Source organism: Gymnodraco acuticeps, unplaced genomic scaffold (assembly GCF_902827175.1).
Source record: "Gymnodraco acuticeps unplaced genomic scaffold, fGymAcu1.1, whole genome shotgun sequence".
NCBI classification, from domain to species: Eukaryota; Metazoa; Chordata; class Actinopteri; order Perciformes; family Bathydraconidae; genus Gymnodraco; species Gymnodraco acuticeps.
The window spans coordinates 38,824-110,912 of NW_022991812.1; the positions used below are offsets into that span (position 1 = coordinate 38,824).

General features: G+C 41.2%; 1 protein-coding gene and 2 long non-coding RNA genes across 5 annotated transcripts in view; 1 reads left to right on the forward strand and 2 right to left on the reverse strand.

Annotated features, from left to right (window-relative positions):
• Positions 1-19,552: 19,552 nt before the first annotated feature.
• On the reverse strand, positions 19,553-48,644 carry LOC117535262 (phosphatidylinositol transfer protein alpha isoform-like). 3 transcript variants are annotated; one of them, XR_004567387.1, is made up of 14 exons: positions 48,373-48,644; positions 44,077-44,107; positions 33,835-33,980; positions 30,990-31,087; positions 30,795-30,802; positions 29,101-29,175; positions 27,227-27,310; positions 27,011-27,088; positions 25,436-25,546; positions 24,582-24,704; positions 24,363-24,415; positions 23,061-23,084; positions 20,989-21,054; positions 19,553-20,289 (listed from the first exon to the last, which is right to left on the reverse strand). XR_004567387.1 is itself a non-coding variant. In XM_034199662.1 (12 exons), the coding sequence occupies exons 1-11, from the start codon at positions 48,636-48,638 to the stop codon at positions 24,368-24,370; spliced, it is 1,068 nt and encodes a 355-aa protein (XP_034055553.1). In that variant the 5' UTR covers positions 48,639-48,644; the 3' UTR covers positions 22,283-23,084; positions 24,363-24,367. The 3 variants fall into 3 exon arrangements, 1 of the variants encoding a protein (XP_034055553.1); XR_004567388.1 differs by lacking the exon at positions 29,101-29,175; XM_034199662.1 differs by lacking the exons at positions 19,553-20,289; positions 20,989-21,054 and having other exon boundaries at positions 22,283-23,084.
• LOC117535263 lies at positions 45,995-48,381 on the forward strand. Its single transcript, XR_004567389.1, has 3 exons — positions 45,995-46,456; positions 46,915-48,028; positions 48,152-48,381. It is a non-coding gene; the product is annotated as an uncharacterized LOC117535263 (long non-coding RNA).
• Positions 48,645-71,851: 23,207 nt separating the features above from the next.
• The window catches only part of LOC117535261, a 16,086-nt gene continuing 15,848 nt past the window's right edge, over positions 71,852-72,089 (reverse strand). The window contains exon 5 of the long non-coding RNA XR_004567386.1: positions 71,852-72,068. This is a non-coding gene — a long non-coding RNA (uncharacterized LOC117535261). The remainder of the gene's footprint in view (positions 72,069-72,089) is intronic.

Sequence of the window (72,089 nt, forward strand, 5' to 3'; positions counted from 1 at the left end):
GGGTAAACTGTCTTTGCATTGTAATTACTATTTCTGTTATCACTATCACCACTTTTCCCCACGTTTCAAACACTTATTCCTGGGTAGAAAATCCATGTGCTGCATGGTGCTCTCTGGGTCTCTGTGAGTCTCACACCCTGCTTGTCTCTGGGTCCTCTCTCCCTCTATTCACATCACTTTTCCCCACCTTTCAAACACTTATTCCTTGGTAGAAAAGCCATGGTTCTCTCTGGGTAATGTACCCATGATTCAAGCTGCTTTCCTGGGTTTTAAAGTGCTGTGAATCAGCCGGTTCTCTGTGTACATTCTGGGTGGAAGACCCATCTGCTGCATGGAACTCTCTGGGTCTCTGTGAGTCTCACACCTTGCTTGTCTCTGGGTCATCTCTCCCTCTATTCACATCACTTTTCCCCACGTTTGAAACACTTATTCCTGTGTAGAAAAGCCATGTGCTGCATGGAGCTTTCTGGGTCTCTGTGAGTCTCACACCCTGCTTGTCTCTGGGTCCTCTCTCCCTCTATTCACACCACTTTTCCCCACGTTTGAAACACTTATTCCTGGGTAGAAAAGCCATGTGCTGCATGGAGCTCTCTGGGTCTCTGTGAGTCTCACATCCTGCTTGTCTCTGGGTCCTCTCTCCCTCTTTTCACACCACTTTTCTCCACGTTTGAAACACTTATTCCTGGGTAGAAAAGCCATGTGCTGCATGGTGCTCTCTGGGTCTCTGTGAGTCTCAGACCCTGCTAACAGCAGTGACCCTGCTGCCAGTATTATGAACAGATTGATCAGTTTCTAACAATACTTTAGCCCACATCAGAGCCCTTTTCCCTGGGTAATAGAGGGGGGGGGGGGGGGGGGGGGGGGGGGGTGATGTGCGCTGGGTCTATGGGTGTCTGTGTGTGTGGGTCTCTGGGTCTCTATGGGTCTCTGTGGGTCTCTATGGGTCTCTGTGAGTCTCAGAACCTGCTAACAGCAGTGACCCTGCTGCCAGTATTATGAACATATTGATCCGTTTCTAAGAATACTTTAGCCCACATCAGAGCCCTGTTCCCTGGGTAATAGAGGGGGGGTGATGTGCCCTGGGTCTATGGGTCTCTGTGGGTCTCTGTGAGTCTCAGACCCTGCTTCTTCGGGGTGCTGGAGAGTCATTTTCAGGCTCCTCTCCACAGTTGTCCCCCTAAAAATAAATTATAATCATTATGTTTGCATTTAAATGATTTATTTTATCATTAAAATGGTTCCCTAATACAATGCATATAGTCTGGAGCTCACTGGGGTGCTGCATATGCATTAATCAGGCGTTTTAACACTTTTTTCCCCATGAAAATGATTTTTAATCACTATCATGGGGCTATATAAATCAAATTCCGGGTAATTCGGAGCACAATTGTACCTTTTACTATTTAAATGTATATGTATTATATATTTTTGGGCTATAAAAGTGACATTTATGGGTGATTCTGTCAGTTTATGGAGCTTTGTTCACAAATCCTGGAGGTTCCAGGCCGAATTTGGGTACTCATAGGCGGCCTGCCATACGCACCCACCCGTGGAAAGAAGAAAACAGTTAAGAAAACGGTCAATTATATCTTAAAATAATCAAAAATGTGCCAACGTAGAAGGAAGGGGCTCGAAAAAGCTCAACCTGTTGGCGCTTCGATCCGAAGCCCCGGACACTTTTCTACTTCTCCGTCGCATCTTACAACGGAGAGGGGAAAATCAGGTTCCCCTACTCCGTTGAAAAAGTTAATTCATCCATTTCAGACTACTGTCTGCACGAAATCGGAAACCCGTTTTTTGAGAGGACTCAGAACAAAAACGGCTGTCTGATGTCCTGGAGGAATTGATCCGCTACATGTGCTGTTTGGCTCGGATAGATTTGTTGACTGGAGACCCCCCTGCCTGGTTCTTACCAAACTTTACGTTTTTGAACTGGTCTCTGGAGAAATGTAAGGGGAGTTTGAGGGGACTCTACCCGCATTATGAGGCACTATTTTCGGATACATTTTCTCAGTTTCACCCAATTTCTGTGGTTCTCCAAAAAGATAACTCAGACTTTTTTCTGACTGGAGGAATGTAAGGGGAGTTGACAGGGCACTCTACCCGCCTTATGAGGCACTATTTTCGGATACTTTTTTTTCATTTTCACCAGTTTTCCCAGGTTCTCCAAAAACTTTAATCTGACTATTTCGCCTCTGGAGGAATGACATGGGAGTTGACAGGGGACTCTACCCGGGTTATGAGGCACTATTTTTGGATACTTTTTTACATTTTCACCCCTTTTTATGGTTCTCCAAAAAAGTTAATTCAGACTTTTTTCTGACTCTGGAGAAATGTAAGGGGAGTTGACAGGGGACACTACCCGGGTTATGAGGCACTATTTTCGGATACATTTGCTCAGTTTCACCCAATTTCTGTGGTTCTCCAAAAAGTTAACTCAGACTTTTTTCTGACTGGAGGAATGTAAGGGGAGTTGACAGGGCACTCTACCCGCCTTATGAGGCACTATTTTCGGATACTTTTTTTTCATTTTCACCAGTTTTCCCAGGTTCTCCAAAAACTTTAATCTGACTATTTCGCCTCTGGAGGAATGACATGGGAGTTGACAGGGGACTCTACCCGGGTTATGAGGCACTATTTTTGGATACTTTTTTACATGTTCACCCCTTTTTATGGTTCTCCAAAAAAGTTAATTCAGACTTTTTTCTGACTCTGGAGAAATGTAAGGGGAGTTGACAGGGGACACTACCCGGGTTATGAGGCACTATTTTCGGATACATTTGCTCAGTTTCACCCAATTTCTGTGGTTCTCCAAAAAGATAACTCAGACTTTTTTCTGACTGGAGGAATGTAAGGGGAGTTGACAGGGCACTCTACCCGCCTTATGAGGCACTATTTTCGGATACTTTTTTTTCATTTTCACCAGTTTTCCCAGGTTCTCCAAAAACTTTAATCTGACTATTTCGCCTCTGGAGGAATGACATGGGAGTTGACACGGGACTCTACCCGGGTTATGAGGCACTATTTTTGGATACTTTTTTACATTTTCACCCCTTTTTTATGGTTCTCCAAAAAAGTTAATTCAGACTTTTTTCTGACTCTGGAGAAATGTAAGGGGAGTTGACAGGGGACACTACCCGGGTTATGAGGCACTATTTTCGGATACTTTTTTACATTTTCATCCCTTTTTTATGGTTCTCCAAAAAGTTAATTCAGACTTTTTTCTGACTCTGGAGGAATGTAAGGGGAGTTGACAGGGGACTCTACCCGCCTTATGAGGCACTATTTTCGGATACTTTAAAGGGCCCTCCATGCAAGTGCCTTCCTCACCTTAAGATCACCTTGATTACTCTCGACTAACGCCCGGATGAGCTGGTCTTGTTGACCCAGAAGGGAACCCTGACTAGACAGAGCATGATGGACTGTGGCGGGATCCGACACAGTGCCTGCAGGGTTCTTCTTGGCCAGTTCTTCTGTTAGGCTTCACGTGGAATGACTGGAGATGAGAACCCGCATGCAAGCACTAATGGCGCGTTTCCACTGCAGGCCTCGCTCGGTTTGGTTAGGCGTTATTAGGCCCGGCTCACTTTAATGCTGCGCTTCCATTACAGTTTAGGAACTGGGGTAGTTACTATAGTAACGCAGTGTAGGCGGAGCCGTGACGTCATCTTCAATGAGAGCCCCAAAAAACAACACAGCCGTTAGCTCTTAGCACTCACAGCTCACAGCTCTTCATATATGTTCAGAAACTAGACAAAAGTGAAACAAGTACAAACCACAGACTGTCTGTGTCATGGCGAATACAGTCGCTGGTTTATTTATGTCTGTATAGGCCGTTGTTGTGAGTGTGGACGGTCGGAGCATATATAACGTTAGCTTAGCCAAGCTCCATTTAGAAAACACGCATTTTAAAAGGGTTTTTTGCCTGCCGTCTGTCTGCAGACTTGTCAAAGCATTAATTCATGGTTTTTACTAACCGGTATCAGTATGTTGTTACTTCGGCATCATTTTGAAACGTGTATTACAATTAAATCACAGTCAAATATGTTCATCTTGTTGTAGTTGTAGCCCCCTTGCCAGCCATTCTCTATCTCTAGTTTAGCATACTCAGCCCGACTCAGCCTGGGTTGTTCCTGGCCCTAGAACCACGATATAGTTGGGCCAGAAAAAAGGTGAAAAAGTAGCCCCGGGCCAAAACTAGGCCAAGTGGAAACGCAACCAAAAACGGGCCCCGCACGGTTCGGCACGCTTAAAGCGAGCTACCCGCTGCAGTGGAAACGCGCCATAAGACTGAAACAGTGGTGAAGTGTCAAAAAATGGGCCTGGACGTTAGTTTACCACTGAAGAATAAACAAAGACTTGGCAAAGACTGAGGATGAGAACCAGGGTTTTAAGCAGGTGCAGGTGAGTAGTGGCAATCAGTGATATGATCAACAGCTGGAGCGGTGTGGAGACGGAAATCCAAATGTAGGTCAGCCACGCCCAGCCAGGAAGACAACAACAGAGGAAAAAGAGGAAGGCTGCACTGTGGATCCTCACAAAGATGAATCCACGAGGATGTCAACAATCCTGTGGGAGCCATCAGGGAAGTAGTATGATGAGAGTCCAACACACTCTCACTCCCTAAGCGTCCAGGAGCGATGTTTGGTCAGTGTCCGTGGCGTCCAGTTGTGACGCTCCTAGGCTCCTTCAGCGTCATAAAGGGACGCAAATAGCTTTCAACTGATTGCAATGTATTCCCATCTGCAGCGGGATTTGACGCTCATGGAAGCACGGCATTCGTTTGTGTCGGCTGCCCTTAACCTGTTAAACCCCGAGCCTGTTTTTCAGGTTTCAGGCTCGAAAATGACATTCCCAGAACAAATGACCATATCTTCCCTTCTAAAAGGGTTAAATTAATAATCTTTTTTCTCAAAGTAATGATAAACCTGTGAGTTGGATGTAGAAAAGTCAGATTCAATATAGATGTTTTTTATTTTAAAGAAAATTCAGATTGAACATGGTAAAAAACTGTAAATTATAGTGTCCGTCCAAAAAATATGTTGTACTTATAGTGAAAACTAACCTTGGATGATGGGTTAGTAGACTAAAAGCTTTAGGAATCCAAAGTACAACATGTAATAAGTACCCTGTATCAAGATTGATGCAAAACAAGTGATATTTGACCTTTTTAGACAGATTTAGCAAAAAAAAACCTCTTCTGGGGCCATTTGGGTGGATTTTCCATATGTCTGGCCCCCCTTGCTCGATTTTAACATGTGACATCTCTTTCTGACAGTCAGAGCCAATGGAATCGAGGGGAATTCCCACATAGTCCTTATTTGGTCATGTGTATGTGTGAGACTGCTGCATCGCCGAGACCGGAAGCAGCAGCTAGCTGTGGTGGCTACCATTAGCAGCTAGCATTTACTCTCCGATTTTACATTAAAATGGAATTATGGATTATAAATTCAATCAGTTTTTTATACATGGACGTTAAGAACCTATGGATTAACAGATTCAGCCGCGTTTTTTCTCATTTTAATGCCATTGAACACGTACTTTGATCAGATTGACAGCTACTTGTGAGACGATCTCCCTAGAAGCTTCGTAAAGGTACGTGTTGTGATGACTGTATTTGCTTCCCCTGTCGCGAGTCCGGATCACTCAGTGATGATACTATATACCTACATAATCTATGGAGTCTCAGCTTTAATCGGATATATTGTATGTGCAGCTATGATAAGTAATAAGGGTACTTTATCTTGAGTTCTGTGCCAATGTCCGTTAGCATTTTTCGCTCAGGGGTAATTTAGATGCTTCTTGTGAGACTTGTGTTTTGTTTTGGTAAACATGGTTTGTATCGGCAGTTAGCTGAGATTATTTCCGTGCAATGCTTTTGTATTTTTCCCCATCGATTCGGAGAAACAAATATTTTTTCTGAGTAAAGGATGGCAGAAGACACTACACTACCCAGAATCCCCAGCTATCGTTTGGACTACACCATGTGCTCTGTTTGACAAACCCCGTGATAGTCCTCAAGCTCTGTGATTGGAGAGTGTGCTCCGAGCGTTACGCCGATTCTCGAACAGCTCTTGAAATGGGATGGAATTCGGCAGACTGTCCAAAACTGGATTTGAACGGGTCCACCGCGTCCCCCCCTCCCCCCCTCCCCGTCCCCAGAACTACACATGCTGGCTATTCTGTTTCGCAACATGTTCTCTATCTATGGCACGTCTCTACTGGGAGTTGTAGTTTTAAAAGACGTTTTCGTATTTCCCATAATAAGAAGTTGCCAGTATTAAACTGTGTACATCCCTGGAGGTTTAGGGGATAGGAAACACTCACATTTAAAACATATAATTAATAAATGGGTGAAAATGGCTTGTGCCCATAATGGGCAGCATTAATATATATACACACATGCCAGCTAAGGTCAGAAGAGCTTTATTTAACAGCTGGTCTTATGTTTGTGACCCCTGTTGTTAATTGATAACATTAGATCACATGAATTGATAAGCCTGAAACATGCACTTGTCAAGGTTCAGAGGCAAATTTTGCAAATATGGCAGTAGCCATCGATCAGCTTAAAATAAGATATACTTTATTGATCCCAAGTTGGAACATTTGCGTTACATCAGCATGTGTAACAGTTGTAAATATGCAGTTGTGTTTATTTGTAAATCATTTAGTATAATCACACAAATTCTGTGTTTTATATTTAACAATTCTGTGTTCTTTATTTATTGATTGTTCAATACCTGACAAGGCCGGAGATGAAATATCTACATACATCTTATAAGAGTATAATACATTATGTATAATATCAGTTAAAATAAGTGCTTCAACATAGTTAACATTGCTGGAGGTATGCACAAATATTGATAGATGTCTTGTAATGCACTATTGAGGAACCTGCGACCCAAGTTTTTCATTCAATGCAGAACTAACCGTACACCCCAGCGCGTGCACTACGCTCTGCATCAGCCAAACGACTCGTTGCGCCCTCGCTGCGAGGGGGACCCAAGTTCCCATCGGCGAAAACACGTGGGTTTGCTATCCTGGCTCCAAGATGGTGGAATGAGCTCCCCATTGACATCAGGACGGCAGATAGCTTGCACATCTTCCGGCGCAAACTGAAAACTTATCTCTTTCGACTCCACTTCGAGCGTTAGAACGATTAACGAAGCACTTTTATACCAATAAAGGACTGGATTACCTAAAGCCAGTTGAGTAGCACTTGAAATGTTTGGCTCTATGAAACCTGATATACTTATATGATTCTGTTTTCTTCAAGGTTGTGTCTTCCTGGTCGAATGTACTTATTGTAAGTCGCTTTGGACAAAAGCGTCAGCTAAATGCAATGTAATGTAATGTAATGTAACTACACCATAGTTGTGTAGGCCTATATGATATGTCAATACACCTTAGAAAATCTTGAAATCTTGAAAGGGATGTGCAAAATAGTCATTATATACAGTCTTTAATTAACTATTAGTAGAGAATAACGAGTAATGAATATACTTTATAGGGATCCTATTAATATCTAATAATAAAAATAATGAAATTCAATAACATGCTTTAACCACTAGGTGTCCCTTTATATCAGGTGTGCACCTTTATGGTGTAAATACAGCCTATCTACCAATTGGATCAAATATAAAAGTCAGCCGAATTAGTGTTGATACTGCAAGGAGACGTATTGTGTGAAAAGAAATGTAAGATGTTGTTTAATGGCTGATATATTTATGATCCACGTCACGTTTTCAGTTCCTCATGTTTGTCTATAAGTCTTCTCATCAGGGCTCTATAAATACAGAACTACGGCAGATATGTAATATTTAATGCAGCCGAACCGTGTATTACAATGCCGTTATGTGATGACTTCCAAAGAGAAAAGCAAGCACACTCGGAATAAAGTATTATTTAAAAAAAAAATGTTTTCGGTCTGTTTCCGGTATTTGTTAATGACGATGTGCTGTGAGATGTGAGACTGAAATTGCACAGGGGAAAATAACGTAGGCTATCTTTAGATGCAGATTTTGTTAAACTAATATGTTTGCGCTGTGGACCAACACTATACATTGACGGGGAAGGGGGTAGCAATAAAGATAACACCATTAAACAGTTACACAACATAACAGAAATAATATCGATAGCAGCGTCCCTAGCAACCACCTTGGTAACAATGAAAACGTCGCGATTTCCTGAAGTAATCTTCGTAATAACTAGCAAACTAAAGATCATGGACATCCACTGCACACATAATCTGAAATAACAACTCATATTTCTCGCATCAAATGACATCGAAACGCATTTGAATGGCCAAACTAACTTTAAAATTGGCATTTTACACCGAGAATAAAACGAAGTTCGGCCATGTTTTCTTTTTCTGCAGGGAGAAATTTGAAGATCACGTGACATAGACGCAGGCCATTGGAATGAATAGTGAAAAAAACGGGGTTTGTCGAACAGAGCACATGGTGTAGTCCAAACGATAGCTGGGGATTCTGGGTAGTGTAGTGTCTAGTTCTGCCATCCTTTACTCCGAAAAAATATTTGTTTCTCCGAATCGAAGGGGAAAAATACAAAAGCATTGCACACAATTTAAACCAATCAATGTTGTGTAATTATCAAGGATAATCTGGTGTTTTTTAGTCGATGAGTAGTGCAGATATCACTGTAAAATCAATCGACAGTAAGAGGAATACTTACTTCCGGGTGTACAATTCTCCGTTATCCAATGGGAATGGACGCTCACATTGCCTTTAAGGGCAGCCGACACAAACGAATGCCGTGCTTCCATGAGCGTCAAATCCCGCCACAGATGGGAATACATTGCAATCAGTTGAAAGCTATTTGCGTCCCTTTATGACGCTGAAGGAGCCTAGGAGCGTCACAACTGGACGCCACGGACACTGACCAAACATCGCTCCTGGACGCTTAGGGAGTGAGAGTGTGTTGGAGCAGCAGCCTCTGCAGCAGCTTTCACCTTACGCTCGCTGATGTAAACCGCAATGTGGCTGGGCACATAATTTTTAAATTGCTCCAACACCATCAACTCACATAATGCGACATACCTATCCACTTTCAAAGAGTTACACCACCTACCAAAAGAGGTAACCAGATCCCTGGCAAACTCCACATGTGTCTGCGTGCTAGACATCTCCCAGGACCGAAACCTCTGTCGATAAGCCTCAGGGACCAACTCGTATGCCTTCAACACAGCAGTTTTAACCATCAGATACACTTTGCTGTCCACCACCGTTAAAGCAGAATAAGCTTCCTGGGCCCTACCTGTTAGCACACACTGCAGCAATAAGGTGCTATTAGCATCTGACCACTCTCTGCTCTCAGCCACACGCTCAAACAAGGAGAAAAATATCTGGATCTCGTTCATTAAACTGAGGCACAACCCGCAGATTACCGGCAACGTCAAATGGAGTAGCTCTACCAGGGAAACTAGAGGCCTGACTTGCACCACCAGCAGGAAAACCCAACCTCCGCTCCTCTAACTCAAGCCTTTTCATTTCTACCTGCAACATTAACAGTCTCTCTCTTTGTTCAAAAGTCAGGTCTGTATCACGGCAGCCAGACACGTTGACACTGTCTCTGCCAGAAACTACAGTAATTTTTCCCCCTTTGAAAACACCTAACTCGAACAGATTTGCTCTAACAATCCCTCTTATGTTTTCCTTCATCCTCTTATCCCCAACATCCAAGCGGAAATGTTCAGCAACACCGATCAGCTGCTCACGTGAGAAGCCCTCCAGTAGCTCCTCTGTAGGCGCTCTCACAAACTCCTCCACACTCTCCATCATACAACACTGAGTGCACGCTCACGCTACTACACAGCCTACACGCTACCGTGGCCCCTTTTTTCTAGTTCTTCCAAAAGTTAACTTAGACTTCTTCTGACTCTGGAGGAATGTAACGGGAGTTGTCAGGGGACTCTACCCGCCTTAAGAGACACTATTTTCGGATACATTTTTATCCATTTTCACCCTTTTATATGGTTCTCCCAAAAGTTAACTTAGACTTTTTCTGACCCATGTACATCACCCTGGATCTCTGCCTGTGTGCCTGTGGGACCAGTGACTCTGTAAGCAGCAGCCTGTGGGACCAGTGACTCTGTAAGCAGCAGCCTGTCCTCTGGGTGGGATTGAGCGAGGTGCTGGTCGGAGCTCTCTGGGTCACAGCCTGCTGCTGCTGCTGCTGCTGCTGCTGCTGCTGCTCTCTCTCCCCTATATTCACATAACTTTTACCCAGCTCTCACACACTCATTCCTGGGTAAGAAAGCCATGTGCATCACCCTGGATCTCTGCCTGTGTGCCTGTGGGACCCTGCTTACAGCAGTGACTCTGCTGCCGTACATTTCATGAGTCAAATGTGGATGAAATGGACAGATTGCTCTCTCTCTCCCCCTGTATTCACATAACTTTTACCCAGCTTTCACACACTCATTCCTGGGTAGGAAAGCCATGTGCATCACCCTGGATCTCTGCCTGTGGGCCTGTGGGACCCTGCTTACAGCAGTGACTCTGCTGTCGTACATTTCATGAGTCAAATGTGGATGAAATGGACAGATTGCTCTCTCTCTCCCCCTGTATTCACATCACTTTTACCCAGCTTTCACACACTCATTCCTGGGTAAGAAAGCCATGTGCATCACCCTGGATCTCTGCCTGTGCCTGTGGGACCCTGCTTACAGCAGTGACTCTGCTGCCGTACATTTCATGAGTCAAATGTGGATTCAATGGACAGATTCCTGTACATTTCATGTACATTTCATGAGTCAAATGTGGATGAAATGGAAATGGAAAATATGAGAGCCCACTTCAGGGCTCCCACATATCAATATGGAAGCCCACTTGTAGATCCCACATCTCAATATGGAAGCCCACTTGCAGATATACCTATGGGGATTGGGGTGCTGTCCCACATCTCAATATGGAAGCTCACTTGTAGATCCCACATCTCAGGGGAGGCGCTCTCCGTGGTGCTGAACCGGCGATGTCCCACATCTCAATATGGAAGCCCACTTGTAGATCCCACATCTCAATATGGAAGCCCACTTGCAGACATACTGTCCCATAAGTCAATATGAGAGCCCACTTCAGGGCTCCCATATCTCAATATGGAAGCCCACTTCTCAATATAATAATAATTCCAAAATAATAATAATAGTTTTTATAACTATTAAATAAGCACCCATATTGACTTGGGTCACATATAAAAATGAATTCAAGGAACTCAAGATTTCGTGCCAAGGGCGGGAGTCGAACAAGGAGACAGAGCGCGAAAAGCACCTCTTTGGGGCCGCTCCAAGACCCCCAAAACACGGACGCAGCAGCCCCAGCATCTCTCCCTGCCATGAGCAAACAGGCTATTTCACACTGCAAGGAGACAGAGCATGAAAAGCACCTCTCTGTGGCCGCTCCCAGACCCCCAAAACACGGACGCAGCAGCCCCAGCATCTCTCCCTGTCATGAGCAAACAGGCTATTTCACACTGCAAGGAGACAGTGCATGAAAAGCACCTCTCTGTGGCCGCTCCAAGACCCCCAAAACACGGACTAAGCAGCTCCAGCATCTCACCCTGACATGTCATATTGACAGTCAATATGAGAGCCCACTTCAGGGCCAAGGGCGGGAGTCGAACCCCGCTCAAGCTTATTGAACAAAAGTATAATATATAGACTCCACTATAAAGTAAAAAGACATTTCTCTATCGTTTTGGCGATCAAAATTGACAAAAAAACACATCAAATCACATCTACAAATCAATACGAAGCTAATGAAACCACTTTCAGACTCCTAGCGTGTTTACAAGTTTGAAAACGTAGCAATGGCTTTTCACATCACACCATTGTGTGATATATGATTAATATGATGAAATTAATGTGTATAATGTACTTAAATGTTCCCAATGATTATTCTTATAATGTTTCTTAAATGTTTTTGTATAAATGTATTTGTTCTGCTATATAATATGGAGAGTCTGACAGGAGTTTCGAACCCGGGTCTCCCGTAGCGAGGGGCGACACCCGGTCGCCTCAAGCTTATAGCTGTATATTCGGGACATCTTCCTGTCTTTTCCGCCATCAAAATGTACAAACGACATTTTTGAAAATGGACATGTTCTGTGTTTTTATATGTGTATTTGACTGTTTTTTATATTGTGAAATGTTCCAAATGTTATATTGTGAAATGTTCCAAATGTCTTTAGTAAAAAAAAGTTTTAAATGATTCAAAGAAGTTTTCTGGTCATTTCTTTAGAGTTCTGCTAAGTCCTGGAGACTTCATTTACACACTACAAAGCTTAATAATAATAATAATACATTTCATTTATATAGCGCTTTTCACAACTCAAAGACGCTTAGACTGATACCACGCATATAATAAATATTAATGTACAATTTTTGAATTAAGAGACTAGGTTTTTTCTTTTTATTTAGTCAAATCTAAATGTTGGATTTTAAGTATGATAACTCAATGACTGTCCACCGTGACAATACTTACTCTGTATATCATATTATGAATTCACACTGCCGAGGCTGGTCTCGAACCCCGACCTCGCGCATAAAGGAGCGAATCTTATCACACTGTGACACCCTGTCGCTTATAGCTCATAGAGGATAAGTCTTCTATATAGTAGAGTAACCAAACGTTTCCTACTCTTTTTCACCATCAAAATGAACAAACTACACATCAAATCACATCTACAGATGAAGACGAAGCCAATGGACCTACTCCGAGACTCCTAGCATGTGAACATCGAGACGAGAGATCTCTCTCCCTCCGTTTCTCAACAGTGACATCACTTTCAGCTTCACTTTAACAACGTGGTAAAAGTAACAATTTCAATGAGCAAAATAAATAAATAATTTCATTATTATAATAGAATACACTACAGATCCATCCTCCATCTCTTAATTCAACATAATTCATTCACACTGCCGAGGCTAGTTTCGAACACGAGTCGCTTGATAGGATCAAAAAGCTTGATAGCTGTATAGTCTTTTATAAACATTCCGAACGGCACATTTCCCTGCGTTTTCCACCATCAAAATGGACAAACGATGCCTCAAATTACATCTACAGATCAAGACGAATCGAATGGACCTACTCCCGAACTCCTAGTGTGTGTAAATCGAGACGTGAGATCTCTCTCCCCCGCCTGCTTGCGAGGGCGAGGGGCAGTTTACACACACACAGCTGCTACATGCAGCAACACACACACACAGGGAGGAGATGGCAGAGATAACGCGCTCCGAGGTGTGGTTAAACTTCTCGGTGTGACGGGCGGTAACACGAGCAATTTATCGAGACATAAGTCATATATAACAAAATAATTTAATAAAGTCTGAGTTAACTTTTTTTGAGATCCATAGAAAAGGGGTGAAAATGGAAAAAAAGTATCCGAAAATAGTGTCCCATAAGGCGGGTAGAGTCCCTGACAACTCCCCTTACATTCCTCCAGAGTCAGAAAAAGTCTAAGTTAACTTTTGGGAGAACCATAGAAAAGGGTGAAAATGGATCAATTGTACCCGAAAATAGTGTCCCATAAGGCGGGTAGAGTCCCTGACAACTCCCCTTACATTCCTCCAGAGTCAGAAAAAGTCTAAGTTAACTTTTGGGAGAACCATAGAAAAGGGTGAAAATGGATCAATTGTACCCGAAAATAGTGTCCCATAAGGCGGGTAGAGTCCCTGACAACTCCCCTTACATTCCTCCAGACTCAGAAAAAGTATGTTAACTTTTGGAAGAACCAGAGGAAGGGGTGAAAATGGATAAAATGTATCCGAAAATAGTGCCTCATAATGCGGGTACCCTGACAACTCCACTTACATTCCTCCAGAGACCAGTTAAAGTACTTTGAAAAGGGCTAAAGAGATAATTTGTTCACAGGGAGCCTCTAAATAGGGCCCAGATCAGGAATCTGAAATATGGGAACCCTAACCCACCCAGAACTTTTTTTTTCAATAAAATGTCAAACTTTCTCACATAATGCTGCCTGGAGCTAAGAATCTGACACCCTTGTGGTGAGGGAAGAGGAGGAAATTGAAAAAAATTGAAAAAATGTGGTTGACGCTCCGAAACATTGAGAGTGTGTTGCTTAACGTCTGTGGAACCCGCTTGCAAAATGTGGGGACCCTGCGACCTTCGACAAGGTCAAAACTGAGGTCAGAGGTCACATTCGCAATGCCGACAGTACCCTCGACGGGACAAAGGAAGGTCCGACCGCTTTGAGCTTGCTCTCATTAGAACCGGCTCGAAAAGTATATGCAGATTGATGCCTCTGCTGCTCCTAATGTCAAAGGTTACGGCTTGAAATGTAACAAAGCTCCAAAGGTCAAAGGTCACGCTTCCATGCCGTACGGTGCCCTTTACAGCACAAAGGAAGGTCTGACCGCTTTGAGCTTGATGTCATTTTAACCGTCTCGGAGAGCAGATGCAAATGGATGCCTCTGGTGCAACAAAATGTCAAAGGTTACGGCTTAAAATGTAACAAAACCTTCCGTTAAGGCCTTTTGAGAAGCTGCAGTGCTGCATGAGTGTTTAAAGTACTTTGAAAAGGGCTAAAGAGATATTTTTTTCACAGGGGGCCTCTAAATAGGGCCCAGATCAGGAATCTGAAATATGGGAACCCTAACCCACCCAGAACTTTTTTTTCAATAAAATGTCAAACTTTCTCACATAATGCTGTCTGGAGCTAAGAATCTGACACCCTTGTGGTGAGGGAAGAGGAGGAAATTGAAACAAATTGAAAAAATGTGCTTGGTGCTCCGAGCCTTTGAGAGTGTGTTGTTGCACTTGAGTGGAACCCGCTTGCAAAATGTGGGGACCCTGCGACCGTGTACAGTACTAAGAGCCATTTCATTTTATTCCCATCCCCCACCACGAGCCTGTCAGATTCTAAGCAGTGCAGTTGCAGTCATATAAGGGTTGCTCATTGATGCGGATGGTCACGAGTTCGAATCCATGCTATGGCATGCATGCAACATTTTTTATATTTAGTCAAGAGAGAATTATATGTGGAAAGTTGTCTTCTCAGACTCTCCATATTTGAAGTTGATTATTGTATAGTTAGTGTTATAGTATTTTAGGGTAGTTAGTATAATATGTTTATTCATTTTGTAACTATTAAATGTAAAACACACGTTTTTCACACGCTGGGAGTACTTCCATTCGCTTCGTCTTGGTGTGATGTGATTTGATGTGTCGTTTGTACATTTTGATGGCGGAAAATATAGGAAAATGTCCCATTGATATACATACTGAGAAATATATCTATATATAATTTACTTTTTTCTCAGCAATTTTTAAGCGGCCCTGTGTCGCACTGAGATAAGCGTTGGTCTTTGCTGTGGGAGACCCGGGTACGATACCCGCCTAAGCTGTTTTAATGAAAATGCGAAAATTATTTAAAATGAGTTGAATTGAGAGAGGGAGAAAGGATCTTTACTTTTAGGTTAATTATTATAGGTTTATTTATTATGGAATTATTAAATATAAAACAATTGTGTTGAATTAAGAGAGGGATAATGGGTTACATTATAATTTATGTCAGGGTGAACAGTGAATGTGTGAAATACTAATATTATGCTAACCGCTAATTGCTAAGCTAACGGGAGCTATTTCAATGTATATTTCCATTGAAAATGCTAACCGCTAGCAGCAAAGCTAGCATCACAGCCACTGCTCCGTTTGCGGATACTTTGCACACGTTTTTCACACGCTAGAAGTCTGAGAGTACTTCCGTTCGCTTCGTCTTGATCTTTAGATGTCTATCGATGCATCGTTTGTCCATTTTGATGGTGTAAAGGACTACTGTCTGCACGAAATCGGAAATCGGTTTTTGAAAGGACTCACTGGCTGCCTCACTTCATGGAGGAATGTCTCCCCGCTCCATGTGCACTCTGGCCCCGGTACATGTGTTGCCTGGAGACCCCCAGTATGGTTCTTAAAAAACTTTAAGTTTTTTAAACACTCATGCAGCACTGCAGCTTCTCAAAAGGCCTTAACGGAAGGTTTTGTTACATTTTAAGCCGTAACCTTTGACATTTAGATGCACCAGAGGCATCCATTTGCATCTGCTCTCCGAGACGGTTAAAATGACATCAAGCTCAAAGCGGTCGGACCTTCCTTTGTGCTGTAAAGGGCACCGTACGACATGGAAACGTGACCTTTGACCTTTGGAGCTTTGTTACATTTCAAGCCGTAACCTTTGACATTAGGAGCAGCAGAGGCATCAATCTGCATGCACTTTTCGAGCCGGTTCTAATGAGAGCAAGCTCAAAGCGGTCGGACCTTCCTTTGTGCCGTAAAGGGCACAGTATGGCATGAAAACGTGACCTCTGACTTCGGTTTTGACCTTGTCGAAGGTCCCCAAATTTTGCAAGCGGGTTCCACACACGTTAACCAACACACTCTCAAGGTTTCGGAGCGCCAACCACATTCTTTTCATTTTCTGCCCCTCCCCACCACAAGCCTGTCAGACACTTAGCTTATGAGAGGATTTTGTGAGAAAGTTTGACATTTAATTGAATAAACATTTCTGGGTGGGTAAGGGTTCCCATATTTCAGATTCCTGATCTGGGCCCTATTTAGAAGACCCTGAATAAAAGGACCCCATATTAGGTTGACGGACACCCCCCCCCCCCCCCATAAGTATAAGTACACAGCAAGTGACTACTTGTGTTACTGTGTAATATGTGGAAAGTGGGACCCCATATTGGGTTTACGGACACACCCCCTAAGTATAAGTACACAGCAAGTGAATACATGTGTTACTGTGTAATATTTGGTAAGTGGGACCCCATATTGGGTTGATGGACACCACCCCCCCCATAAGTACGAGTACACATTAAGTGAATACTCATGTTACTGTGTAATATGTGGAAAGTGAGACCCCATATTGGGTTGATGGACACCCCCCCCATAAGTACAAGTACACATTAAGTGAATACTCATGTTACTGTGTAATATGTGGAAAGTGGACCCTCATATTGCCTTTGGGCCACCCCCATGCAGTATAAGTACACACTGGTGAAAAGAGCGCCACCTATTGTCCAATGCATGCATACACACTCAGATGCTGTTTGAGTACTCATTTAGACTGGCAAGCGACGGTAAAAAGTCGAGTCGGTCCCTCCTCCTAGATATAATGCCAACGAGTGTGTTATCCCAATGGGAAGAATGTCCATGCCGGCAATTAGCGACTTACCACGTGAATCCTACGCACGGCGTTATAAATGAGGCCCCTGGTTGTGACATCACCCATTGTCGGATAGACGTGTGTTCATTTATCTCTCAGGACGTCCAGTAGTTTATCTCTGAATTTTGACAATTTGATAATAAAATAATACAATTCAATAACGTGCTTTAACCACCAGGTGTCCCTTTCTATCAGCTGTGTACCGTTATGGTGTAAATACAGCCTATCTACCAAAAGGATCAAATATAAAAGTCAGCCGAATTAGTGTTGATACTGCAAGGAGACGTATTTTGTGAAAAGAAATGTAAGATGCTGTTTAATTGCTTATATATTTATGATCCACGTCACGTTTTCATTTTTTGGCGGCAGTTCTCTGCAGGGCTCTATAAATAGAGAACTACGGCAGATATGTAATATTTAATGCAGCCGAACCGTGTATTACAATGCCGTTATGAGAAAAGCAAGCACACTCGGAATAAAGTATTATTGTATTTTTAAAAAACGTTTTCAGATTTCACATCACATAAACACCTAATCCCAGCATGCATTGCGGCTAACCATCCAATCATCGAGCTGAGGATCTTGCCTACGTCTGTTTCCGGTTTCGTTTATCACCGATGTATTTTGTTATACTCACATTCCTTCACATTTACATTTTAATTTGCATTAAAGTATTTCGTGAGGCCTTCTAACATGTTTTTAAATATAACTACGGTTGTAGTTGAATAGTTTGTAAATTAACATGAACCGAAGCTGTTGCCTGGCAACTCAATCGCACAACGTCACGTCCGTTAATTCCACATCCACACGCACGGATTAACATCGATGTAATACATTAATGTACCCTTTGTTTCTGCTCAAAGAGGTGTCGACCAGCTGGGGCAACAAGAAAATCGGCGTAATCGAGTGTGGCTATTAAAAAATAAATCATTACGTCGGGGTAGCATTTGCTTGGTATTTCCGGTTATTTCTGTTTAACAATACCGTGTAGCTGTCACGTTTGAAGGGACGAAATCGTGACATCTTCACGTCTCCCAGCATGGTAAATCGTCACATGTTCACGTTTTGCCGTGATATCGGGTCGCTCATGTGCTTCTTGGCCGTCGGCTGAAGTCTTTGCGGTGTGTTCGGTGCGACTTTTTGGCCAAGACGCAGGAGACGTGAGGCGACACAACAGTCGTGTTCCGTCGGGACTTGTTCTTTGGTTTCAGCTTGGTGTGTCAGGGCCTTTAGCTTGACCCTGGATTCAGAGAGACAGGAGGTGGACAGGAGTGGAGGAGGGTTGGGTCGAATCACTTGAAATGACAGGGGGAGAGCAGATTTTAAAGGTTTAGCGGAGCGCTATGATAGGCTTATGAGAATAGAGCAAAGTGATTGGTTAAGCTGGGGAGTGACGCCCCGATCACTTATTGCGAGGAGAGAGAGTAGTAACATGGACAGTCAATGAGTAAAGACGGTCTTCCTGGTTGAACTTGCGCTGAGCTTCATTAGTTAGAGCTGGTTTTAGATTATTCCCCATGTTTGTCCTCCTGAGTCCTACATTTAATTGTGTTGTTTGTTCTGTCTTTTTGTTCTATTTTTATCTGTTTTATTTGTATTTCGCATTCTTTCATGTTGTTATACATTATTTCATACTGTCATCTATGTTTATTATTCTGTAAAGCCACATGTTTTGTGATATTGGGCTATATAAATAAACTTTGATTTGATCTAATAATTCCCAAAGTAAGTTCTGATAAAGTTTATTTTTGGATTCAAGATTAAACTTGTGTTGTCGTTTCTTCAGATTCAATCAATAAAAAATGTATTGAATTTATTTATTCTTTTTATTTTGTAAAATAGTAAAACATGTTTGAATGATCGCGGATACAAGCGGCCGAGATGGGTTTTCTCCGCAGGGTGGCTGGCGTCTCCCTTAGAGATAAGGTGAGAAGTTCGGTCATCCGGGAGGGACTCGGAGTTGAGCCGCTTCTCCTTTTTGTCGGGCACCTAGGGAGGTGTTACAGGCATGTCCAGCTGGGAGGAGACCGAGGGGTAGACCTAGGACCAGGTGGAGGGATTATATCTCTTCGCTGGCCTGGGAGCGCCTTGGGACACCCCAGTCAGAGCTGGTTGATGAGGGGAAAGGAACGTTTGGGGCTCTCTGCTGGAACTGCTACCCCCGAGACCCGACCATGGATAAGCGGGAGAAGATGGATGGATGTTTGAATATAGCAGGAAGAATGACACAAGTGATTAAATGGATAACATGTCATGTAAATACCTGCAATTTCTGGTCTGTAGTGAAAAGTAAAACAATAGGATGCAATGTTTGCTCTTTCCAGCAGAAGTAAGATGTGCAAAAATACAAAAATCAAGGCACAAATACATTGTCTTTAATAAACTACACAATCATATAACTCAAGTCATACAAATCCAAGTTATTTCATTCGACACAGGACAAGACGTACAGAGGTCAAACTCTCAAACTGTCCATCTTCTTAGTTTAGAGATTAATTGTTTTGCACTTTATCACAAACACTCACAAAGTCAACCCAAAACCGTAGTTACAGAACAGTAGCTGGTGTTTTTGTAAAGAGTTAAACCGGAAGAGGATAACCAGACTACTGTGAAAGTATATGTAATGTTTCTTTTCAAAGTAAACACGTCATATGCATGAGTTTCTACATAAATCATGAGCTTTATTCATATTGCAATGCCTCCATCCACCATGTAATAATGAATCAAATGAACATTTCAGATTGTCCTGAAAAATGCATTATTTGAGTGAATTATTTCAGAAACAATATCCTAGTAACTGGAGCTTTTGCAGGAGATTTAAGAATAAATAAAAATAAATCACTGAGAAATTATGCATAAAAAAAATTCAAGAAAAACCCAAAAGAACAGCAATTAAAAAAAAGAAAGATAACAGCAATCAGACGAGAGACATCCCACACCTTTCTTAATATGTTAAAATAGATAAATGGGCGTAAACAAGAACGTTTCATCCTCAGAAATAATCCCGTAACACGTAAAACACTCCCTTAAAAACGCTGCTGTACTCAAATATATTCGATAAATACACACAACTGCTGCTGCTCCATAATAGGCGCATTCACACCGCAGTACTTTTCCCACAAAGGTTTATGTGAACTTAGTTCATGTGAACTCTCTAGTTCTCATGAACTAAGTACAGATCGCGTTCACACTGGAAAAAGTCCCTGGGGGTAGATTAGGCAAATGAAGCCGCTGATGTCACTTGTTCTTCTTCTGCTTTGGGTTTACTGGCAGGCCGCAAACCACTTCACGGCGTATACTGCCGCCCAAAGTCCCCGGCCGGAAGTCCCCGGAGTTGGGGACTGGCTTCAGTAGAAGCTGCTGGGACTCCCAGCAGCTTCTACTGAAGCCTTCCGAGTAAATCGCCAGAACGCCGACACCTCCTCATCTCCCATGTTTTATTTTGTGTTGCCATAAGTTAGTCTCTCTGCGTTTCTGCGCTGGGCTAATGCTAATGCTAATAATGCTAATGCGAGGATAATAAAATGGAGGCTTCACAAAACTTTTTGGGAGTTTTACGGGGCGTGGTTTGCAATCCGCCCAGCCAATCAGAAATATAGCTCTTTTCTCACAAGAGACCCGCACAAAAGTCCCTGCTCTCTAGCAGGGACTTTCGTGGGGGTAAAAAGGTTCACATGAACTAATTTTAGTACCGGCTCTTTTTGGTGTGAACGCGATAAAAGAGTTCTCATGAACTAAGTTCACATGAACCTTTGTGGGAAAAGTACCGCAGTGTGAATGCGCCTAATATAAGCTCTTATTAAGAGCAGGTTTTATTAGTTTGGAGGTGTTCTTGTTTATTCCCATGAAGCCGCTTGTTTAGAGTTGGCGAGGTCCTGATAATTTATTCCGGTAAATTACTCTGACCTACTAATTGACCTGACCGAAGTTATTGAGTCTATGTAAGTTTACTGCTTGGCTCAGATCCACCAACGTCAGCAAGATCTCACCTCTATTAACTTCCCGAATAATCAGGTTCAATTAACTGCTGTTTCAATTCAGACAACTCTTTTTTAATCTGTTTAAAGGTGGGGTAGGTAAGTTTCAGAAACCGGCTCGAGTGCACTAAAATTTGAAAGTACACAGCGGAAAAGAATCCGCCCCTTCCTTACAGAGCACCTCCTCCAACACACATGAACGCGCACATGACGTCAGCAGACTGGTGAAAGTGGCCGCCTGTTGCTGGAGAGTCATTGAAGTACTGCTGCAATGCACGCCCAATGACGGCACGCCCAATGAGGGCACGAGATACATTTGTGCGTGCACGAGATGGAAGGCTGACAGACAGGTCGGCAATCCAATCCGTTTAGCCGGCTAAACGGATTGGTTGTACTTTTTACAGTATTACGGCTTCCACAGATGACATTTTTTTATGGATTTTTTGTCAAAGCACTTCAGATATTCATTGCTACCGGGATGATAAGAGCATTCCATGGAATATAACAAAAAGTGTATCTCGAGCCGGTTTCTCAAACGTACCTACCCCACCTTTAAGGGATCCCGAAGGATTTTGATATCAGTAAATGGAGTGTGTTCCTACCTAAGTGTGTGTGTGGCAGAGTGCAGTCTTACCTTTGAAGCAGGAGAGGAGAGCACAGATTTTCTTTTAGTTATCCCAATCCAACAGGTGGGATCAGTTTATTTGAAGAAAAATAGGTCCAAACTAATACAGGGTTTTTACCTTCTCTCGTTACAACATTATAATCATACTAAAAAAAAATGATGCTGTGATCATGTTCAAATATGAAACTTTAATTCACAGTCTTATATTTATTGCCAAAATGTTTAACTTCAACTGCCCAATTCAGTTGTGACCTTTTAAAATCTCCCGATAGAATTTAGAGGGATTTCCTCATAAAAAGACCGGTGACAATAAAAATCTGAATTCAAACTTTCATTTTCACCCAATCAATTCACATCAGGTTCATACCTTTTTTCCGACACAGATGGCGGGTACTAACATTCAAAAACACACACCTATCTCCTGCAGGTATTCGGAGGAAGATCCTCACGGTGGCGGTTACTAATCACAAACCCACTCCTATCCGACACAGATGGCGGGTACTAACATCCACAAACACATACCTATCTCCTGCAGGTATTCGGAGGAAGATCCTCACGGTGGCGGTTACTAATACTCACACATCTCCCATCAAATCATTCCACTCAGCATTCCAACCAAGAAATTCACTCAGCATTCAAAGAAATTCACTCAGCATTCCAACCAAGAAATTCAAGAGATATTTACCAAGTTTGAGAGAACCTTACCGAGAGCTATTAACCCAGCTCTGAAGGACAGAGCCTACCGGGAGAGAGTATACCAGGGGAAACCCCCCTCTCTCTCGCGCTCTCTCAAAAAACCAGTCTCTTTATGCTCAAAAAACCCGGATCGAAACCCCAAAAAAACACCTCCTCTATTCCCAACCAACATCTTCTATTAGCTATGGCCTAAGACACACCTTCCCATGTTTGTGTAAAAAAAAGCTAAACATGACTAGACATTTTCTATGGCTATGACATAAACACCTTTTTGAGGCCTCAATGTGTTTCTCCTTAAGTCAGGAGCCCCCCCCCCCCCTGTGCACCCCTGTGAGAGGAGAGGGAAAAAACTGCCTTCTTCCTTATCAGTGACCCCCATAACTCATTATAGGCCTTACACTCAACTTAACAAACCACTTGGTTTTGTTTATACTGTAACTATAGAAAAACCTAAAATATGAAGCATTTCCATTGTGGGTTATACAAGAATATAATTGATTATATTTGATTATAACTAACTTTCGTTTTAAGTATTCAACATACTATGAAACTCTCAACACGCTGCAGAGTCCGAGGAAGAGAGGGATCTGAGGAGGAACAGAACGGTTTCATCATTATAATGATTTAGGGTTTTTTATAGAGAAATATATACATTTGATCACGAATAGAAACATTTAGAATGACTTTCCCTTGTGGTACCTCAAGTATAGTTTGATGCTAATACTTTTGTACTTTTACTTGAACAGAGTAGTTTTACAATTTAGTATTGCCACTTGTAAGTAAGTAAGAAATCTGAGTACTTCTTCCACCACTGCTTCTTCTCTCTCTCTCCTCACCCCTCTCTTCCTTCTCTCTCTCCTCACCCCTCTCTTCCTTCTCTCTCTCCTCTCTCCTTACCCCTCTCTTCCTTCTCTCTCTCCTTACTTCATTCTCTCTCTCCTCTCCCCTCCCTTCCTTTTATCTCTCCTCACTCCTCACTTCCTTCTCTCTCCTCACTCCTTGCTTCCTTCTCTCTCTCCTCACCCCTCTCTTCCTTCTCTCTCTCTCTCATCTCTCCTCACCCCTCTTTTCCTTCTCTCTCTCCTCATCCCTCCCTTCCTTGTATCTCTCCTCACTCCTCGCTTCCTTCTCTCTCTCCTCTCCCCTTCCTCCCTCTGCCACCCGTCCTCACTGCCCCGTGTGGCATGTAACTGCCCCCTCACAAAAATCCACTCACAAGTAAATACAAATTGATAAATGAAATAAAATAACGGAGGGGTAAATAAATATGGAATTAATTCAAACCAAATTAAATACAATTATTAATTCAATTATTGCACTTATTTATATTTCACAAACATTGTTTGCATTTAATAAAAATATAAATAAAAGTAATAGTAATAATATAAATACTTATAATAAAATAACACATTTATACAGTAGTTTTCACGGGTTAACATTTGATCATGAATAAATGGATTTAGAATTACTTTTATTTAGTAAACAACAACACCTCAAATGAACATAGGAAAAAGGTAAACAGATGTGTAAATAAAAGTGGAATGAACGAAAAACATAATTAAATAAAATTATGAATGTATCATCAATTATTTTATATAAGTTTGTCATTATTATAAGCATTTTTGGGATATTAATAATAATAAAAATAATTTAAAAAATACATTACATCATGCTTTTGACAGTGCTTTTTTTATTCATTGCTTATTTGAAAAAGGTACTTAGCTGTATATCATTTTAATTTGATCTTTAATTGTATTAATCTTTATCTTGTGTGAATCTGTCTTCAATCTGCCGTTTCAAATCCCGATTTTCCCCACGAGGATTAATAAAGCTCCATCTTATCTGATAAAAGGTTGAATACTCACTCAGGTCAGTTCTCATCAATTCCCAGGCCTTTCACTTCATCATTCTCCCTCATCTGTGACAAGGAGACAATGGTTACATGGTGATCCCTCTCAGTCAAATAAAAGCAAGACAAAATCAATAAATACCTATTAAATTAATTAATACAAATACAATGAAACCAAAATAATACAATACAAATGAAATAATTAATTTAGAAATGAAAGTGGTTAACGTCTCACCTCATCCAGCTGTGCCTTCGTCTCGTCCTCAATGCGTCGGATGTCGTCTATCGACAGATCGATCCATTTATCGATCCAGCAGAACAGCTGTCTGTGGAAGTGTGTGAAAACACGCTTCTCTATCTGGAAACCCCCGACAGGTGTGTGAGGAAACAGAGATTCAGATATTAGTTACATGGGAAATATAAATCTAATTATTACAACACATCCATTTCAGGGTTTCCGCTAGGATTTTTTTCTCGCCGGTCAAATGTCCGGACAGAATTAATTTTACCGGACAAATTTGAAACTTACCGGTCATGTTTCAATAATAATAAGAGTTGCGTAACAGAGTTTCCGTTAGCAGGTAATTACCGGACTATGAGCAGATATGCTCATGTTTAAAACTCAGTTAATGGGGAGGTGTCTGTCTGTCTGTCTGTCTGTCTGTCTGTCTGTCACCCCTTCCTTCTCTCTCTCTCTCTCCTCACCCCTCTCTTCCTTCTCTCTCTCCTCTCCCCTTCCTTCTCTCTCTCTCTCCTCACACCCCTATCTTCCTTCTCTCTCTCCTCTCCCCTTCCTTCTATCTCTCCTCTCACCCGCTCTCTCCTCACCCCTCTCTTCCTTCTCTGTCTCCTCTCCCCTTCCTTCTCTCTCTCCTCTCCCCTTCCTTCTATCTCTCCTCTCACCCCTCTCTCCTCACCCCTCCCTTCCTTCTCTCTCTCTCCTCACCCCTCTCTTCCTGCTCTCTCTCCCCACCCCTCCCTTCCTTCTCTCTCTCTCCTCACCCCTCTCTTCCTTCTATCTCTCCTCTCACCCCTCTCTCATCACCCCTCTCTTCATTGCCACATGTAACATAAACAAGGTTCGTTTACCTTGTGGATGGTTCTCTCCATAGCCGTCTGCAGGCCGATCCACTTGAACTCCACAGAGACCAGCTTGTAGGCGCACATGTGAGGACAGTCGGGGTTATCAGCCAGCTCTTTCTGCAAACACCCACAGGACACATCAAAACACACAGGACACATCAAAACACACAGGACACATCAAAACACACAGGACACATCAAAACACACAGGACACATCAAAACACACAGGACACATCAAAACACACACTTTTAGTAGGGAAACACATGCCTTTCCAGTGGTGGACTGTAATAAAGTACATTTACTAAAGTACTGTACTTAAATACCATTTTGAGACACTTTACCTGAGAAAACACTACCTTTTAGAAGCCAATATTATACCCCACCCTGGATATGTTTGAGTTACCCGGCTTACCTAACCCAAAACAAACACGATCTCGCTAAGCGGTCCTACGACGCTGGTTATCAACTCGGTAACTCAACCCAGGGTTTCTTTGTCCGGCTGAGAGCACGTTCACATGAAAGGGGCGGGGACAGTTTCAACATTTGACCAATCACAGACATGGACAAGCGTACTGACAGCGCAGCGTCACACTTCCTGAATGAAAAGTCAACTATAATATTAGACATATGAAGATGTTAAACTTTAAACATCCATGACTTAAACACTTTATCCAGGATCAAAGCCACAGAGCTGCACCTGCAAGGTGAATACAGCTGGGAACAGAACAAGTGTTTGAATACGTACATTAGGTTTATGATATCACTGCCCCGTCTAAAACACGATCTGACTTTAATTACATTTGTCTCGAGTGTTTCCTCAACTTAATGTGTTGCTTAAAATAATACTTCTGCATACAGTCTGTGACACTGTGAGTGTTGCACGGCCAGATACGGCTCAGCTGACTCAGATCAGGAGATGATACATTATGAAGTGATATGCCGCGGACTGTACTTAATGTTACTCTGATCCGGTTACTTATGTTGTGGCAGATATGTAAGTAAGCTTTCTTAACGCTAATGTTATAATAGTCAGATTGCTCTGAAGATGGAGGTGATATTCTATTAATGTTCACGTTCACACAGTCGGTGATTTTTGCCGGCCGTCTTTCCTGCGACGGCAGCTTTTCTGTATTTCCTTTCTCCTGTAATATGACTTGATCGCTTTAAACTCCGCACACTGAGCTCTGATTGGTCAGCAGGCGGTGCTTTCACTGAGTTGATCTCTTAGCCTGCAACCTAACCTGCTCCGGACCAGGTTAGCCGCACAGCACAAGTTACCATGGAGATCTAGCCCGCTAAAAAGAGAACCAGCTTCGTAGAACCGGAAACCCAGAGTTTTCCCTGAAGTTAGCCGCTAAGAGAAAATCCAGTTCGTAGTACAGGCCTCTGGTCAGAAGAATTTCATTGCCATTTCTACACTGAAGCTTATGTGCATTTGATATTAAAATCTTTGATCTTTAAATCCAGTGATATAATACACAAAAGGCGATTCTGTATCTTCTTCTTCTTCACCAGCATTTAAAATGTTAGGAGCAGTACTTTCCCTGTAGTCCTGATAAACAAACATGTCCTCCTCTCACCTTCCACTCCGGTCCCAGAGGCCCTCGGCCCGTTTTCACCGAGTTGAAGATGGCCGGATCGTGTTCTGGGTTGTAATCCTACAGAAAGAAAGAAGAGCAATCACAAAAACGGAGCAGAAGGACAAACATGAACCAAACCCAGCAAATACAACCAGAGGGTTAAAGATGACCCATAAAACATGGACATGTTTTTGAGAACATGCAGAGGACTCTTACCTTTGGATGGATGCTATTTTTGTCAGCGATGTCGATGTCGACTATCTGCACTTCATCCCATTTGCTTTTCTCCAGGCCGTGAACCTGCAGCGAATCAGAACCAAGAGGTCAGAGGTTTGGAAGAGGCAAGGAAGATATGAAACACATGTTACAGTTATATTTAATTTAAGATGCCTTTCTTGCACACTAAATCTAAATGATATCCCACTTCTATATTGGGAGATATGAAATACACAAACTTGGTTGTGATTCCAGCACATTAGCTTCATTAGTTATAATAAAGCTTTATTTATATAGTACTTTTCATACAGCTCAAAGTGCTTTACAAAATGGCGACACCTCACAAGTTAAAAATAAAACAACAAGAAATTCCCCTCAGATTATTTGTTAAGAACTTTACAGGTACATGCAACCAAATATAACATTTTAACAGGTTAAGACAGCGGTTTTCAAAGTGTGAGGCGCGCATCCCCTGGGGGGCGCCAGAGAGCTTCAGGGGAGGCGCAGCGAGAGAAACAAATAACGAGAAACAGTGAAATCTAGCTCGTTAACTTTATGCGAGCGGCAACATGGATCGATTTTTAGTGAAGTTACCTAAAGTGAGAGAGGAGACAGCGTCTGGCAGAAAGCGTCACTTGCACACTTTTGGCTGTCTGTGGAGACCGAGTTCCCCCACCTCGCCAACAAGGCTGTAAAAGTGCTCATTCCCTTCACCTCCGCCTACCTGTGTGGTTTTCCGCCTTGACTTTGATCAAAAGCAAGTACCGGTCAAGCAGGGGCGGATCTACCGGCTGCCACCCCAGTTGGCAGCTTTGTTTTGAAAGAAAAGTTGTGGCTCATCGGACATTTATGAGAGAAAATCCCTAATGTCCGAGTGCAAGTGAATGCAGCACAAGACGCGAGCCTTGTAACCCCAGTGATTAGCGGCGATTTAATTTGAGTGGGACGGCGCATTCGGACCCAAGTAGACGGAAGGAATGAGGTGCGGTCTACAATGACAGAGAAGAGCCTGTCAGTGTGGCTGTACTCAGCATTGAATCAAAGCGCACTAAAGCTTTAGATCTTAATACGTCTGTGAGGCGTTTTGCTGAACAACAAGGTAATCGCCGCATTCAGCTGTAATAGGCAACTTGATGCTCTGCTCACGGATGATCATAAATAACTGTTAAGATGATGACCTTGTATGTGTGTATATATTTTTTTCTTTGTGGGGGTCTGCCCCCAAAAAACAGTTGTAAGTCCTGAGAAAGTCAAATAAGACGGTGTGTAAAACTTCACTGCCCAGCCAACAGAAAGTAACCACTTTGATTTAACTAGGCCAGTAGGTAAGGGCATTCCACTGCATAATGATACCCCTGCATTATAGCAACAACAATAGCAATAATAATTGGGAGGGGGGCGCGGCTGTTCTTATGTTCTCTGAGGGGAGGCTCACCTTCCACACTTTGAAGACCCCTGGGTTAAGAGACAGTACAATGTTTGATAAGAATAAAAACACAATAAAATTAAGATTCCTCTCGGAAAACAAGACTCAACATGATGTAACAAAATGAAACCCTTTAACATCGTTAAACATATCGGTACGGTTCAAATCAATATAAAAAGATAATAGTAATAAAAACGTCATCATTCTAATAAAGGTGAAACGATTCAAATATTAAAAGACCAACGTAAAAGGAAATGTTGCTTTTAAAACTGTTAAATAAATAAAACAATATAAAAGCAGGTAAAGACTAAAAGACCATTGAAAGGGACGGGTTGCTAATGAAAAGCTAATCGTCGTACAAAAATACAAGGATACATATTTATGAACAAATATTAGTAGTAGTAATATACAGCTTCTTTGGACATCATTAACATTTATCTCTACTTACATTTTCCTGGTCTCCCATATCAGGCTTGTGCCACGTCTCGATGGTGATGCTGAAATTGTCTTTCATGTATTCGTTCTGTAAACAACAGAGAGACCGAGGATAGGATCAGTCAACAACAACAACATTATGAAGAGTTACAGTTTGTAAACAGACATGGGAAACATTATTTGAGCCTTTATGCAGAATCAGGCCTCGACATATCCATTACATCACATCACATGTCAGACGCTTTTATCCAAAGCGACTAACATACTCAACACTGTGGGCAATCCCCACAGGAGCACTTTGGGGTGAAGAGTCTCACTTCGGTTAAATGGATTCCTTGCGTCCCTCAATTGCGTCCTTTCCCTGCGTCTAGTCCAGTGCTTCTCAAAGTGTGGTCCGCGGACCACTGGTGGTCCGTGAGCGCCCCCTAGTGGTCCGTGAGTATATTGGTAACATTTCACATTTGAAATAAATACATTTATTTTCGCACTCTCGCGGGAATATCTCCGCAATGGAACGAGCTTAAGTTTCACTTTCAATTGCATGCTATTGCCCAGATAAACACCTTCATCACACATTTTGCCACTTGTTTGTACCATTTTCAGGCGATTTGTAAAAAACGATGTGTTTTGGGATATTTGTGGAGTTAGGTGGTCCGCGAGTGTTTTTTTATTGGTTAAGTGGTCCTTGGTATGAAAAAGTTTGAGAAACACTGGTCTAGTCCCTCCCACCAAGGAAGCATGGAGAGACGCAAGGAAACCACGAGAAGCAGGGAAATGAGTTTTAAGAACAATGGGACGTCGTTTCCTCCGGAGCGTCACGTGAAGCCACGTCCGTTTGTGATGACGCCGCACAGCTGATCGTTTGACAGCAGCCAGATCAGCTGCATCGTCCAATCAGTGAGCGATACACAGTAAGGGGGCGGGGCATCGTTATCGCTCCTCCGGCACAAATAAGGCCACTGGGACGGTACTCAAGATGGCGCAGACAAATCAACCTCCGGTGAGACCGAGCCCGAGGAGCGAGGAAATTAAAATAAGAAGTGAAACGCACCCAAAGACATACTGACTGCAGTGGGTTTGAGCCTGTGACACCCTGATCCGAACACCAACGCACTATCCACTGCACCACACGCCTCCCACCATTCAGGATTTTTGGAGAATCAATCTTCATTTTTTTCTTCAAACACACACAGCACTGCAGTCAAAATCTCCCGGATGCATTTCATAGATATTGTTTCCAGGCCAAATAATTATCTCTCCATTTGAATAAGATAAAAAAACAACTATTTTATATTGTATTTTCTTTGGTGCCAGGTTACCACTGACACAAGACACTTTCTCTCAATTTATTCAAAATAAATGAGCCAATTATTGTCAAATCAATAACTCATTGCTTTAATTCAACTTAAGCTCTACAGTATGGAGATCCCTGAATGTGACGGTTACATTTTCCTTGCTGGCATTTAGGACAACGTAAAACATTCCTAATATCTTCTTGAAGTTTATTGTAGGATGCTTCTGGTAATTTCACACATCTTATTTATTCATTTTGAGGAGCAGTAAGGTCCTTTTGTTTTAATAGGCGAAGATTTTGTGGGGTTTTCCCCTAGTGTTTGTATTTAGTATCCTCATTATCGTGCATATAAATCGACTCAACTAAATGTCTAACTCTTCTCCCTATAGTATAGTCATAAAATAAATACTCACAGATAGGACTGCATCAGAGGGAACGGTGCAGAGCGGAGGAGAGAGAGGACAGAAGAGAAGGAGTTATTAACACACACACCGTAAACAGCTGGAGTGTGTATTTAAACAGATTGTGTGTGTGTGTGTGTGTGTGTGTGTGTGTGTGTGTGTGTGTGTGTGTGTGTGTGTGTGTGTGTGTGTGTGTGTGAGATTCACCTGTTTTACAGTAAGGATATGCGTTCCACGCCTTCTCGTGAACCCCCAGAGAGCCTTTGGGAGCGAGCTTCCTGATGAGATCCGGCACTTTCGCTTTACTGCAAACACACACACACATTTTCAATATAAAATCTATGTTATTGACTAAAGATTTACATATTCTATTAAAAAAAGATATGTTTTTATTTTATTAATGATGTGAATGATTTAAAAATTATTTTAGAAAAAAATAAATGGTGTATTATTGATATGGCGTTTCATCACGGCAGCATTTAGTTTAGACAGTAGCTGCCGGGTCCCGCATGAGCTCAGCCCCCTGCTTTTTATTTTTTATCAATTTCTTTTATTTTTAAAACTTTATCCCCCAAATCAGCACTTTAGAAACAGGAAGTGAAATAGAGGGATATGAGGCATGGCTAGAATGATCTGTTTGGTATTTGGAGCAAAACACTTCATAGACATGTTTTTTATATATTTATATATATCTGAGACCTGTGCTATTGCCTAAAAATAGCATGATAGGTGAGCTTTAATCACAACACATCAACAGCATTAGTTATAAAGAAAGGATGAAAGAGAACAATACAAGCCAAACAACACACGTTACATGTCACATATAGCACTGTCACTACCCGATCTGCAGCTCTGCCCGATCTGCAGTGCGCATGTGCGAGATGGTCCGCCATATTGGACAACTCCGGACGGCAACCCAAGAAGGACACTTGACACAGTGGCTTTTGGCCAGCTATATGCCATACATTTTTGCACACATTCACAGTAAATATGTATTCAGTATGATAGCTGTCTAACAGAAGTTAAATCCATTTCTCACTTATTCTGACAATGTACTCAACCCCAAATAAAAGAACCCAATAAAAAGAGTTGTTAAATAATAGTGAAGTCACGTTGTAATAATAACTCATCTCTCTCGAGTTTTCTTTTTGAGCTTTGCTAAAAGCCACTGTGTCAATGTTGTCCTACTTAGGTTGCCGTCCGGAGTTGTCCAATATGGCGGACCATCTCGCACATGCGCACTGCAGATCGGGCAGAGCAGCAGATCGGGCAGTGACAAGCACATCACAATCACACAACAGAGACGAGGGGTCCATGATCACAACATGTACCCAAGCCCCCAGGAAGTGCACCGGAGTCTGATGAGAATATTCGTTGTGGCCAAACGGCGGTACTACACTTCCTTTAGGTTGCTGGGCCCGGAAACAGTTTTTCCCATTGATTTACATGGGGAAAGAGTGGTCTGTAACTCGTTGGATAATTTTTTTTAAACTAAATAAACAACCCAGTATGAACACGTGTATAGCCTTTATTAAAAACATTCGTTCCTCAAGTTGTAAAATGTGCTAATAACGTTATTCTGAGTTATTTCCCTCTGCATTATGAACGCGCATCTAACCCACGGGACCACGCCGCCCGGCACGTTCATGTTACGTGTTCAGCACTACATGCGTTTCTCTTTACCCATGGATGCACAATAACAACGGACCCATATCGCCTTACTGCCACGGAGCTGTAATAATGGATATATTGCACATGTTTGCTGTAATTCATCATTTGTAAAATATTATACTACATGGGCTGTATGATTAAATCTTGTACCGTAAATGTTGTATTAAATAAAGTTTAAGTTAATATTAACGACGTTAGATTAACGTCCCTGTAGCTTATTATTGCACTAAGAAGCTTATTGCACTGTATATATATATTGTGACGGCCCCAGAGCCTGTGTGGAAGGTGTGTTACAGGTCTTACGGTGGGGTGGAGCTGAAGAGGCCAATCAGCGCGATCGCGGACACCTGGCCGGCGCTGAGGTGCTATTAAGCCCAGCTTCCCGGAGTCAAGGAGGCCCCTGACTCTCTCCAAGCCGGCCGCATGAGGAGTAACACAGCGATCCTCTCCCCTCGTCCATCTATTTTGTGCATAATATTTAACAGCTGCAATAAATGTGCCGTGGTTTTTGAAAACTCGTGTACGTTTGGTTATCTTTCCGTTGTGGCCTACGAGCCGGTCATAACAATATATATATATATATATATATATATATATATACATACATACATACAGTACAATAATTCTTCCATGCTAAATGAAGCTCTGTTGGATATCACTAGATCCTGTTACAGCGTAATATAAGTACATAACGATTGATGTGTACATTAGCATCATTACTAGCTAGCCGCTAGCTGCCAACTGCCGCCTCGTTAATATGAAATCCATCATAATAACAAACCATTACCATGCTGTCATGAACGTGCGGTGCTGTTACGTGTACGCAAATTGACGTGCTTGATGTGAACGAGCATTTTGGTTAAAGTTGCGCATGCGCTATGAGCGCACATACGGGTACTTCTCAGGCATGCAGAAAGCTTGCACATCTTCCGGCGCAAACTGAAAACTCATCTCTTTCGACTCCACTTCGAGCGATAGAACTATTAACAAAGCACTTATATACTAATAAAGGACTGGCTTATCTAAAGCCAGTTGAGTAGCACTTGAAATGTTTGGCTCTATGAAACCTGATGTACTTTTATGATTCTGTTTTCTTCAAGGTTGTGTCTTCCTGGTCGAATGTACTTATTGTAAGTCGCTTTGGATAAAAGCGTCAGCTAAATGCAATGTAATGTAATGTAATGTAATGTAATGCATGCCGGGTAATCTGTGACGTTTCGCTCTCTCAAAAGTTGGGCCATTTTATCATCATGCGCCAATGAGCAACTCTCATAGAAATGAATGAGGCCCCGCCTCCCATGCTGTATCCAGTTCTTATTATAAATCCATGCATGTAACACACACGCCATATCCAACACAGACTATGAGGTGAGCAGCGTACCTGTTCAGGTGGTAGATCTTGTGGGTGTACTGTCCCTTCTCCCCATCCTTCTCATACGGCTTGTTGGCTATAACCTCGACTCCTTCTCCCCCTCCAGTCTCATTCTTACTGGCCTCTGCTACTGCGTACAGCTGACCCACCTGGTACTGCAGGGACACAAAGGGAGAGAGCAGGGTTAACATTCATACAACCAGGAATTCAATCAGATATAAATTCAATAAAACCATTCCAGTTCAGAGACAGAATCAAATACAAATGTATTATAGCCCCAAATCACAAGAAATGCCTCAAAGGGCTGCACAAAGCAAAAACAAAATACAAACGTCATAGCATAACAATTTAAAAAACATTATACAACAACATAAGTATTGCCATGTGATAAAAGCATGTGACTGACGTGATGGTAATTAGGAAACTAGGTGATGGAAGCTAGTGTACGAGGAAGACAGATGCGAAGAGATGGGTTTTCAGTTTGCTTTTAAAAGATTTGTTTGATTGATTCTGGGATTTTCCCCTCCTGTAGAAGGTGTGATGATTAACAAGCAGAGTATGTCGCCCCCTAGTGGTCAAACAAATATCCCTTGATCTGCACGTATAGCAAATTGCAATGGGACACCTTTAGTCGTTTTCTATTTCATATCAAAAGAAGATATTTTCTTGATGTAAACGGAGCTAAATATTTTTGTAAACACCTCCCTAGCTTCTGAGCTCTTTCTAAACTACTTCTGTGGTACAGATGTCTCCCTATGTGCTTATGTATTCCTGAGAAGACTACTGTATTATTATTATATGTGGAAATACAATCTAATTAACTTTATATTAAGAGCAATACACCTGTACACAAACTGTAATATATACTAGTTATATAATGTAGGACAGTGTGCACGTTTAACTTTGTAAATATATATCATTTTTTCCAAGATGCATTTTATTGCAGGCTTTTTTTTTTACATAAAAAAAAAAATGTAATTCCCAAATTGGAGCATTTTTAGATTATGTTTATTTTGTATTTAGTTCTTAAATGGAGCAACTGTCACAAAGCGCAATTTCCTCCGAGACAAATAAAGTATCTGATTCTGATTAGTGACATTTTCAAAGAAACCTGATGACCTCAAATGAACCGTGTATGGACATTGTGTGTTCTGCCGCCCCCTAGTGGCCAAAACACGTTATTAATTCAGCTTCAAGTTATCCCGTTTGAAGTCAAAATGTAGAAATGTCTCTTGCTTCCTGTGTTCAGCAAATTAAGTAGGAAATATTTCTTTATTTTCTTTTGTGTATCAAAAAATAAGCTCTTTTCTTGATATATGTTTTGAGAACAAAGCTATAAGGCACTGATTTTTGTGTTTTTAAACACCTCACCAACTTACTTCTTGCACTTCTTAGCTTGAAATGTGCTAAGAAGATATTTCAGATGATTCCTTTCCAAACTATGTCTCCCTATATATGCTTATGTATTCCTGAAAAAGTCAAGAAGGGTTGTTGCACTACTGTATACAAATACAATAATATTATGAAAAATGTAATCTATGTTTTATTTGAATACCAATTCACCAATGTCAATGCATGTACATGTTATATAACGTAGAACAATATGCCCATTTGTATTATATTTTATTTCAGCTTTTACGAGACTTTATACTTTAGCTTTTTGTATCCGTATACATTTTTTATTTAATCATTATTTTTCATTCGGAAATGGAGCAGCCGTCACAAAACCCAATTTCCTTCGAGATAGATCAAGTATCTCATTCTGATCAATAATAATAATGCATTGGATTTGTAAAGGACCTTTCATTGCTAAAAGTAATCCCAAAGTGCTACAAGGGGCGTGATGTACTTTCAAAAAAAGAAACAGAAGTGCGTGTGTGTGTGTGTGTGTGTGTGTGTGTGTGTGTGTGTGTGTGTGTGTGTGTGCTAAAAGAAAGTGTTTAGGCCCTTCTTAAAGGTTGTAACCCAAAAGCCTAAAAAATAAACCTAATGAACTCTAACCTCTCTTTTTATGACCTCCAGTTAACCCTTTCCCTTTATCCCGGACTCAGACTTCAGCCTCTCCCAAAAAGCACTCGGCCATTTCTAAACTCCTCTTCCTCTTCCTCCTCTTCCTCCTTCTCAGAGTTCAACCCTTCACTGAGACAGCACTAAGGGCAGAGACTCTGGAAACAATGAGTCACAGCTGCTGAATGTGTGTCGTCTTTGTCTCTTTTAAACGCTTCGTAAACATTTAGACATTAGCGATGACATCTGAAGTTTAGATCTAACACCAAATCTGTCTAAATCCACTTTAAAATGCTTCGCTTATGAACTGGGTTTGAAGCTGGTTTCTGTGCACTGGCGCAGATACAGATATTCATATTCTATGTGTGGTGTTATATGCCAGTGGTGGCTGCAGAGGATCGATTCAGCGCCGGTGTGTAATCCACATTATTACACTAACTCAGTATTGATTTGAAGTCTAAAAGTCAACATTAAATGCAATCAGTTCCCAACGTGTTTTAATCCAAGCAAATATTCTACTTTAATCCATTTCTGTTGTGGTTAGCCTCTTAAAAAACTGCTTTCTCACTGAGCTCCATGCACTGTTTGCTCCTTGCTGCACTAAAGGGCACGTGATGTTATAGATTCAACCTGCATTTCATTATCCTTAAAATGCAAATAGAGAAAAGTTAACAACAATGTTTTCCTTGGCTAGTGAGTGATGAAAATCTTAGTCTGGTGGAAATCAACTATATAAAATCACAATAATTAAAAAAGGGTGTTTTTTTTAAGGCGATGACGTCAACACTATCCTCAACAGAAGGTCCCCTCCACACCTAGAGTCCGCTTCTTTGCACCAGACCACAGTTTGTTACATGGTTTCATTTCTCAGAAGGTTCGGTTTGCGTTCACATGGGCAAAACTCAAACGGACTATAAACTTTAAACACAAGTCATGTGCTCGGAAATGCTGTTCACCCATTGGTCAGACATTAAGGGGGTAACAACGCAAATCCCGGCTATTTCTACCGGAGCCTCCGCCATGGAGCATCGGCACTTTCGGGAGGTTATTCTCATGCTGCTGTTAATCTGGAGATCAACAGACTCTAGCGGCCCGCGCATATGATTATATCATCAGACAACGTCCGTTAACAAACATTATAACATAATGAGACGTTCTGCAGTCAGGAGGGCGTTTCACCGACGACAGGTGGCTCTGACTTTTTACTTTACACGACACTCTTCAACTCTTCATTCTGCTTCACTCTTTAACTAAACAACCGCGGATGTCTTCAAAGACTCTTTCGCTAAAGGTTTTTTAAGATATCCGCGTTCTTGTGACACGTAAATACTACGCTTCCTATGTTTTGGTGCGGACTGCTTTCACATCAGCAATGAACCACTCCAGAGTTCGCAAGCAAGCGCTCCGAGACCACCTATTTTAGAGTCCGGTTGTTTAGTTCCCTTCAGAGGTCTCGGGCTGCGTTCACACCGACCCAAATGAACCGCACCAAGCGGCTAAACGCACCAGGGTTCGATTCAACCGGACTAAACAAGGCAGGTGTGAACGCACCCAAAAAATAATACATTCGGTGCAACTCCAAGCCCTGTTCTCAGGTTAAACCTTATTTAAATTATTTTCAAAGAAGCTCAAAGGTGGCAACCCCTCATATGGATGCAAAGTAAGAACTTTAAGACAACAAAATCAAGGAGACAGCCTTAAAATATAAGAACTGCTGCTGTAAACGGTCAAATCCCACAACAATTGTCAGTATATTGGAGAAAGAGAAGACAAATCGGTATAAAATGTGGATTTAAAATTGTATAAAAAGCTTGGAAAAACAACACTTTTTTGTACACAAAGATGGAAAAAGCTAACCTAAAAAATAAAACACCACAAGTGCAAATTGTGCTTTTTGTCTAAAGGCTATATAATCAGGGCTGCACATAACTGGTGCGCAGGTGCGCATGCGCACCTCCGCCAAAAAATGAGCACCGGGTCATTTGAAAAAAGGCGCATTTGCGCACCAACATTGAGAGAGAGAGAGAGGAGAGAGTGAAGAGACAGAAGGGAGAAGAGAAAAGAGAGAAGAGAGGAGAGAGAAGAGAGAGGAGAGAGGTTAGAAGAGAGAGGAGAGAGGAGAGAGGTTAGAGGAGAGAGGAGAGAGGAGAGAGGAGAGAGGAGAGAGGTTAGAGGAGAGAGGAGAGAGGGAGAGAGGAGAGAAAGACATTTGCGAGTTGCATATGAACTCAGGGTCGGCTCCGTAGCTCTGGCGTAATAGATGGTCGCCTCGGGCGCCAGATCCGGGGAGGCGCTGCGCTGTCAGTCTGGGAGGGAAAAACAATTTTTTGACCGTTGGGGCTCATCCTAATTTTCGGCCTTGAGGTAACAACATTCATAATTAAGTAAATGTAACACCCTTTTCACCCCGGTACACGTTACATTTGCCCTGCCCGATGGGCGCTGTAAGTGATGAAGATGAAAATGGGGGATGTTGGCTTATCTGGCACCCGCAGCTCACAGCCAAAGTCCGAGTGAGAGAGGGAGAGAGGGAGGATGCACCGGTTCCGGCGCTGTTGTTATTAGCATCTGGTGCTAGCTGCTCTAACGGAAGAAGAAGATGTTTCTACAATAATGTGGAGGGAGAGTCCTCTCCAGTCAGACTGAGAGGCTGATAACTACAGCTCAGTGAGGTAAAGGACTCTGAGTGTTTAGATATAACTTTAGTCTAAGTTCAAACGGTTTGGTCACAATTTATGTAAACACATATTTCCAAGGCACTCCTTTATAATTATTGGGATAAACAGGTTTGAAATCATTCCAATGTATACTATAGGACAGTAACCAAACATATCCTTTAAAACTGGAGAGATAAAAAAAAAATGCATAAATAAATCAATGTTAAGGTAAAATAAGATATGAATGAACAACACAAATAAAATAAGTTACATTCATTTGTTATTGGCTATGGTAGGTTATTGGTTATGTTCACATACTTATTTGATTACATCCACTTTTCTAAGATGACAACAGAGACTTTCAACCCAAACCCAGCTGTTGACTTGTGGATGCAAGCAGCTAATCACAGACTCAACCAGAGAGGAAGTAGTAGGCCTACATCATCAGCTACCATGTCTGACAGAGAGGAAGACAGTGAGGAGAACAGTCAGGAGGGTAGTGATGACAGCTTGTAGGATTACTGGTTGTGCTAATGTTGTCTTGTCTTCACCTCTGCATGTGTGTTCAGTGTTCACCACTGCATGTGTGTTCTGTGTTCACCTCTGTGTGTGTGTTCTGTGTTCACCTCTGCACGTGTGTTCAGCGCGTGAGTCTGGCAAATAAAGTCAAGAGCCCCTCAAAAGTTACAGTTTATTTCATTTTAAGGATGAGCACCAAGCAACATCTCCAGGTGCTCCTTTGAGAACCAGGGCAAACAAGTTATGTGCACCCCTGTATATAATGTTTGATTAGATTACTATTGTACTTGTTTCTCTTCTGATTCGTGGATTGTTATTTTACGCCTCAGAGTTTCACCTGTATTTCATTCTGGTGTGTTTCCCCGTTACAATAGAATTCCTTGAAGTGCAAAACAAGAATATTACTACTATTTTTCTTGGCTAGTGCGTGATTACATGTCTTTAATGTGGTCGTTGTTTTAAGGCAATGACAACAGTATGTAAAAAAGATCCTGAAAATAAGTTTGTATTAAAGTGCATGTATTCACCACCAACTAGTTGTTAATTACCATGCTTATTAGCAGTACATTGGCTCGTTATTAGTCATTATAAAACACTTATTAATGCCTTATTCTACAAGTACTAGGCCATTAGTTACATTACATCACATGTCACTTGTTAGACGCTTTTATCCAAAGCGACTCACATACTCAATACTGTGGGCAATCCCCACAGGAGCACTTTGGGGTGAAGAGTCTCAGGGACACAACGACATGCTGACTGCAGTGGGGTTTGAACCTGTGACCCCCTGATTCGAACACCAACGCACAACCCACTGCGCCACACACCTCTAGTTGAGAGTTTTTCCTCAATAACCCTAATAAGTGCTTATTTATTGTAAGTAAGGAAGTTGTTGTACATGAGTTTGAGTCTTAATATTTTCTGCTCAATATGGGGCTAATAAGTCAGTACCCCAAGAATAGTAATTCTCCCATAATAACACCAAACACATATGATCTATTCTTATGTAACAAGACATGAAACTATAAGTGTTAAAGGTGGGGTAGGTAAGTTTGAGAAACCAGCTCGAGTGCGCTAGAATTTGAAAATACACAGCCGGAACAAATCTGCCCCTTCCTCACAGAGCCCCTCCTCCAACACACAGGAACGCGCACATGACCAATGAGGGCACGAGGCTGACAGGCAGGTAGGCCATCCAGTTACTTTAGCCGGCTCAGATGATTGGTCGTCCTTTCGACAGCGCCACGGCTTCCACTGATGAATTTTGTTATGGATTTGTTGTAAAAGCACTTCAGATATTCATTGCTCTCGGGATGTTGAGAGCATTCCATGGAATATAACAACAAGTGTATCTCGAGCCGGTTTCTCAAACTTACCTACCCCACCTTTAAAGGTGTCAAAATAACTCAAAATGTTGTATTTCTAACTCAGAATTCCCTTTTTTAAAGTGAAGTCTTGTTCATAACCAATAAGCTAGTAGTTTGTCTCTAATATGTTAATTAACAACTAGTTGATGGTGAATAAGTGTACCTTTATATAAAGTGTTACCATAAGTTTTAAATGTAAAAAATAATACATTCGGTACAATGCCAAGCCCTCTTCTCAGGGTACACCTTATTCCAGAAACTGTAGATGAGTACAAACTCAGGAAAGTAACTTATCGTGAAAAACCAGAGTGTCTCTCATTGTTCGCAGACGTAACGCAGAAACTCAGAGACAGAAACAGGACATTTCGGCTGTAAACGAAAAATACCTGCTTAACGTGACGGGAGGTGGTCATCAATGCCGGTCAAAACGCACGAGGGGAAGTGTGTGAAGTTTGTGAAGTGTGTGTGTGTAACCTGACAGAAACAGGGTGTGGCTGTAGATGTTTAATTTTTTTATTATAAGAAAGTATCACTGGGTTAAGCTGCTGGATTGTAAAGGATGTGAGCTTATCAAATGGTATTGAGATGCATCATGGGAAGTTTATGATAAAGTGTTGTTTTAGATTAACCAATGCTACTGACTGAAAATTAATTACTTTAGTTTTTATGTCAATTTCAGCAACTTAGAGAAACATATACCCCTTTTTGACCTACTTTAAAATAGGTGAACATGAGACAAAGTGCAGATCTACCTAAGAGAGGATTTCAGTGTTTACATGAAGTGGAAATCTGGATATCATCTCAGTCTGAGCTGCTGTGATTTTGACTAACTTACTACATTTGAAAATGACCATTAAATCCTCTCTAAAGTGCGTGCATAGCTTACAAGAGGCAACCAACTCACAAAGGTGTCATTTGAGAAAGAAAAAAAGGGACATGGTTGCGTTAAAGCAGTATTACTAACAACATATGCTGTATTCTTATAACTTATGTATGATAAATAAATCAAGTATCAGGCAAGTATTAAATAATGGGACCAGTGAGCATTACAACTGCTTGAGTAACCATTTATACGACTATTATATACACGTTTCTGATTTGAGAGAACATGCAGAATCCCTTCACACACACTGAGCCCTATCCCATGTGATCCAGATTCTCTCCAGCTCAGGCGGTTATAATCGTGACGCTCAGTTTCTCGACTAACAGGAATCAAGCCTCGCTCTGAAAGGGATCGGAGGAAAAAGCCGGTCGTACAGCAAAACGGACATGAAGTGACTCGAAGAAATACCTGCTTGTGTGAAGCAGTGGAAACTCAAAGAGAGGGAGGGATTTCTTTAGGGTGGGAAGAATGGCTAGAACTCAATGAACAGGTGAGACAATTAAGAGATAAATATGTAGAGAAACTCACAAGTTCACACATCTGTCTTCATATTCCCACACACTGAGTTCCCATCTCAGGCACAAAAGGAACTACAGCACGGTCACCTGACTTCATGTCACCACCGCTAAGCTAAAGGAGGCTAATGTTGGGCTGTAAAGGAACTACAGCACGGTCACATGACTTCACGTCACCACCGCTAAGCTAAAGGTGGCTAATGTTGGGCTATAAAGGAACTACAGCACGGTCACATGACTTCACGTCACCACCGCTAAGCTAAAGGCGGCTAATGTTGGGCTATAAAGGAACTACAGCACGGTCACATGACTACACGTCACCACCGCTAAGCTAAAGGCGGCTAATGTTGGGCTATAAAGGAACTACAGCACGGTCACATGACTTCACGTCACCACCGCTAAGCTAAAGGCGGCTAATGTTGGGCTATAAAGGAACTACAGCACGGTCACATGACTACACGTCACCACCGCTAAGCTAAAGGCGGCTAATGTTGGGCTATAAAGGAACTACAGCACGGTCACATGACTTCACGTCACCACCGCTAAGCTAAAGGTGGCTACTGTTGGGCTATAACGGAACTACAGCACGGTCACATGACTACACGTCACCACCGGTAAGCTAAAGGTGGCTAATGTTGGGTGTGATGACGTTTAGTCGTCTCATTTAGACACTTGTTTGCTACCACTGTTTTTAAATCTACCAGTGGGGTATTTACTGATGTATTTTATGTCGTAGAAATAAAATCTCTTCAGCTTGTGTTAACCACAGACCTTATTTCAGACTAACAACCAAATACACACTAACAAATCCATTGACTTCCAGACAAGGGAAAGGAATTGTATAAATGCTGACTCATTTCTGGGTTTAGGACTCATTCCTGCACCTTTTAATAATGCATGTTTTGGATCTGCTCCGAAATGTAATTGGCAGTGAGTCTCAGATTAAACACAGCTGAATCAATCCTGCCACTGATAGCCGAGCGTTTCAACTGCAAGGGCATCGAAGGAGAGATTAAAGTGAGAGAAGGAAACTCCAACAACAAGGAGTGCTGCTGGATTTGTACATGCCTTTAAGAAAAGTGCCAGAAAGTTAGTATCATAATAATCACATAGCAAGTTTCCTTTGATGGCCGACATGTTTTGTGATATCTGCAGAAGACTCTTTTTAAACGAGACCTGGTAACTAGATATTTCTCTTTACAAGTTGTCGGTAATGTAGGGAAAAGGCACAAGGAAACTCATGCTTTGGGAGGAAGGGATGACCGATTATCTTTGGTACTATAGTTGGCTTATAAATGGTATTTAAATCAGTACCGCCTGCATCCACAAATATGTAACTGTTATATTATTTTTCTGGCCAAACACCAAGAAGGACACTAGCCTAAAAGGACTCATTTATTTATTAAATTTGCCGTCTCTCAGACACATAGAGAAGCTATTATACAGGCTTTTTTTTATGCGCACAAAACTCTGTCCTTTACATTCATAAATTGCTTTTTAATCATCTTTAATTTCGATAACCTCTTAATTCATACATTGTTTGTTATTTGCAATAAGTGCACTGTAGATAGAGTGCAGATCAATTCCATCGGCTCTTCAAACACTGGTTCACTGCTACTTATCGTTATGAAATGTAAACTCAAAGGTAGGGTAGGTAGGAATGGAGAAACCAGCTCGAGTGCGCTAGAATTTGAAAATCTGCCCCTTCCTTCAGACTTCCTTACAGAGCCCCTCCTCCAACACGAACATGACCAATGAGGGCACGAGATCAGTTTGTGCCCAGATGGAAGGCTGACAGGCAGGTAGGCCATCCAGGTACTTTAGCCGGGCCGGCTCAGATGATTGGTCGTGCTTTTTACAGCGCCACGGCTTCCAGAGATGATGTTTCTTTATGGATTTATTGTCAAATCACTTCAGATATTCATTGCTATCGGGATGTTAAGAGCATTCCATGGAATATAACAACAAGTGTTTCTGAAGTGAATCACCTACCCCACCTTTAAGTGTGTCAAATGCTTGAAAAAACGACACTTTTTATACACAAAGTAATCCATAAGATCACGTTAAAAGTTGAATTTACAGTATGCTAAAGTGATGCTAATGCAATGCATCTGTGAGCATTTAAAATGAATGATCTCTGTAGATATTTAAAGCTGAGTTGTGGACCCGTACAGCCAACAGGTCAAAGACAGTACATTGGTATAAGCCGTCTCATTAAACCTCGTACTTAGATAACAAATAACAATAGATTAATGTCAATGAATGTGGCGCCTGTGCTCAAATAAAAGTGAAAGAGTCCTTACCTCCTCCACGGAAACAGGCAGGACAATTCGGCTGAAAGAGACAGAAAGAAACAAGATGTTAGTGCGCATAAATAACAACAAACAAACATGGAGGATGTGTTATCAATGATCGACATGTTCAACATCCCAAACGTGAGGAAATTCAAAGCTTCTATACGTTTTTGAAAAGATACCAGTCATATCTGTACGAGCTCCATAGATACATATATGTTCTTATTACACAACAACAGCACTTATATGCATCAACACACACAAAAGATCTGACTTCTTGACTAAATATGAAAAAACACAATATTTAAGTGAGAAAATGCAGGAAAAAAAAGAATAAGCGACCGAATTTAAAGATGGCAGTTCAGAAAGGACATTCTAAACTACTAATGCATCTCCGTACTTGTTGGTGTAGCCATACAAGCATAACATATTGCATAAATATGATCCAGCGTTTTCACATTATGCACAGCTTCAACATGGAGTCAGCATTTTATTCACAGCACTGCTTTTAAAACGGTGGATTTTGATTGGTTTGTTCTCGTGTCCTGTTATTATAGGAACCTCGAGAAGAGGAAGAGGAAATTGACAAACTGCAATCAAGAACAAATAATATTAGCATATTAAACATGATCACTGGTATCATTTATAGCAGAGGCGGATTTAGGATTGTAGGAGATCCGGGGCTTAGCCCAGGAGTCGTTGGGTTGGGGGGGGGGTGCAGGGGTACAGTGCTATTTTTTATAAGTGGGGGGTGGACCGAACATCCTTTAGGGGGGTCGTCGCCTCCTCTCGGGGGGTCCTGGGGCATGCTCCCCCGGGAAGAAGATTTTTTTTTAAATATTGAAGTTGAAAGCATCAATCTGGTGCACTTTGAGAGCAACATTAACCCTACCTTAATAACACCTTAAAGCGGACAACAGGCACTGGAGAACACTCATTAACACCCTTTAATGAAGCAAACTAATGCCTTAACTCGCTCAAATAGTCGTTTACTTATTAAGGTGAAACGAATGTGTGTAGAGTTTTAAAGGATGTGGATAGTCTCACCTTGATTCTGGCGCATTGCTTATCATTTTATAGATCTATTCTCATCCACCATCTTTGTTTGTGACGTAAAGAGTGTAAGAGTCACGTTTCTGAATCGGACACTCTGAGTGGATGCAGTCACAGCCAATCGGAGTCTGATTCAGAGGGATGCCTGTCAGTTCTGTTGCTATGTGTACTGAAACGAGAGCCGGTATAATTCCACGCGTGAAAATAAAATAACAATTGGAATACGTTATTTGAATGTCTTAAAAGTAGACTGAGGTATGAAGGGTTAACGTTACATCTTAGGATAATTTTTAGTCATGTTCTGTATACATACTAACATATAAGGGTATACTTAGTGTGGTTACTCCATGTTTACTAGCTATAACATTAACGTTACATCACTCTTTTTCACTTCTTACTCAGTCAGCCAGAGTGCAGATATCACCATTAGATTCACAAACCTGAAACATCATCCATTTCTTGACTGCTGGTGATGACATTGTTGTCAGCTGCTGATACTGCTACTGCTGCAGCTTGTGGCGCCTGCTTCGATGAAAATAACTTTCTAATATCCATAAGTGTATAGGCTATTAGCTTATAACTCGTCAGGCACTAGGAAGGATCACTTCTTCTTCAGGGCAGGCTACGCAGTACGCAGGGTAATGTCCCACAGTGGCTGCCTCTCTGGTGGACTCCGGTACTGCACATTACTCCCGAGACGTTTTAAAAAAAAATTAATTTACTTTTTTTTTTTTTTTTTTTTTAAGTGAAACATCCGGGGCTTTTCAGAAAACATCCGGGGCTTGAGCCCAAGTAGCCACCCCCTAGCGCCGCCACTGGTAGATAGCCACAGAAATCGTAACACATTTTAACTTGGGCGGGTCCCAGTTCCGTGGGAGGATCACAGTTTAACACAGATGAAGACTTCTCCACGCTGCTTTCAAACTGTGAGTAAACACTGTGTGCTTCACTTGGAGGCTGTCTGAAGGTATACACAGATGGACTTGGACATTAACAACGATATTCCGTAATAAGTCTGGAAACAATAGCTGGTTTAAATGATTTATTCGAGCAACTCGTTTGTCTTGTTGTAGTCCTCGCTGTTCGCGTCCGGATATCGCCATCGTAATCGCAACCTCACACACTGGTACTGGATGTGCATCAACGTGTTCCTAAGAAGCCAAATATACCAAAAGATGTATGTAAACGACAGAAGAAAGCGATCGAAATGTGTATTTCAGTCGAAAGCCACGCACCCCACGGAAACAAGTTGATCGGGAAACAAGTTAATCCGGAACATCGCCCCTGGCTACAGGAGGATGTGTTATCAATGATCAACATGTTCAACATCCCAAACGTGAGGAAATTAAAAGCTTCTATATGTTTTTGGGAATATTTATCGGGGTAATATATTGCCTTGATTTGAGTGAAAATATACCACAGTCATATCTGTACGAGCTCCATAGATACATATATGTTCTTATTACACAACAACAGCACTTATGTGCGTCAACACACACAACAAATCTGACTTCTTGACTAAATATGAAAAAACACAATATTTAAGTGAGAAAATGCAGGAAAAACAAGAATAAGCGACCTAATTTATACATGGCAGTTCAGAAAGGACATTCTAAACTACTAATGCATCTCCGTACTTGTTGGTGTAGCCATACAAGCATAACATATTGCATAAATATGATCCAGCGTTTTCACATTATGCACAGCTTCAACATGGAGTCAGCATTTTATTCACAGCACTGCTTTTAAAACGGTGGATTTTGATTGGTTTGTTCTCGTGTCCTGTTATTATAGGAACCTCGAGAAGAGGAAGAGGAAATTGACAAACTGCAATCAAGAACAAATAAACCCGGGACTCCTGGAGGAAGCCGTGCACGTGCATGTTTTACCCTCAGCACAACATATTACACAAAGAGACAGAAGCTAACCAGGAAGAGCGTCAAAAAGCACCTTTAAAAGAGACCTTTAAAAAAGAGACACAAGACTAGAAAAGACACAACATTAACGGTAGGGACACACAACATGCTTAAAAGAGACACAAATAACTATAAAGAGACACAACATGCTTAAAAGAGACACAAATAACTATAAAGAGACACAACATGCTTAAAAGAGACACAACATGCTTAAAAGAGACACAAAAGGCTTAAAAGAGACACAAATAATTATAAAGAGACACCGAAGTTAATCAAAGAGACAGAAATTGGCAAAAAATACACATGAAACTACAAAGATATTCAAATAACTTCAAAACACCTTAAAGTGACACAAAAGGACTACAAAGACACCTAAAGCAGCGGAAAAGAGACACAACATGACTTGAAAGACGAACAACATTGCTTCGGAGAGACCCATAATGACCAGAAGGACGACACAAAATATTAAAAACAGACAGAAGCAACTATGAAGTGACACAGACGTTCAACAAAGAGACAGAAAATTGCCAGAAAGACACATAAAACTACAAAGCTATTCAAACGACTACAAACAATGAGACACTACACAGCTACAAAAAAGGCAATGACAAACACGCTCTAACCCATTACAAAAGGGACCCAAAATGTCTTTAAAAGAGACACAGATTGTCTATAAGGACACAACACAGTTTGCAAAGAGACACTTCAGCGACAAAGCGACACAAAACATTTCTAAAGACACTTTAGGGACTCAACATGACTTCAAAGAGCCTCAACAGAGCTGGAAGGGACTCAACATGACTTCAGAGAGCCTCAAAGAGCTGGAAGGGACTCAACATGACTTCAAAGAGCCTCAACAGAGCTGGAAGGGACTCAACATGACTTCAAAGAGCCTCAACAGAGCTGGAAGGGACTCAACATGACTTCAAAGAGCCTCAACAGAGCTGGAAGGGACTCAACATGACTTCAAAGAGCCTCAACAGAGCTGGAAGGTAAGTTGGAGTTAAAAACACACAGATCAACATTGATGTACTTAAATAACTTTAAAATCTATAGTTAATGATTGAGCATGTATGTACTTTTTGCCTCACAACCAATACACGTTAAATTCCCAGGATTTCTGAAAGCCTTGGGTCAAAAATACTTGAACCAGTATGAGCTGCAGAACCACAGAAAGACCAACATAGATACAAAGCATCGAGATGTATGGAGTATGTATTTTAACTACAGCATTAACCAGGCCTGCTTTTCTCTGTAATGTTAAATAATTAAAGTTAAGCCACAGAGCCAGTTTCTCTCCACTCTGTATACACATACATATAAAAAAGATACTCACAACTCTTTGATGAGCATGTTGACTTTAGCTGCGACAAAACCAGCGGAAGCGACGGTGTGTAAACCCCCAAAATGCTCTGTAAATCGGACAGAAGCCGGTGGTTCCTCCGGGGTTTCTTCCTGGATGAATCCGCCTGAGAGTGAAGGGGTGCGGCTTGGAGAGGAGGAGGAGACACCTTCAGGTTCAGGTAACCTCGTGATGCGTTCAAGTGAAGTCGGTAGACCCTGATACTGGAATGTTGACTTCACGTGTTTCATCATACACATTCTATACTACTTGCCTATCCAGTGGTGAGAAGTAACTAAGTACATTTACTCAAGTACTGTACTTAAGTTGAGTATTTTAACTTTGTATGCTAATTTTTAATTCTACCCCACTACAGTTCGGAGGTAAATGGTGTACTTTTACTCCACTACATATATTTAATACCTTTAGTTACTTTACAGATGTGGATGAATCTGTACAAGATCTTTTACTAAGTACAAGATCTGAGTACTTCTACTTTTACTCAAGTACATGATCTGAGTACTTCTACTTTTACTAAGTACAAGATCTGAGTACTTCTACTTTTACTCAAGTACATGATCTGAGTACTTCTACTTTTACGCAAGTACTATATCTGAGTACTTCTACTTTTACTCAAGTACAATATCCGATAAATTCTGCATAAAAGGGAAATACTCAAGTAAAGTACAAGTATCTCAAAACATTACCTAAGTAGCGTACTTGAGTATATGTACTTAGTTACTTTACACCTCTGTGGAAAAGAGACCAAAAAGACCCAAAAGTACAAGGAAATAAACTCAAATCAGCGACAGAACAGGCCGGTATTTAATGGGAGAGTTTGAATGAGAAGGAGTTCATATATGTTTGTAAAATGTGGTCATTGAATTAGAAACGATGAAAAACTAAACACCTGGCAAATTGCATTTTGTATTATTTCATTATATTAAACATGATTTTGATAAAACTCTGACACAGTTTTCAGCTCTGCACGAGGACTAAGTGTTCCTCTCTTTGTCTTCTCTGAGGGTGTGTGTGTGTGTGTGTGTGTGTGTGTGTGTGTGTGTGTGTGTGTGTGTGTGTGTGTGTGTGTGTGTGTGTGTGTGTGTGTGTGTGTGTGTGTGTGTGTGTGTGTGTGTGTGTGTGTGTGTGTGTGTGTGTGTGTGTGTGTGTGTGTGTGTGTGTGTGTGTGTGTGTGTGTGTGTGTGTGTGTGTGGTGTGTGTGTGTGTGTGTGTGTGTGTGTGTGTGGTGTGTGTGTGTGTGTGTGTGTGTGTGTGAGAAACCGTCAACTCGGATTCAACCTGCTCATGATTAATGGAGGGTGTTCCTGTGTTATTAAAACACTGCTGAAGTAACTCAACAGGTTTTTACTACAAACTGCTCTCAGTATACTCACTCTCTATCGAGCAAGGTACTTTATAACTGCGTTTGACTCATACCACTGAGTATCAGTATTAGAGAGAGAGTCTGAACCCCTGCTGCACTAGAGTATTTGTTAACTAGATAGATAGAAGGACTCTTTAAAGTAGAGACACTACATACTGATATACACCTGAACTCAGCAGGAGAGGACTCTTAAGTAGGAGACAACACTTCTGATATACACCTGAACATCAGCACGGAGGAGGACTCTTTAAAGTAGAGTACACTACATACTGATATACACCTGAACATCAAGCAGGAGAGGAACTCTTTAAAGTAGAGTCACATCTACATACTGATATACACCTGAACATCAGCAGGGAGGAGGAGGACTCTTTTAAAGTAGAGACACTACACTACTGATATAACAACCTGAACATCAGCAAGGAGATGACTCTTTAAAGTAGAGACACTACATACTGATATACACCTGAACATCAGCAGGAGAGGACTCTTTAAAGTAGAGACACTACATACTGATATACACCTGAACATCAGCAGGAGAGGACTCTTTAAGTAGAGACACTACAATACTGATATACACCTGACATCAGCAGGAGAGGACTCTTTAAAGTAGAGACACTACATACTGATATACACCTGAACATCAGCAGGAGAGGACTCTTTAAAGTAGAGACACTACATACTGATATACACCTAAACATCAGCAGGAGAGGACTCTTTAAAGTAGAGGACACCTACAATACTGATATACACCTGAACATCAGCAGGAAGAGGACTCTTTAAAGTAGAGAACACTAATACTGATATACACCTGAAACATCAGCAGGAGAGGACTCTTTAAAGTAGAGGAACTACATACTGATGATATACACCTGAAACATCAGCAGGAGAGGACTCTTTAAAGTAGAGACAACTACAATACTGATATACACCTGAACCAGCAGGAGAGGACTCTTTAAAGTAGAGACACTACATACTGATATACACCTGAACATCAGCAGGAGAGGACTCTTTAAAGTAGAGACACTAAATACTGATATACACCTGAACATCAACAGGAGAGGACTCTTTAAAGTAGAGACACTACATACTGATATACACCTGAACATCAGCAGGAGAGGACTCTTTAAAGTAGAGACACTAAATACTGATATACACCTGAACATTCAGACAGGAGAGGACTCTTTAAAGTAGAGACACTACATACTGATATACACCTGAACATCAGCAGGAGAGGACTCTTTAAAGTAGAGACACTATACTGATATACACCTGAACATTAGCAGGAGAGGACTCTTTAAAGTAGAGACACTACATACTGATATACACCTGAACATCAGCGGGAGAGGACTCTTTAAAGTAGAGACACTACATACTGATATACACCTGAACATCAGCAGGAGAGGACTCTTTAAAGTAGAGACACTACATACTGATATACACCTGAACATTAGCAGGAGAGGACTCTTTAAAGTAGAGACACTACATACTGATATACACCTGAACATCAGCAGGAGAGGACTCTTTAAAGTAGAGACACTACATACTGATATACACCTGAACATTAGCAGGAGAGGACTCTTTAAAGTAGAGACACTACATACTGATATACACCTGAACATCAGCAGGAGAGGACTCTTTAAAGTAGAGACACTACATACTGATATACACCTGAACATTAGCAGGAGAGGACTCTTTAAAGTAGAGACACTACATACTGATATACACCTGAACATCAGCAGTAGAGGACTCTTTAAAGTAGAGACACTACATACTGATATACACCTGAACATCAGCAGGAGAGGACTCTTTAAAGTAGAGACACTACATACTGATATACACCTGAACATCAGCAGGAGAGGACTCTTTAAAGTAGAGACACTACATACTGATATACACCTGAACATCAGCAGGAGAGGACTCTTTAAAGTAGAGACACTACATACTGATATACACCTGAACATCAGCAGGAGAGGACTCTTTAAAGTAGAGACACTACATACTGATATACACCTGAACATCAGCAGGAGAGGACTCTTTAAAGTAGAGACACTACATACTGATATACACCTGAACATCAGCAGGAGAGGACTCTTTAAAGTAGAGACACTACATACTGATATACACCTGAACATCAGCAGGAGAGGACTCTTTAAAGTAGAGACACTACATACTGATATACACCTGAACATCAGCAGGAGAGGACTCTTTAAAGTAGACACATCATTATTAATAAGGCCCTTCAAAAAGAAACGAGAGACACGTCTGTACAAATGATTGTGTTTATTTTGCTTCATATATATTGATCTGTCTTTTCTTTTTTTTTCAGTTCAAACATGACTTGACACACATTGATAATGGCTATACTGTGGTACAAGACAAAACAAATACACAATATAAGACCATGAAAATACTCGTAAACATCGAAGAAAATGTAGAATAAAAAAAGAATACAAAAGATACACAGAAACAAGGTGTGTAGCTGAAATCCTGATTTCCTATCATCACACACAACCATGAAAACACCCCAAAACACACGATTCATCTTCAGTTAATACACAATTAAGAAAAGAAATACTAGTAACTGCGGGAGTTTCCATCATGAGGCTGTGAAGGTGAGCTTTCTAAGGTACGGCTGTGAAGAAAAGTGCTGATTTGTTTTGAGGGAATTTATATTCTACCCGGTAACTCATCACCTTTCTCTCAGAAATTCTAAATAAACCTTCAAAAATCCACATTTAGGGGTTTAATTTCTTACTTTTGTTGATTTTTGTCAGTAGATTTCCCCCCAAAACACCCACATTGTGCATTACATGATGCTTCATTTGCATATGTAATCATTGGGAAAACTTGCAATACAAAACACTATTCTCCTAATGTGAGTATAGAACTGGGGAAATCTCAGTTTTCCTGCGACAACGAGTACATTTGATTTGTTTTCTCAAAATCTGAAGATATTTTTGTCTACAGTCCTATCCACAAATGTTGTTGTTTTTGCTATAATTACTTACTTTATACAGTTTAATATATGACATCTCTTCTCTTTCATTTTGTCATCTTGAAAAAAAACTTTTCTTATCTGTAAATCTCAACAAAAACTTCTTATCTTGGTGAAAAACCCTTTTTCTCTTTTAAGCTAAAGCATGAGTTACCGGGCGAATCAGAAATCATATATCCACACAAACATTCGTAGCGCTGGAGTAAAAGTACTGCATCTACCTGTGGTATTTCTCTACCTGTAGCAGTGGGTGTAAACACAGGAGTATTGATTACAGGCTGCAGATCTGCTAAATTATTCACACGTGATTTAGAAAAACAGAAAACAAGGTTTCAGTGAAAACTAAGCACTTCCAACTCAAGATATGCGGAGTACATTTTCATTTCTATGCACAAAATCCCATTGTCGTATCTCCAGAGTGGTGTTCACACATCTGTCGTGCCAAATTATCTTTTTATGGAATAATATGGCACTAATTAGTGTCTCTGTGCAGGTGTGTGTCTCCAAAATACAAATAAAAGTCAAAAAGTCAGAGAAATCTTGCGATAAAAGTTTTGCACTTTAGAGATTCAGCAATGTTAATGTTTGGATAGAAGATCGATGCACAATACATTATATAGAATGAAATACATCAAATAAATGTAATTGTAAGGGGATTTTTCATCTTTCAGGCAATTTACATTTGATTTACATGCATAGAAATGTACATATTTTATTTTCTATGCAACAGTTTTCATGCAAAAGTACGGAAGCCCAAAACAGCCATTTTGAATGAATACCTTTCATTGATTTTTCTCAAAATACGAAGATATTTCTCTTCTTTTTAGATTACAAATGCTATATTTAGTCGATAATGACAGACATTATGCAGTTTCATTTATTATATATCTTTCTTGTGATTCTAAATTCATTTTGTTATTTTAAAAAAATCGTTTTTTTATCTGGAAATCTCAAGAAAATCCTCTTATCTTGGTAAAAAAAAACACGTTTTCTTTAAGATAAAGGATCAATGAACTATATATATAAGTAAGTTAATAAGTTGTGATCGTAAGACAACATTTTCTATACTCATTAAGGTCAAACTAAGCTTGTAAAATGGCACTTAAGGGCTTCCGTACTTTTCATTTTACTCACTAAACACGTGTAAATAATGTCCCTCCTTCCATTCCTCTTTCCTCACGGTCATGCACTTTCATAAACATGAGAATATATCTGATTAATATCTGAAGGTTGAAGTGAGCTGAGAGACGAGCCTTTATGCGACCGTCCGTGCACGTAAAGGCGATATAATAGTAAAAGTCTAAAATCTGTGAATATATATAAAAAATAAAAACGTCTTTCCGTCCGTCTATTATCTTCTGAATCTGGAGCTTTACATTCTTTTAAATCCTGACTGAGGTCCATCTCTCGGGTGTAAAGTGCATCGTGTGCCATTCGTTTCTCACTAATCATTCATGGAGAGCACCGGAAGTCTTTGAGAGGCTCGTCTCTCAGCTCTGGGGGTTGAAATGAAACATTAATCGACTCTTACTCCCGTCTTCTGCACACAAACACTCAAAAATAACTCTTCGGATGAACCTAAATACAACACGGAAAGTATTATCTGCATGCTATTAGTTAACATTGTCTTTGGCTCTTTTCTGCTGTAACAATTCTGATTCTGACATATTTAGCAATTCTGTTTGTCTGATTTAATTTAATTGGGTTCGGTCGCCATTTAAATTGCAAGGGTTGATTCAGCGTACACTGAAAACATTTCATTGTTGACTTTAATTCAATCTATTAGGTCAATAGATAACTAGGTTGGTTGAAAGCAATAATATTAGGTTTAAATACAAATGAATAAGTTCAACTTGATACTATCAACTTCCGACTAACCTAATTATGTGTAATCTGTTGATTTAATGCATTTAATTAAAGTCAACGATAAGCCGTAGAAGATGGATGAGTGTATTAACTATACTTGGGTAGAACTGAATTTACATAACTTATTAAGGTTGATTTATATTATATATTAAGGTCAGGACTAATTAAGTAACGCTGGTCCAACCAAAAGTAAAATGAACATTTATAAATGTGATTTAAATCAAGTTGGTTTAACATAATCTCTTAATGTCGACAGAAAGTCATTTAATAGTTTCGAGACTTTCTTTTTTCCAAATGTCCATCAGATTGTTTATTGAAGTTGGACATAATTGAAGTTGGACTTAATTGAAGTTGCACTTCATTGAAGTTGGATATAATTGAAGTTGGACTTAATTAAAGTTCGACATCACTGAAGTTGGACATAATTGAAGTTGGACTTAATTAAAGTTGGACTTAATTGAAATTGGATATAATTGAAGTTGGATATAATTGACGCTGGACTTAATTGAAGTTGGACATAATTGAAGTTGGACTTAATGGAAGTTGGACATAATTGAAGTTGGACATAATTGAAGTTGGACTTAATTGAAGTTGGACATATTGTAGTTGGACATAATCGAGGTTGGACAGTAATTGAAGTTGGACATAATTGAGGTTCGGACATAATTGAAGTTGGACTTAATTTGAAGTTTGGACTATTAATCGAAAGTTGGACTATAATTGAAAGTTGGGACTATAGACGCTGGACTTAATTGAGTTGGACATATTAATTGGATCTTAATTAGGTTGGAACATAATTAGAAAGCTGGACTTAATTGAAGTTGGACATAATTGAAGTTGGACATAATCGAGGTTGGACTTAATTGAAGTTGGACTTAATTTAAGTTCGACATAATTGAAGTTGGACTTAATTGAAGTTGGATATAATCAAAGTTGGATATAAATGAAATTGGGGACTTAATTGACGTTGGACTTAATTGAAGTTGGACATAATTGAGGTTGGACTTAATTGAAGTTGGACTTAATTGAAGTGGACAATATGTGAGGTAAGTACATTCGACCAGGAAGACACAACCTTGAAGAAAACAGAATCATATAAGTATATCAGGTTTCATAGAGCCAAACATTTCAAGTGCTACTCAACTGGCTTTAGGTAATCCAGTCCTTTATTGGTATAAAAGTGCTTCGTTAATCGTTCTAACGCGCGAAGTGGAGTCGAAAGAGATGAGTTTTTCAGTTTTGCGCCGGAAGATGTGCAAGCTATCTGCCGTCCTGATGTCAATGGGGAGCTCATTCCACCATCTTGGAGCCAGGATAGCAAACCCACGTGTTTTCGCCGATGGGAACTTGGGTCCCCCTCGCAGCGAGGGCGCAACGAGTCGTTTGGCTGATGCAGAGCGTAGTGCACGCGCTGGGGTGTACGGTTTAACCATGTCCTGGATGTAGGAATATGTAATTGAAGTTGGACTTAATTGAAGTTGGACATAATTGAGGTTGGACTTAATTGAAGTTGGACTTAATTGAAGTTGGATATAATTGAAGTTGGACCTAATTGAGGTTGGACTTAATTGAAGTTGGACTTAACTGAAGTTGGACTTAATTGGACTCATTAAGATTGATTAAAATGTGTTTAAAAAGTTAGGAGACATTGAGTTAGACAAACAGAATTGCTTAAGGTTGAAAGCAAGCCAGTGTGGAAATACCTTCTTTGTTTATATTTAGGTTCATCCAAAGAACACCTTATGAGTGTAAACACATTTTAAATGTTGACAGGAAGTGAAGAGAGGCACTCTGAGGGTCACCGCCATCTTTGGAAGTGCCTCTGTGAGTTTGGACGTTATCTGAGGAGCTTCTTAAAGGCAGCAGGCTGAATAAAACTCAACTTATATATCAGGGGTTTCTCTAGAAAGATATAGTATCCTGAGTCCTTGACGAAAGACCATGGTCGAGGCAATTGTGTTTTTTTTACTTTGTACTTGTATAGTTATTAGAGAAGAAGGAAGAGAGATCAACATTTGTGAGATAAAAACAAGTCTCTGAAAAACATCTAAACTGTAGATACAAGAATTTAATTGGGTTTACTCAAAGACAAATATGACTTTTCTGAAGTTGTTTTTCTTAAATCTCACTTTTCTCAGAAGCTCTTTAAGGAAGTTATTAACCTGCTGCCTTCAAGAAAATCTCAATATATAGTTTATTCTAAGTCTTTTAGAGATGTTTGTTTTGTGTTACCGGGCAGATTACCACAACATATATCAAAGTGTAAAGTTATCTGAAACGGTACCCTGTGTCGAACACAAACCGTCTCCTTTTAGTTCATTGGATTAACGGCAATAACACAATGGATTCAATTAGCACCTGGTGATTTTTAGCTCTACACCTCACAGAAGCACTTATTGCTACAACAAATCCTGACGTGTGTGTGTGTTTAGCTGGTGGAAAACACACTTTAAACACACACACCATGTCTAATATCTTTGTCTTCCTACTTCCTATTTCCTCACACACACCGCCAAAATGATATATATATATATACTGTAGGGAGCAACGATTCAATATCAGCAATCATATTGCAAGAAAATACGTTTGAGAAAAATAAAAACAGTATTTCAAAACACACAAATCACGAGTGAAACAAAAAGCAGACGTTAAAAAAGTAGATTTCCTGCAGTGAGGGAAAGGTAATAAATTCAGGGACGTGCACCGAGTGGCTATTCTTTGATTTTACAGCATGTACTTGAACTAACCACAGTCTTTCAATCACTTGGAAAAAAAGACACTGCAGACTTTTAGTGTAAGTCAACGTAAAGGCAATCTCAAATCTACATGTTTTGCCGATTCTTTGATTATTCCCCACCATTTTTTGATTATTTCCCCCAATGGTTTGATAGTATTTCCAATGCATTTCTTTTGAGAAACCTCTGCAAAGTTTTCCACTGAGAAAATACTATTTATTAGTTTTTAACAGCTGTCCCGCAGAGGCATGTCCATCACATTTCATTTGCTTCAACTTATTTATGCAACAACACAAATGTGTGCACGTCCCTGATCTGGGGTCAGCACTTTCTAACTGCAGACTTTTATTGTAAAAATTACATAAATCCAATTTGGTCGTGCTAATGTTGTCTTGTGTTCACCTCTGCATGTGTGTTCAGTGCCGTGTGTCTGGCACATAAAGTCAAGACCCCCTCAAAAGTTACAATTTATTTCATTTTAAGGATGAGCACCAAGCAACATCTCCAGGTGCTCCTTTGAGAACCAGGGCAAAAAAGTTATGTGCACCCCTGTTTATAAACCTTAATTTGTATTCATTTGAATGTATAGAGGGGGAACTGAGGAGGTGATATTGGCTAAAAAAAGTCACTCTTAATTTAGAGATATTCAGATAATTTTTCAAACAGGACTGATTTTAATCTGTGCTCTGTAAATTATTATTTTAAAGGTTTTACATTATGATTTTTTAATGTACACAATCCTAGGTGTTTCAGTAATACGCTGCTGTAGGAAGATAATAGAATATTTAGCAGTTTTTTATTTTATTGTCACATTTATTAATTAAACTTCAGTTGTTCCCGGAGGACTTAACGTATATATATATTTAGCTTATTATTCCCAGCTTGCTTACCCACCAGCACCTTGTTAAAATGTTAAAGTGATGCCAGAAAACAATATTTCTGTTCCTCAAAAACTGTATAATTACTCCAGAAATATGACCAGTCAAAGAGGGTTGGTCCGCCATTTTGGAGAGCAATGTACGGCAACCCAAGAAGGACATTTCACACAGCAGCGTTTCACAAAGAAGAGAAAAAAACGCTTCAAAAACCAGACGACATTAATAATAATAAACTTTATTTATATAGCACCTTTCATGCTTGAAGTGCTTTTACAGAGTATGACATAAGATGACAATAACAAATGAGGAACAATAATTAAAAACAAGGTGTAAACAGAGTTATATCTTAAAACATGAATAGTGATACTAAAAAATTACAATTGCCCCAAATTATAAGCCAAATTAAAAAGATTGGTCTTTAATTTACTTTAAATGTTTTGAATCTGAACGAGAGATGAGTTATTGTTATTACAACGTGAGTTCCAGATTATTTGAGAACTCCTTTTAGTGGGTTAATTACATTCTTACAATAAGTGATGAATGGATTTAACTTCAGCAAACTGGAGAAATGAGAAACTGTAAATGTGGGCAATCATTTATGGCATTAATAATTAATATCTTAACTGAGAATGTCTTTCATTGTACGTCAAATATTAAATGTTTTAGTCTGGCCTAAACATTCTCTGTTGAGATTCCTGCATCAGAGATATGAGCATCAGAGATATGAGCATCAGGGATATGAGCATCAAGGATATGAGCATCAGGGATATGAGCATCAAGGATATGAGCATCAAGGATATGAGCATCAGAGATATGAGCATCAAGGATATGAGCATCAAGGATATGAGCATCAGAGATATGAGCATCAGGGATATGAGCATCAGGATATGAGCATCAAGGATATGAGCATCAAGGATATGAGCATCAAGGATGTGAGCATCAAGGATATGAGCATCAAGATATGAGCATCAGAGATATGAGCATCAGAGATATGAGCATCAGGGATATGAGCATCAAGGATATGAGCATCAGAGATATGAGCATCAGAGATATGAGCATCAGGGATATGAGCATCAAGGATATGAGCATCAAGGATATGAGCATCAAGTATGAGCATCAGAGATATGAGCATCATAGATATGAGCATCAAGGATATGAGCATCAGAGTATGAGCATCAGGATATGAGCATCAAGGATATGAGCATCAGGATATGAGCATCAAGGATATGAGCATCAAGGATATGAGCATCAAAGATATGAGCATCAGAGATATGAGCATCAAGGATATGAGCATCAAGGATATGAGCATCAAGATATGAGCATCAGAGATATGAGCATCAGGATATGAGCATCAGGATATGAGCATCAAGGATATGAGCATCAGGATATGAGCATCAGAGATATGAGCATCAGAGATATGAGCATCAGGGATATGAGCTCATGATATGAGCATCAAGGATATGAGCATCAGGGATATGAGCATCAAGGATGAGCATCAGGGATATGAGCATCAAGGATATGAGCATCAGAGATATGAGCATCAGAGATATGAGCATCAAGGATATGAGCATCAGGGATATGAGCATCATAGATATGAGCATCAAGGATATGAGCATCAAGGATATGAGCATCAGAGATATGAGCATCAGAGATATGAGCATCAGGGATATGAGCATCAGAGATATGAGCATCAAGGATATGAGCATCAGGATATGAGCATCAGAGATATGAGCATCAAGGATATGAGCATCAGAGATATGAGCATCAAGGATATGAGCATCAGAGATATGAGCATCAGAGATATGAGCATCAAGGATATGAACATCAGAGATATGAGCATCAGAGATATGAGCATCAGGATATGAGCATCAGGATATGAGCATCAGAGATATGAGCATCAAGGATATGAGCATCAGAGATATGAGCATCAAGGATATGAGCATCAAGGATATGAGCATCAGGATATGAGCATCAGGATATGAGCATCAGAGTATGAGCATCAAGATATGAGCATCAGGATATGAGCATCAGAGATATGAGCATCAAGGATATGAGCATCAGAGATATGAGCATCAAGGATATGAGCATCAGAGATATGAGCATCAGAGATATGAGCATCAAGGATATGAGCATCAGGGATATGAGCATCAGAGATATGAGCATCAAGGATATGAGCATCAGAGATATGAGCATCAGATTGAGCATCAAGGATATGAGCATCAGAGATATGAGCATCAAGGATATGAGCATCAGGGATATGAGCATCAAGGATATGAGCATCAGAGATATGAGCATCAGAGATATGAGCATCAGAGATATGAGCATCAGAGATATGAGCATCAGAGATATGAGCATCAGAGATATGAGCATCAAGGATATGAGCATCAAGGATATGAGCATCAGAGATATGAGCATCAGAGATATGAGCATCAGAGATATGAGCATCAAGGATATGAGCATCAAGGATATGAGCATCAGAGATATGAGCATCAAGGATATGAGCATCAAGGATATGAGCATCAAGGATATGAGCATCAAGGATATGAGCATCAGAGATATGAGCATCAAGGATATGAGCATCAAGGATATGAGCATCAGAGATATGAGCATCAGAGATATGAGCATCAGGATATGAGCATCAGGATATGAGCATCAGAGATATGAGCATCAGGATGAGCATCAAGGATTGAGCATCAAGGATATGAGCATCAGAGATATGAGCATCAAGGATATGAGCATCAGAGATATGAGCATCAAGGATATGAGCATCAGGGATATGAGCATCAAGGATATGAGCATCAGAGATATGAGCATCAGGGATATGAGCATCAGAGATATGAGCATCAAGGATATGAGCATCAAGCGATATGAGCATCAGAGATATGGCATCAAGGATATGAGCATCGAGGGAATGAGCATCAGGATATGAGCATCAAGGATATGAGCATCAGGATATGAGCATCAGAGGATATGAGCATCAAGGATATGAGCATCAGGGATATGAGCATCAAGGATATGAGCATCAGGGATATGAGCATCAAGATATGAGCCATCAGGATATGAGCAATCAGGCTATGAGCATCAAGGATATGAGCATCAAGGATATGAGCATCAGAGATATGAGCATCATAGGGATATGAGCATCAGGATATGAGCATCCAGGGATATGAGCATCAGGATATGAGCATCAAGGATATGAGCATCAGAGGATATGAGCATTCAGGGATATGAGCATCAGGATATGAGCATCAAGAGATATGAGCATCAAGGATATGAGCATCAGAGAGATATGAGCATCAGGATATGAGCATCAAGATATGAGCATCAGAGAATGAGCATCAAGGATATGAGCATCAGGAGATATGAGCTCAGGGATATGAGCATCAAGGATATGAAGGCATCAGGTATGAGCATCAGAGATATGAGCATCAGGGATATGAGCATCAAGGATATGAGCATCAAGAGATATGAGCATCAGAGATATGAGCATCAAGGATATGAGCATCAAGGATATGAGCATCAAGGATATGAGCATCAGGGATATGAGCATCAGAGATATGAGCATCAGGGATATGAGCATCAGAGATATGAGCATCAGAGATATGAGCATCAAGGATATGAGCATCAGGGATATGAGCATCAGGGATATGAGCATCAGGGATATGAGCATCAAGGATATGAGCATCAAGGATATGAGCATCAGGGATATGAGCATCAGAGATATGAGCATCAGAGATATGAGCATCAGAGATATGAGCATCAAGGATATGAGCATCAGGGATATGAGCATCAGGGATATGAGCATCAGGGATATGAGCATCAGGGATATGAGCATCAAGGATATGAGCATCAGGGATATGAGCATCAAGGATATGAGCATCAGGGATATGAGCATCAGGGATATGAGCATCAAGGATATGAGCATCAAGGATATGAGCATCAGAGATATGAGCATCAGAGATATGAGCATCAGAGATATGAGCATCAAGGATATGAGTATCAGAGATATGAGCATCAAGGATATGAGCATCAAGGATATGAGTATCAGAGATATGAGCATCAAGGATATGAGCATCAAGGATATGAGCATCAAGGATATGAGCATCAGAGATATGAGTATCAAGGATATGAGCATCAAGGATATGAGCATCAAGGATATGAGCATCAGAGATATGAGCATCAGAGATATGAGCATCAAGGATATGAGCATCAGAGATATGAGCATCAAGGATATGAGCATCAGGGATATGAGCATCAAGGATATGAGCATCAAGGATATGAGCATCAAGGATATGAGCATCAGGGATATGAGCATCAAGGATATGAGCATCAAGGATATGAGCATCAGGGATATGAGCATCAAGGATATGAGCATCAAGGATATGAGCATCAAGGATATGAGCATCAAGGATATGAGCATCAAGGATATGAGCATCAGAGATATGAGCATCAAGGATATGAGCATCAGATATATGAGCATCAAGGATATGAGCATCAAGGATATGAGCATCAAGGATATGAGCATCAAGGATATGAGCATCAAGGATATGAGCATCAAGGATATGAGCATTAAGGATATGAGCATCAAGGATATGAGCATCAAGGATATGAGCATCAAGGATATGAGCATCAGAGATATGAGCATCAAGGATATGAGCATCAGAGATATGAGCATCAGAGATATGAGCATCAAGGATATGAGCATCAAGGATATGAGCATCAAGGATATGAGCATCAGGGATATGAGCATCAAGGATATGAGCATCAAGGATATGAGCATCAGAGATATGAGCATCAAGGATATGAGCATCAAGGATATGAGCATCAGAGATATGAGCATCAAGGATATGAGCATCAAGGATATGAGCATCAGAGATATGAGCATCAGGGATATGAGCATCAAGGATATGAGCATCAGAGATATGAGCATCAGGGATATGAGCATCAGAGATATGAGCATCAGGGATATGAGCATCAAGGATATGAGCATCAAGGATATGAGCATCAGGGATATGAGCATCAAGGATATGAGCATCAGAGATATGAGCATCAAGGATATGAGCATCAGAGATATGAGCATCAGAGATATGAGCATCAAGGATATGAGCATCAGAGATATGAGCATCAGGGATATGAGCATCAAGGATATGAGCATCAGAGATATGAGCATCAGAGATATGAGCATCAAGGATATGAGCATCAAGGATATGAGCATCAAGGATATGAGCATCAAAGATATGAGCATCAAGGATATGAGCATCAGAGATATGAGCATCAGGGATATGAGCATCAAGGATATGAGCATCAAGGATATGAGCATCAAGGATATGAGCATCAGGGATATGAGCATCAGAGATATGAGCATCAGAGATATGAGCATCAAGGATATGAGCATCAGAGATATGAGCATCAGAGATATGAGCATCAGAGATATGAGCATCAGGGATATGAGCATCAAGGATATGAGCATCAAGGATATGAGCATCAGAGATATGAGCATCAAAGATATGAGCATCAAGGATATGAGCATCAGAGATATGAGCATCAGAGATATGAGCATCAAGGATATGAGCATCAGGGATATGAGCATCAAGGATATGAGCATCAGAGATATGAGCATCAGGGATATGAGCATCAGAGATATGAGCATCAAGGATATGAGCATCAGAGATATGAGCATCAGGGATATGAGCATCAAGGATATGAGCATCAGAGATATGAGCATCAAGGATATGAGCATCAGGGATATGAGCATCAAGGATATGAGCATCAAGGATATGAGCATCAGAGATATGAGCATCAAGGATATGAGCATCAGAGATATGAGCATCAGGGATATGAGCATCAGAGATATGAGCATCAAGGATATGAGCATCAAGGATATGAGCATCAGGGATATGAGCATCAGGGATATGAGCATCAGAGATATGAGCATCAAGGATATGAGCATCAAGGATATGAGCATCAAGGATATGAGCATCAAGGATATGAGCATCAGAGATATGAGCATCAGAGATATGAGCATCAAGGATATGAGCATCAGAGATATGAGCATCAGGGATATGAGCATCAAGGATATGAGCATCAGGGATATGAGCATCAAGGATATGAGCATCAGAGATATGAGCATCAGGGATATGAGCATCAAGGATATGAGCATCAAGGATATGAGCATCAGAGATATGAGCATCAAGGATATGAGCATCAGGGATATGAGCATCAAGGATATGAGCATCAAGGATATGAGCATCAAGGATATGAGCATCAGAGATATGAGCATCAGAGATATGAGCATCAAGGATATGAGCATCAAGGATATGAGCATCAGAGATATGAGCATCAGAGATATGAGCATCAGAGATATGAGCATCAGAGATATGAGCATCAGGATATGAGCATCAGAGATATGAGCATCAAGGATATGAGCATCAAGGATATGAGCATCAGAGATATGAGCATCAAGGATATGAGCATCAGAGATATGAGCATCAAGGATATGAGCATCAAGGATATGAGCATCAGGGATATGAGCATCAGGGATATGAGCATCAAGGATATGAGCATCAAGGATATGAGCATCAAGGATATGAGCATCAGGGATATGAGCATCAGAGATATGAGCATCAGAGATATGAGCATCAAGGATATGAGCATCAAGGATATGAGCATCAGGGATATGAGCATCAAGGATATGAGCATCAGAGATATGAGCATCAGGGATATGAGCATCAGAGATATGAGCATCAGAGATATGAGCATCAGAGATATGAGCATCAAGGATATGAGCATCAGGGATATGAGCATCAAGGATATGAGCATCAGAGATATGAGCATCAGGGATATGAGCATCAAGGATATGAGCATCAGAGATATGAGCATCAGGGATATGAGCATCAAGGATATGAGCATCAAGGATATGAGCATCAGAGATATGAGCATCAAGGATATGAGCATCAGGGATATGAGCATCAAGGATATGAGCATCAGAGATATGAGCATCAGGGATATGAGCATCAAGGATATGAGCATCAAGGATATGAGCATCAGAGATATGAGCATCAGAGATATGAGCATCAGAGATATGAGCATCAAGGATATGAGCATCAAGGATATGAGCATCAAGGATATGAGCATCAGGGATATGAGCATCAGGGATATGAGCATCAGAGATATGAGCATCAGAGATATGAGCATCAGAGATATGAGCATCAAGGATATGAGCATCAAGGATATGAGCATCAAGGATATGAGCATCAAGGATATGAGCATCAAGGATATGAGCATCAGAGATATGAGCATCAGAGATATGAGCATCAGAGATATGAGCATCAAGGATATGAGCATCAAGGATATGAGCATCAGAGATATGAGCATCAAGGATATGAGCATCAAGGATATGAGCATCAGAGATATGAGCATCAGAGATATGAGCATCAGGGATATGAGCATCAAGGATATGAGCATCAGAGATATGAGCATCAAGGATATGAGCATCAGGGATATGAGCATCAGAGATATGAGCATCAGGGATATGAGCATCAAGGATATGAGCATCAGGGATATGAGCATCAGAGATATGAGCATCAAGGATATGAGCATCAGGGATATGAGCATCAGGGATATGAGCATCAGAGATATGAGCATCAAGGATATGAGCATCAAGGATATGAGCATCAGAGATATGAGCATCAGAGATATGAGCATCAGAGATATGAGCATCAAGGATATGAGCATCAAGGATATGAGCATCAGAGATATGAGCATCAAGGATATGAGCATCAGAGATATGAGCATCAGAGATATGAGCATCAAGGATATGAGCATCAGAGATATGAGCATCAGGGATATGAGCATCAGGGATATGAGCATCAAGGATATGAGCATCAAGGATATGAGCATCAAGGATATGAGCATCAGGGATATGAGCATCAGAGATATGAGCATCAGGGATATGAGCATCAGGGATATGAGCATCAAGGATATGAGCATCAGGGATATGAGCATCAAGGATATGAGCATCAAGGATATGAGCATCAAGGATATGAGCATCAGGGATATGAGCATCAAGGATATGAGCATCAAGGATATGAGCATCAGAGATATGAGCATCAGGGATATGAGCATCAAGGATATGAGCATCAGGGATATGAGCATCAAGGATATGAGCATCAGAGATATGAGCATCAGGGATATGAGCATCAAGGATATGAGCATCAGAGATATGAGCATCAAGGATATGAGCATCAGAGATATGAGCATCAAGGATATGAGCATCAGAGATATGAGCATCAAGGATATGAGCATCAAGGATATGAGCATCAGGGATATGAGCATCAGAGATATGAGCATCAAGGATATGAGCATCAAGGATATGAGCATCAGGGATATGAGCATCAAGGATATGAGCATCAGGGATATGAGCATCAGGGATATGAGCATCAAGGATATGAGCATCAAGGATATGAGCATCAAGGATATGAGCATCAGGGATATGAGCATCAGGGATATGAGCATCAAGGATATGAGCATCAAGGATATGAGCATCAAGGATATGAGCATCAAGGATATGAGCATCAAGGATGTGAGCATCAGGGAAAGTTAAAAAAAAAGTTGATTCAAGAACAAAACTCTTTTATTAAATCAGTGTTTTTCAAATATAGGACAATTATTGCTAAATCTGAAAGCGCTTCCCTAGCTTTTGAATTTCTATGATATCCTATTTGGGTTGCCCTTCGTAAAATCGGGTGGGCATACCCCCCCCCCCCCCCCCCCCCATATTCGACAGTTACGTACGGCAACCCACATAGGACATTTGACGGCTGCCTGAGTTGCACTGCGCAAGAATGTGTTGATCTGCCATAAACTTATAAATTATAAGAAATACGATAACAGAGAAATTGCAAAGCTGGGAAAAACCTTTTAGACTCAGTATTTGTCATATAAGAAAAATGCAGATTTAATAGCAGAGTTTCGTTCTTGGATCGACTTTTTGTCCCCCAGGAAATCTCAACAGAGAACGTTTTGGCCGTACTAAAACATTTCTGATTTTACATAAAATTAAAGACATTTAGAGTTAAGAATTAGATATAAATTATGAATGCCATAAATTATTGAATTTACTCAACCCACTAAAAGGTAGACCCTCCAGAAAAACGCGATTCTGCGATCGCAGAATTTACCGCATGTGAAGATAAAACTTTTTTGCAGCAATGTTGAGCCAATCATGAAATGAGTGAAACTGGATTTGCCTGTCAATACACTGATATTTATTGAGAGCCTGAGCGGCCGGAGAGTTCACAGCATATTACAGTTCCCTGCAAGATACCAGCCAACTCTGCCCAAAAGCGCCAAGAACCCATCTATACAGACAAGAAGAGGAGGGCCCTAAAACACGCGGGTTTTCCTTTAATGCATGCCAGATGTCGAGACAAAGACTCGTTGCATTGTAAACCCACATGAGCCAAGCTTCTCCCCCACAAGACATCAGATGACCTCTTGACCTGTGTCTTCCTGAGAAGCTATGGATCACATTACAGGCAGGAATACACTTCAACCATATTAAACAGATTCCCGAGGACAAATCACTAAACTCTATATACTTTAATAAGACTAAAATATTCCTTTACACCGCATAATCAGCAAAATGGCGCAGATTTTTAAAAGGCCGCATATTTATCAAAAGGCCGCATAATCCCCGCATTTTTCCACACAAAGTTGAGGGAAAAAAAAGTGAACTCGTCTTGACGTGAAGTGATGATGATGATGATGATGACGACGGGACGTCATCAACTCGCGCATCACAGAAGGTAAACAATACCGTAGAGTGAACGTGTGGAGCTCACACGAGAGAGAAAACACCAAGATGAAAAAATCGAATCCATCTCATTTACCGACGAACATTTCTGCTAAAGACCGGGCAAAGCAGTACCCCGATGTCTTGCACGAAAGTGGGGGGAAACTATTCTGCACCCCGTGCAACTGTGTTGGAGCATAAGAGAACATCGACGGTGACGATCCACTTTGATTCATTCAAACATTCGAAAATGCTTTCTGCTGCGGACAAGAAAGCCAAACAACTCACGTTCACCGAGGCATCAACCTCCAAAACCCTTTCGAGGGCTACAAGAAACGAGGTGAGAAGCCTACAAGATTGAAGCTGGTCAGATAACGAACATGAAATGAAATGAAAACAGAATGAGGCGGAGAAGTGTGTGTGTGTGCGTGAGGGAGAGAGAGAGAGAGAGAGAGAGAGAGAGAGAGAGAGAGAGAGAGTGTGATTAAAATAGCCCAATTGCTTTTACAATAAATAAACATTGAGTGTGTTTAATTGTATAGTAAAGGGGTTTAACGTTAGTGGCAGGTTGTGTGTGAGAGAGAATAAATAAATAAGACATCCCAATATTTATTTGTTCCGCATATTTAGCATATTTCCGCATATTTCCGCATATTTCACAACTTCCCGCAATTTCACCACATAAAATCACATAAAACCCCGCATGTTTGATCGCATAATCAAGGATTTTAGCCCGCGTTTTTCTGGAGGGTCTAAAAAGGAGTTATTCTCAAATAATCTGGAAATTACGTTGCAATAAAAATAATTAGGTTGTCGGGATTTTTGAGTTTTTTTCTCTTCTTTGCGAAACGCTTCTGTGTCAAATATACTTGGGTTGCCGTACATAGCTCTCCAAAATGGCAGATGTCGGGAAGTCACAGCGTTGTTGTTTACGTCCGCGGCGCCATCTTGTATACGGGCGTCTTGAATTCATATATCTTATAAACAAGATCAGCGCCACAGTATTCATACTATATTTCCATTCCTTTATTTAACACATAGAGAATTGTTGCACTGTTTATTGTTCATGATTATTTATAGCTTATTATTATAAGTGTGTACGGAGGAATGTGTGTCAGAAAACGATGGATTCAGCAAGTGCCTCGATCTGTATTTATCGTTAATATTCCTCACGTTATTTATCAGAACAAGGCCTCCTATTCTCAGATTATAAGTTTCTAAACTTTCACCCTCACACAGAAATCCTCTCTTGATCTAATTGTTATTGATTAGCTGGAATCAGAAATATTAGCCAGTTTATATTATTGTTTTTGTTTGACTTTGTATTAAAACGTGACCCTTTAAAATATTGTAAAGTACTGTAAGAGAATAGCAAAGCTTTCCAGATGCACATTAAATACGTCTTAACTTCAATCTTTGTGTGGTTTATTACTAACACAATATAATGTGTGAAAAATATAAATAATTTATCAATTTGTCTTTTTTTATTTTCATTGGAAGAACATTCAGAAAAGTTGTGTGTGTGTGTGTGTGTGTGTGTGTGTGTGTATGTGTATGTGTGTGTGTGCGCACATCTTTTTAAGAAGCTTACTTTGTTTTTAATTCATGTATTTAATAATAATGAATGTATTCACAGAAGCAGTTTGAACAGTTAAACGTATTATCACATGTCAAATTTAACATTCTGCATTTAAATCCTCCTCTTTTATCTCAGTAAGGGAAACATTTTTTAATTAAAAAGACAGACAGGAGGTAAACATCAATGGGAACAGCAAAAGAAGACGGACAGGAAGTAAACAGGCACAGTATGGGCTCTGCAGTGTTTTAATAACATATCTCCCCCCCTGATGTCCATTGAGTTGTATTCAAAACATTTGATGTTCAGATTTGTTTTTGTATAAAATAAATGAAAAATAAATAAAATGAAAGGCTTTAGGGTCTGCGCTGCTGGCTGACGGCGGTCACCTGACCAATCAGGTACCGGTAACGATTTAGAACCTGACACCCATCTCTAGCTACAGGTAACCACATGCAGAACTAGCAGGGGCTGTCACACTCCAGGTGTTGCTTGTTGAGCTCTTCGTAAAGAAGGGGGTCCAGCTGTCGGAGAGCATTGATCAGAACTGTGCTGGCTTTATCTCCTTTATTTCGCACCGTGTCCACCACCTCTCGTGCTCCGTCATTTCGGGATTTGGTTCTGGCTGACTCCATTTCAGATCCACTGATCACTTTAAAAGCAGAGAGAGTATCCAGAAGGTCCTTCAGGACAGGTGAAGAAACTCTTTGAATGAACTCTGTCCGAACTGAGCGCAGCCACTCGTCAGCTGGGACTCTGCTCTCTGCTGAGACTCTGCTCTCTGCTGAGACTCTGCTCTCTGCTGAGACTCTGCTCTCTGCTGAGACTCTGCTCTCTGCTGAGACTCTGCTCACTGCTGGGACTCTGCTCTCTGCTGAGACTCTGCTCTCTGCTGGGCCTCTGCTCACTGCTGGGACTCTGCTCTCTGCTGGGACTCTGCTCTCTGCTGAGACTCTGCTCACTGCTGGGACTCTGCTCTCTGCCGGGACTCTGCTCTCTGCTGAGACTCTGCTCACTGCTGGGACTCTGCTCTCTGCCGGGACTCTGCTCTCTGCCGAGACTCTGCTCTCTGCTGAGACTCTGCTCTCTGCTGAGACTCTGCTCACTGCTGGGACTCTGCTCTCTGCTGAGTCTCTGCTCTCTGCTGGGCCTCTGCTCACTGCTGGGACTCTGCTCTCTGCTGGGACTCTGCTCTCTGCTGGGACTCTGCTCTCTGCTGAGACTCTGCTCTCTGCTGGGCCTCTGCTCACTGCTGGGACTCTGCTCTCTGCTGGGACTCTGCTCTCTGCCGGGACTCTGCTCTCTGCCGAGACTCTGCTCTCTGCCGAGACTCTGCTCACTGCTGGGACTCTGCTCTCTGCTGGGACTCTGCTCTCTGCCGGGACTCTGCTCTCTGCCGAGACTCTGCTCTCTGCTGAGACTCTGCTCACTGCTGGGACTCTGCTCTCTGCTGAGTCTCTGCTCTCTGCCGGGACTCTGCTCTCTGCTGGGCCTCTGCTCACTGCTGGGACTCTGCTCTCTGCCGGGACTCTGCTCTCTGCCGGGACTCTGCTCTCTGCCGGGACTCTGCTCTCTGCCGAGACTCTGCTCTCTGCCGGGACTCTGCTCTCTGCCGAGACTCTGCTCTCTGCCGGGACTCTGCTCTCTGCCGAGACTCTGCTCTCTGCCGAGACTCTGCTCTCTGCCGAGACTCTGCTCTCTGCCGAGACTCTGCTCTCTGCCGGGACTCTGCTCTCTGCCGAGACTCTGCTCTCTGCCGGGACTCTGCTCTCTGCCGAGACTCTGCTCACTGCCGGGACTCTGCTCTCTGCTGGGACTCTGCTCTCTGCTGGGACTCTGCTCTCTGCTGGGACTCTGTTCTCTGCTGGGACTCTGCTCTCTGCTGGGACTCTGCTCTCTGCTGAGACTCTGCTCACTGCTGGGACTCTGCTCTCTGCTGGGACTCTGCTCTCTGCTGGGACTCTGCTCTCTGCTGGGACTCTGCTCTCTGCTGGGACTCTGTTCTCTGCTGGGACTCTGCTCTCTGCTGAGACTCTGCTCTCTGCTGGGACTCTGCTCTCTGCTGAGACTCTGCTCACTGCTGGGACTCTGCTCTCTGCTGGGACTCTGCTCTCTGCTGGGACTCTGCTCTCTGCTGGGACTCTGTTCTCTGCTGGGACTCTGCTCTCTGCTGAGACTCTGCTCTCTGCTGGGACTCTGCTCACTGCTGGGACTCTGCTCTCTGCTGGGACTCTGCTCTCTGCTGGGACTCTGTTCTCTGCTGGGACTCTGCTCTCTGCTGGGACTCTGCTCTCTGCTGGGACTCTGTTCTCTGCTGGGACTCTGCTCTCTGCTGGGACTCTGCTCTCTGCTGGGACATTTCTCTGGGACAATGCATGTCTTGGACCTGGTAGAACTGAGCGCAGCCACTTGTCTGCTGAGACTCTGCTCTCTGCTGGGACTCTGCTCTCTGCTGGGACTCTGTAGACACATAGGGGACAA

What these genes read in the sequence shown, in the direction of transcription:
- LOC117535262 (XM_034199662.1), bottom strand. Translation starts at nt 48,638, where the DNA reads ATGTGTATGATGAAACACGTGAAGTCAACATTCCAGTATCAGGGTCTA. An exon ending in TGCCTGTTTCCGTGGAGGAG is followed by an intron (nt 33,981 to 44,076) that starts GTAAGGACTCTT and finishes GTGTCCCTGCAG; the next exon opens with TACCAGGTGGGTCAGCTGTA. An exon ending in ATATGGGAGACCAGGAAAAT is followed by an intron (nt 27,311 to 29,100) that starts GTAAGTAGAGAT and finishes GATTCGCTGCAG; the next exon opens with GTTCACGGCCTGGAGAAAAG.